The sequence below is a fragment of the Podarcis muralis genome, chromosome 4 (assembly GCF_964188315.1).
Source record: "Podarcis muralis chromosome 4, rPodMur119.hap1.1, whole genome shotgun sequence".
Classification (NCBI taxonomy): Eukaryota; Metazoa; Chordata; class Lepidosauria; order Squamata; family Lacertidae; genus Podarcis; species Podarcis muralis.
This window is the reverse complement of record NC_135658.1, coordinates 16,095,296-16,167,384: the sequence shown is the minus strand read 5'-3', so window position 1 is coordinate 16,167,384 and position 72,089 is coordinate 16,095,296.

Sequence of the window (72,089 nt, the reverse complement as noted above, 5' to 3'; positions counted from 1 at the left end):
TTACAATGCCGAGTAAAAATGCTTCTGGTGTTTTTATAAATGCATATTTAAACATCTTTTTCATCTCATTATATATCATTTACCAGAAGCTTTTCACTTTCTTACATTCCCACCACAAGTGATAAAATGACCCTTCCTTTTCTTTACATTTCCAACATTTATTACTTGTTTTATACATTTTAGCTAATTTCGCTGGTGTAATATACTATCTATACATCATTTTCATCACAGACTCTTGTCTAGACCTCTTGATGGGACATTGCTAAGCTATAAAAGCTTCTACATTCTATAAGCTAAAAGAGGGGGTGAGTTTCTTAACAACTCTCAGCACTCTTAACAAACCACATTTCCCAGAATTTTTTGGGGGGAAGCCATGTCTGTTTTAAGCAATATCATAGTGTTTTAAATGGATGGTGTGAGTGTGACCTAACTTAAGGAAATTCAGGGAAGTTTCCCTCCTGCCCCATCCCTCCCCACTTGTTTTGGAGGTGCCCCCTATCCTCTGGGTGACTGCTGATGGGGTGGAAAAGGGAATCTTTGAGTGAATATCTTAGGAATCCAAGCCAATGCTTTTCTGCCAAGTCAGTTTACACATCCTTCTGCTGATCATTAAATGTAAAGAAATCAAATGAAGCATGTATGAACAAGGCCCAGGTCATCTATCATGCCTATTTTCAATATTATTTAGAAGAAGAGGTCCCCCCCCCCCACAGAAACCAGTGAACCGATAAGGAACGAAAGCCAGTTTGTTCTTTCAATGGCTGAGCTTCATTCTTTCACTCCATTAACACAATTCTTCAAGCTCATATCAAGGCAATCTCTTTTTTTAAAAAAATATTAAGCTATGCATTATTTAAAAACATCAAGCGGGAAGAAAGCACCCGGAGATCGTGATAGGCTTGATTTTTTAAAATAAATCTGAATGCATCCTTCACAGTTTAATTTTTGTTGCTGCTGCAACTCAACATTTCATTCTTTTTAAATCAACCATGAATGCATATTTAAGTCTTTTTATATAAAAAGATCTATTTGTCATACTTTCAAAACCAATAGCCAAGCTTCTGGGGCAATATAGCCACAAAGTAAACTCTGTGGAGTATCTTTCATCACTAATCCTCAAAGATTGCGCTCATCAATGCCTATTTTTCTCTCCTTCATTCTAGTTCATCCATAGTGGAGGCGCCATCACTCACCTGACCACCCAACAGCGGAGTCATTGGCATTTACCAGAAAAGGGCTGGGGAGGCAGCAGGGCTGTTTGTGCAGTTCAGATGCACCCGCAGACCCAATCTAGTGTATCTGCTGGGGTGTTTGCTCCACACCAACCTCCCTGCCATTTCCCACCTCCTCCTCTTCTCCCTGGTAAGCAACTGTGATGGGAAGTCATGTGAGTATTGTCCTCCCCCTCATGCTTTCTGCTACTGTAATCCACAAAGGCTTCATTCATCATCCTTTACCAAGGTCCTTCCTCAGACTAGAGGAGAGATTTGCCTAACTATAAGGGGGGGATGTGGGTTCGCAAAGCAGGGATTCCGGAGAAAGCTTGCTGAAATATACTCGGAGTCCTGTAGTGATTTCATGCTATTTATTGCAACTTGTAAAACAGTGATTGAATTGCCCCCCCCAAAAAAAAAACCCTCAGGCTTTTATATACATTATTTACACAATGAGTTCCATCTGATTGGCTGATTCTGCTTCCCTCCTGGAGCCTGATTGGTCTTTTCCTGCAGGCCAATCAGTTGTTGCATTCTACGATCCTACCAGCCTAATAGGCTAATTCACTTCTTCCTGGAGCCTGATTGGTCTTCTCCTGCAAGCCAATCAGTTGTTGCATTCTAGAATCCTACTTGCCTTTTGTTCTAGGATCCAAGGTTAGTACATAACACTTGCCCAAATGTTTGCACTTGCTGTTATGCCCCTCCCTAACAGGTGTTTGAACTTTCAGGAAGGCAGTGCCAGAGGCTTCTATCCTGTGAGATCTGAGGAAGAGCTTTCCCCAGTCAATAGAAGAACGAAGACCTGGTGCAACTGCTTGCTCAGTGGCACTGCAGCCTCTGTCTAAGTTGCCTGCTCACTGCTGGAATCCAGGCCCATGACTTTACCATCAGGGCTGCTAAGCCCTGATGGGCCCTGACATAACATACCCTCCAAAATTCCTTGGGTGAAAAGAGGGACATTTCTCACTCCCCACAATTGACCCTCCTCAAACCTGCCCCCATTTTTTTTGTCCTCCCACCCGCAGAGCATATCCTGTCAAAAGAATGGTGAGTGCTGCCACCACTTCACCAAAAGGGCACAGGAAACATGCCCCTCCACCACCGTCTTGAGAAAACCCCTTAATCCTGATTTTATTTTATTCTTTGGTAGATGTACAAAAAGAAAAAGGGGGGGGGGGAAACACCTCGGTGAAGAGTGGAAGGAATGGAATGTGACCTTGTCCCATCTAGATAAACACTGCAAAGAACTGAACAAGGGAAGATAATAATTAATTTTCCCAGCACACCAGGTCTGGAACAACAGTGTATATAAAGGACTACAAACGTGAAATGGATTTTATATTTATAAGATATAACAGAGGCGCTGTTTGTAAGGAGGAAAAAGAAAAGTCAGCTGCAAGAATGGGCTAACGACTAGTGAAGGATGACAACTGGACATTAAACAAGAGATGGTGTGGCTATGGGAGGAAATGATTGGCATATATTTGCAACAGGAGCGGGAAACCTGATTTTAAGAAATTGTATTAAATTAAAGTAATTTGGTTTGATTTTTAATAATTTGGAAAAATGATAAAAAAATAATTAGAAAAATGATAAAAATAATGTGAAAAAGAAAAACACACACCAATAAATAAATTGTGGAAAGGGGCAAGATTAGATATGGATGCACAAAGCATACATACGTACATACATACATACATACATACTCCTTGTGCTCTGCTCTACTCCACTCCCCCTTTCTTTCTTTCTTTCTTTCTTTCTTTCTTTCTTTCTTTCTTTCTTCCTGCCCTGTCCTCTGCCTGCACTTCAGAGTTGGTCCATCATGTGGGGCTGGGCCTGTCAGGAGTTCAGCCCTACGCTCGAGTAGAACCCTGGCAGACACACATGCCCGACTGACATGTTCTCTCCCTCCTGGTCTTTCGTTCAGGAGCTTCATAAGCTTTTTTCAGCCCGAACATCACAGCGACCGATGCCAACCGACATCGGCACACCAAGGGATCTGCAGAGTTTGCACACTTTGCATGACAGACCTCAGCATTTTGGCTAATCTACTTTATTTACATATAAACACACACGGAGCACTGCAACATGGCTTCCTCTCTCTCTAGCATCAGACAGCAAATAGAAAAGGAACAAAGGACAATAGTCCCACTTCACGGAACACAGTAACACAAACATCCTGCCTCCGTCACTTCCCACTCTGTGGAGTCAAAACATATACCACCATGTGAAAGACAACAATCCTAGGACTGCAATCACGGAGCAGGAATTCTTACAGGTATGGCATAAGAAGAAGAAGAGTTTGGATTTGGTATCCTGCTTTATCACTACCCGAAGGAGTCTCAGAGCGGCTAACATTCTCCTTTCCCTTCCTCCCCCACAACAAACACTCTGTGAGGTGAGTGGGGCTGAGAGACTTCAAAGAAGTGTGACTAGCCCAACATCACCCAGCAAGTGCATGTGGAGGAGCGGGGACATGAACCCGGTTCACCAGATTACGAGTCCACCGCTCTTAACCACTACACCACACTAGCTCTCATAAACTAATATGGGGGCCGTTGTTGTGTGATACTGATGGCCCTTCTTGTTTGCAGCTATAGTCATTGTTGGTTTTGCAACGTCCCTCACATCCCCTTCAGCAATAAAAACATAAGAGCCTAGCTGGATCAGGCTAAAGACCCATCCATTCCAACATCTGGCAACACCAGATGCTCCTGGCAAATCTGCAAGCAGAATTTGAGCTCTGCCCACCTGTTACTCCCAGCCATGGGCATTCAGAGGCACAGTCCCTCTGGCACTGCTGGTAGAATGTGCTGCATTGTGCCTTAGGATAATACAATAGATGACCCCCTTGAACTCATTCCATTATCCTGCACCTAATGCAATAACCGGCTGTAAATGGCAATAGAATCAAGCGATGCTAAGCTAACGCAATTAGCTGTTGTTCAGCAGAGCTCGCCACTTTCCCTTTCAAGAGCCAACCACCCTTCATCACTGGCAAGGGGCACTCAGTGCCCATTTTTGTTTGTATTCCCCATGGTTGTAATCACATTACTCATCAACGAGCCACAAAATGACAATATCATTAAAGCATCTTTCCAGTTAGAAGGCAGAAGTCGGGTATAGCTGCCAGGAAGTTCACAAAAGAGCAACAGATGTAATAACCTTGGAGAATTCCCCAGGGGATGATGCAGCAGAGTCTGGAGCTCAGAGGAAGAAGACATTTCATTATATAGAGGAGGAAGAAAATCAAATACATGAGAGAAATACAAAGCTTAAACAAATTGTTTTGCGAGGAAAGTTGCTCTGGTTGCAGTCTGTCCAAATAGGTTGACTTTAAAAAAAAAAAGAAAAAGAAAAAGATGAAGAAATATGAGTGGATATTTTGGGGAGGGAAATACATTTCCTTCCTTCCTTTTGTTCTTTCTTGTGCTTTAATAGCATTTTCCTTATCCCCCCCCTCTCAGTCAGAGAATGTACCGTAATTTAAGCATGCAGCACCCTGCACCACACATAATTTAATTAGATATTATGCCATTGAAATTAGAATTGCATTCGTGAATCTCAGCTCCATACTAATGAATAGTGCTTTATCAAGTATGAGATTTTAAGAGACCCTGTTTGATTAGGCTGGCCAAAAAAAAAGGGGAGGGTTATACTCAGAACTAGCTGGGTCTGTAGGGAGCTGACTTGTATATTGCAAGAATGCCTATAGATTGATCTGGGTCTATAGGGAGAGATGGCTTGTATATTGAAATGACACCCATGGAGTGAAATGGGTCTCTGTGCACAGAGGCACAGTGAAGCCTTTCTGCAGTCACGGGAACCTTGTCAGACAAGTCCCAGACACAGGGATTTGGGGAATGCTTTGACCTTGTGGTTGGGATTCTACACATTAGTTCCCATGGACTTCCTCGAATACATTAATTCGAGGAAGTTCACAACAGCAAGCTTTCTTCTGAAGAGTAAGAGAAGAAAGAGAACATGCCCAGACAGGTGGGATAACCTGTCAGGGCACAGTGGGAGTGTCTCCCACAGGGTCCTCTCTAGCAAACTTGCAGGAAAACTCTCTGAGCTTCAGCTCCCATCCTGTGCCTATCTAGCAAGCATGAATCATTGATTTGACTGCATGGTAACTATCTCACATCTTCCTCTCCCATGCAGCCATCTGTGACCCCCTGATGGCGGCGCGCATAGACGCTGCGGCTTAGTGCTCTCCCTTAGCGTTTTGTTTTGTTTTTATTATTTTTACTTGGTCTGAGTATGTCTGACCGGGCAAGAAAGATTTACAGCAGGCAGGAACTTCTGAAGGTCGGGTTACAGTGTGAACAAGCTGTAAGAGCTGATTATTTTCGCCCAGATAACGTTCCTGTGGGAGTAGCCAGGCCACCGGGCTCTCCATGGATTACTATGCCTCCAGGGAGGAGGCGAAGGCGGCGTAGAGATAGGAGGCAAAGGCGGGGTTGTCGGGCTGGCGTCCTGGTAAGATTGCAGAGGAGTCCATCTAAACCACCACTCCCTAGCATATTTCTTGCTAATGTGAGATCTCTTGCCAACAAGATGGATGAATTGAGGCTGCAGGCAGCAAAGAACAGCCTTGTAAAAGTTTGCTGCGTTTTATTTGTCATTGAGACATGGCTTCAACCGTCCATACCAGACACAGCTATTCAGTTGGAAGGCTGTGCGGTACATCGTCATGACCGAGGCATGGACTTCGGAAAAACCAAAGGAGGGGGGCTGTGTGTATATGTGAACAAATGCTGGTCCAATAATTCTAAGACTGTGGGCAGTCACTGTTCACCGGATTTGGAATATGTGGCTGTTAAATGTAGACCAGCCTATCTCCCTAGGGAGTTCACAGCTGTTATGTTAACTGGTGTGTACGTGCCACCAGATGCCAATGCCAACTTGGCTTTGGGATGCCTGCAGAGCCTTATCAGCAGCCAGCAAGACAAGTATCCTGAAGCTGTGCACATCATTGCGGGAGACTTCAACCATGTTGAACTTAAAACAGTGCTCCCAACGCTCTATCAGCATGTGAAATGTCCCACAAGAGGGGACAAGACACTGGATAAAGTTTATTCGAATGTAAATCACAGCTATAGGGCTTTACAGCTGCCACACTTGGGCCAGTCCGACCATATGTCTCTGTTCCTGGTACCAGCATATATCCCACTCAGGAAACGGGCTCCCACAATATTAAAATCTGTTAAAATCTGGCCTGAAGGTGCTATTCACCAGCTGCAGGACTGTTTTGAGAGAACCAATTGGGATATTTTCGATCGTTCAGACCTGGAGGAGCACACGGCGGCAGTTCTGTGCTATATCAATCACTGCACAGACACTGTCACAGTAAATAAATCCATCCGGTTTTACCCCAATCAGAAACCCTGGATGAATAGAGAGGTCCAGTGCCTGTTGCGGGAAAGGAACAGGGCTTTCAGGTCAGGCGAGGTGCAGCTTTACAGTGTGGCAAGAGCAAACTTGAAGAGGGGTATTCGACGGGCAAAACTGGATTATAGGCTGAGGATTGAGGATAACTTAAGGAGCAACAACACAAGACAGATGTGGCAGGGGATTCAGCATATTACCAACTACAAACCTAACCTTGGTGCTGTCGACGGTGACCCTTTGCTGGCGGAGGAGCTTAACCTCTTCTTTGCTCGCTTCGAAAAGGAGCCACCTGAGACGCCGGTATTACAGCCATCAGCCCATAGGGGCCCCTCACTCATGGTAGAGGAGCATGAGGTGAGACAGGTATTGAGGATGGCGAATCCGAGGAAGGCGGCTGGACCTGATGGCATCACTGGAAAGGTGTTGAAGGGCTGTGCGGATCAGCTGGCGAGGGTCTTTACTAAGATCTTCAACAAGTCCTTACACCAGTCTATTGTCCCACCCTGCCTGAAGTCGTCAACTATTGTCCCTCTGCCTAAAAAATCCACAATCAGTAGTTTGAATGACTACAGACCAGTTGCACTGACTCCAATCATCATGAAGTGTTTTGAGAAACTGGTGCGCCGTCACATTATTTCCTGTCTTCCATCAACTTTTGACAACTACCAGTTTGCATACAGGGCAAATAGATCCACAGAAGACGCTATCACCATCACTCTCCATGCTGCTCTGTCCCATCTGGAGCAGCCGGGGAGTTATGTGAGGCTGCTGTTTGTGGATTTTAGCTCTGCTTTTAACACTATCCTCCCCCATAGACTGGTGTCCAAGCTAGAGGCGATTGGACTCTCCAACTCCACCTGTCTCTGGGTTTTGGATTTTTTGTCAGAACGTTCTCAGAGGGTTAGAGTAGGGTCACATATGTCCACAGCCCTTAGCCTTAACACCGGCTCACCACAGGGTTGTGTGTTGAGTCCCCTGCTCTATGCTCTCTATACGTATGACTGTACAGCCATCTATTCCAGCAACAAAATCATCAAGTTTGCTGATGACACTACGGTGGTAGGGCTCATTTCAGGAGGGGATGAGTCCGCCTATCGGGACGAGGTGGAGCGGCTCTGTGTTTGGTGTGGCGAGAACAATCTGGCTCTTAATACGGCTAAGACCAAGGAATTGGTGGTGGATTACAGGGGAAAAAAGGCGGACATTCAGCCCTTGTATATCAACGGGGAACGGGTGGAGAGGGTGGCGGAATTCAGGTTTTTGGGAGTAACTATCGATCAGGGCATGACTTGGAGCGCAAATACCACTGCTCTGGTGAAGAAGGCCCAGCAGAGAATTTATTTCCTCAGACTTTTAAAGAAGAACAATCTGAGTGAGAGACTGCTGGTGTCCTTCTACCGAGGCTCCATAGAGAGCATTCTTACATACTGTATTTGTGCTTGGTTCTCCAGTTGTACAGCTAGGGAGAGGAAGGTGCTCCAGAAGGTCATAACCACAGCCCAAAGGATTATTGGTCATCCTCTCCCATCTTTGGAAGAACTGTACGGTTCCCGTTGTCTTAGGAAAGCAAACAACATCCTGCAGGATTCACCTCACCCGGGATACAGTCTGTTTGCACTACTGCCTTCTGGCAGGAGATATAGAAACATCAAGTCAAGGACAAATAGACTGAAAAACAGTTTCTATCCAAGAGCTGTGGCCTTTTTGAATGCTGTAACTCGATAGTGTGACCTGGGAGTTTGATGGGTGTGGGTGTGGGTGTGGCTGGAATGTGGTTTGTTTGGTTGTTGTGGTTGTTTTGCTTTTGTTGTTTTTAAGGGATGGCATCCAATTTCGTTGCACTTGTGCAATGTTGCACTTGTGTAATGACAATAAAGAATCTAATCTAATCTAATCTAAAAGTCTCTCTGGGTCTTTAGGGACCTTGAATGTGGAATGGCACATGGAGGGGTCTTGCAAGAGAGAAGGGAGCTGAAAAATCATTCTTGCTTTTGCTTCCTTAAGGTAAAGGTAAAGGGACCCCTGACCATTAGGTCCAGTTGTGACCAACTATGGGGTTGCGGTGCTCATCTCGCTTTATTGGCCGAGGGAGGCGGAGTACAGCTTCCGGGTCATGTGGCCAGCATGACTAAGCCGCTTCTGGCGAACCAGAGCAGTGCACGGAAACGCCATTTACCTTCCCACCTATTTATCTACTTGCACTTTGACATGCTTTCGAACTGCTAGGTGGGCAGGAGCTGGGACCAAACAACGGGAGCTCACCCCATCGCGGGGATTCGAACCGCCAACCTTCTGATCGACAAGCCCTAGGCTCTGTGGTTTAACCCACAGTGCCACCCGAGTGATTGCTCCATCCTCTACTAGCCCCTTGTGCTCCATTGGAAGTTGTTCAGGAGGTCCATCCCCTTGAAGTGACTCAACAGATGGCACAGTACTGCTTTGCAAGCTTCCTGGTTGATAGGTCACTTACTGGGAGAGGGGGAAGGAGGTGGAAAAGGCAGTGCAGTTGAGGAGCACTGAATTTGTTTTTTGGGTGCATTTGGACCATGGCAACCTCCATTCTGCCTCTCTCTCCCTCCCAATAAGCAACAATGACAAATGTGCATAGTGACTCCATCCAGTCTGGTGAGCTCCTTCTGCTTCTGACCCCTCTGAGAGACGTTTGGTGGATTGTGAGGAGCTGTTGGGGAAAGGATGGGGAGATAGGTTGGGAAACATCTATCCTTCCATGAACTTCCTTAAGCTGCCTTCTGATCCAAGCCAAGATCTCCGAGTGCAGGACTTGCCCCCATAGTTCAATAGAAATCCCACTTCCATGGGAGAAATGTCAGAGGTGCATATGGGAGATTTCTATGTCCCTAATGGCCCAATAAGCCCAGCGAAAGATAATCAAGCATGGTCATATCTGCATAGCCTCATTCTGTGTTCTGGTTTGTGGTTTAAAACCCTGATTAACCATGCAGTTACCCAGGCACCACTACATTTTTGACAGTCCTGGATCGCTCCAAGTGGACCCTACCCTGGATGGCTCTGTTGGTTAGAGCATGGTGCTGATAACACCAAGGCTGCAGGTTCAATCCCCATATGGGATATTCCTGCATTTCAGGGGGTTGGACTAGATGGTCCTCAGGGTCCCTTCCAAATCTATGACCCAGAATGATATGGACTGCATTGACTCACTCTGGGTATCCCAGATAGACCCAAACTCACCTGATTTGGTTCAGGATCCCGGGTTTATCCAGAGTCAGTGAGCCAGTTATGCTTAATAGAGCTTGCTTGGATACAGCCCATAGCATTGTTTGAAGGGGCATTCTAGAGGGGGGAAAGATTCGCTTCCTCCATGGATGGGCATCTAAAACCAGCAGCACCATGAGAATCATATAATACAGCAGTCAGTAGCAGCAAGGAACTGATTTTTCACCCCCGCCTTGAAATTTGTCATCACCCCTGAAATATGGGAGAGTCTGCACAGTTCACTGTGACTCTCCTCCGGCTGAACTTTGGGGATTCCGAAAGCTCACCCCGACATTTGGATAAATAATAAAAGGGAATCACTGTGGGGATCTCATTCTCTCGGTCAATATGGCAGAAACAGGCACTCTTTGTAATTACTGTGTCAGTAAGTCTGTGCATCTGTGAGACAAATCACCTCCAACAGATGAATGCAATTGTCAGTGAGAAAGAGGACCACCCGGACCGGATTACACTGCAGAAAAATATATGTGATGCCAAGCCTTCCTGAATATGTATGCAATTATCCTCCATCATGCTGTATATGCAAGGAAGACACATCCCAGATACATTGCAAAGAGCCTTACCAACTCCAATGAGAAAAAATACACGGTCCTCTGCCCCAGTTTTTTGTTTGGCATCCATATTCAGTTATAATATTTAGTACCTGCATTTATCCACAAGGAAACATGACTTCATGCAGAATTCTTCACCCTGAAGAATTTCATCCACTGAAACTTTGTACATTAACTGTTCCGCCAGGGGTGACATTGATAATGAAGTGAACGGCTTGTTGAAAAGAAACGAGACAGCTGCAATTATTATTATTATTAAAATCTGCACATCCAAAGATCTCAAGGAGCTTTACAGGATAAAAATACAAGATGAAAACACAAAATACACAATAAGTACAAACACAAAACAAACCAATAAACCACCCTTCCTTTATTTTGATAAAGATGCAGCAAATCACATCCGAGGGTATTTAAACAGGTGTTAGCATTATTAGCTAGCAAGTCCTGAAATGGGTCCAAATTGTTTTTACAGAAAGCACAGTGAACAGAGGAATGCATCTCGCTGGCTACTTTGAGAACAGGATGCTGAAATAGATGGGTCACTGGCCAGATCCTGCAGGGGTCTTCTTATGTCCTTATATGCAAGCAGAAAATAGCCTCAGGAATACTTTCCCCAAGGCTTTTCTTGTGTTCTTAAATGTGAAGCTCTTGTAATGTTGTTTTTCAGAAGAATAATCCTTCATGGGTCAATGGGACCTTCCTCCATGAAATTGTTTAGGATTACAGCAAAGGTTTGATGACCTTAACACCATTGTCTCATCTGAATGTAGTTTTTGATGATGATGATGACGACTGTAGTTTATTTTCATTTAAAAACACCATCTTTGCTTGGATACCTATTCAGACATTTGGATATTGAGCTGTATGCGTACATTTTATGCGGGCTTAATTTATGCCCCCTTGGTTATGGCAGCGTCGTGTGCATAGGATTGCTCCTTTAGGGTGTTATTCACAGCTAGCCAAACTTAGAGTAGATCCATTGAAGTTAATGGACATAGAATAATAGAAATAGTAGAGTTGAAAGGGTCCCAAGGGTCATCTAGTCTAACCCCCTGCAATGCAGGAATCACAGCTAACAATTCCCTGGCAGGTAGTCATCCAACCTCTGCTTAAAAACCTGTAATGGCCTTCCTTCTGAGGCAGTCCATTCCACTTTCAAACCGGTCTTACCGTCAGAGAGTTCATCCTAATGTTTAGTCGGAATTGCCTTTGTTGTAATTCGAACTCAGGACTCACATTGGCCCATTAATTTCAGGTCGTCTGCTCTGAGCAGGACTTAACGTCGAACATAACCTTTTCTATCTGCAAATCCTGCAGACGCAAGTTTACCAACATCGCCAGCTGGTTTGGAGAGCTAGACTTGTGTCTAGAAACTTTCCGGCAGGTAGCTCTTGGCTGATGTTTTCCAGATCTCATTCCTGAAAAACGAGGAAACCCCTTCCCTCGCTGGCTTTCTCCCCAGAGCCTACACCTGCCTTTCCATTTCTCCCATCAATTCTCCCTGGCCTCTCCCAGCTTCCTTTTTTTGGCAAGCAAGGCTGCTCAAAGACATATGTGTTGTTTCAGTGGTCATTGCAGGGAGATTACATTTCCTTAGCTCACGGCCGTCTTCTAAGGAATAATTAATCCCCTCCCCATAAGGTAAGAATTGGCCTCAGTTCCACACAAATGAGCCATTGCAATCCCTGATTTCCATCAATGTAAGAGTGAAGATACAACAGGAACTGGAGAACTGATTGACATGCCAATTAGATAAAGGGGAAAAAATAGATTCCCAAAGTGCTTTGTTTTTATTCTCCTGCTCCTATGGCGTGTGTCTCTTAGGATAAAAGTCTTCAAGGTGGTGTACACTGGAGTGCTACCTCTGTTCTTATTCTTTTGGAAACTTGTTTGAAGTTGAAGAAACAACTTATTGATCTTGTTTTATGTTCTGTTCATAGACACGCAGCCAGGGCGTTTCTTCTTCTTGCCGGCGGTTCAAGAAAAGAAAGCTCTGGTGGTCTGAAGAGATGTGGCTGGGAAGGAAGACAGAAAACCCTCCAACTTTGTTTTGTTGCTGGAAAAGGGGCTTCAAAACAATCCGTCAAAGTAAGCTGCGTTGAAAGGGTGCTTGGATCCATTGTAACGAGCTCTGTTTTAAACGAGTGATTTGAGGAGCAGGGCACCAAGGTGTGCGGCACGATACAAACAGGCACAAATAAGTGGCAATGGGCATGTCATTTCCATGGCGAATCCACAAAGAACAGCTGCACTTAGTAGAACAAGGGCCAAAACAACATGCCTTCTCTGCCTATCTTGGCGCCCATTTCACAGACGGCAAAACTATTGCAGATATTAATATTGTGCAGCACAAAGCACTTGGGTACATAATAGCTGACTCGTCTGGGAATAGAAATTGTCCAGATCCATAAGCATTATTGAAAGTTTTACTAGCCAGAACTTCTTCAAAACAGGTAGGAAGATATCAACATCCAGAAAGTTGTATAAAGCATATGCTTATCCAAGCCTAGGTTCTTCTTAATCATACATAGCATAATTACGATCAGAGCAAAAATCAGCGCTCCATCTTTCCCATAGCTTGCATTCAACCTGCATACAGCCTAAGTCTATGCAGTTCCTGGAGAGATTTCACATTCTTCTCCCACTGTTCTTAGGAACAAAAGGACAAGAGCAACTCCTATTCAAAATGGAGATTTACAATTGAACACCGTCACGTGATCTAAGGTTAAACACTCGTGTGAGTGCTAGCAGAGAACATCAACCATTAACCTGTTAAAGCTCAGAGAGAGCTTCATTATAGCCCAATGGAATTTTCCAAAGTTAAACCTTTCGGTAATTTATATACAGGCATTATCCATTTCAGTGTTCAATTGATAAAGGTCCACGTTTGCCTTTGTATGTTCCAGCTTCTGGAAGTCCCTGCTGAAGCTTTGTATTTCTTCGACCAATGTACCGTGCTCCAAATGAGATGTCCTCACTCCCATCAGTACTTCCTTTATTTGACTCCGACCTGTCCCATCTATAAAATGCACCTTATCAATAACTGGGCTCCTGCCTCCTCACTTGTTTAGTTGGAATCGATCCCATTTCATGCTGACATTGTGGTTGATGCAGTAATTTACTGCCTCTACCAGGCAATTTTCTCTGGCCTTCCTTGAAGAGTCTGTGGTTTTCTAGCTCCTAAGGCTGGGATAAGCACAAAGGTATTGATGATGCCTAGTGAAATAGTTTGAAACCTCAAAAGGTATATCACCCCTCCATTTAACGCTGAACTGATGGCCCTGAAAGCCTGATTCAGTGTACTTGTGTCTAAAAAGGAACAGATTGCTTCATTGTCCCCTGATCTGTAACAGTTTCCAGGATCTTTGGTGATGTGTAATTGTTTTGACTTGGTGTTTCAGAACTGAAGAAAAGAAGAAAATAGAGATGTCTTCCATTCCCCAATTTCTGAGATTATGGTTGTTATTTTTTTAACAAAAAACCAGTCATTAAAAAGAAAAAAATCAGATCTTTGCCAGAACACTTACTCTCATTTAAAAAGTCTTATTTCCAGAAAATGGTCTCCATGGGTATGGCAACTCCAAGATGTGTGGATGTGCATGTTTATTCCAATTTAAGAAATGCATTGCTTTATGAAATTAATCAATAGCCCAAAAAGCAAATGAAACAAAACTGGGCAAATGACATGGATGCAAAATGAGTCCAAGCCTAAATTAAAGTTTGCATTTATTTATTTTCAAGTAACTTTCTCTAGAAAGTACATATATTTATACACACAACCTTTCTTCAGTCGTGCTAAAATTAACACTTTAATTGTCTCTTTTCCACCTTCTTTATTAATATGTTAACTGCTTCCAGTACCTTCCAGTATCCCCACCCCCACCCCGATAACAATGTGAGGGAAATGAGTTCACTTCAAAACGACCTTGACAGATTAGAGAACTGGGCCAAAACAAACAAGATGAACTTTAACAGGGAGAAATGTAAAGTATTGCACTTGGGCAAAAAAAATGAGAGGCACAAATACAAGATGGGGGACACCTGGCTTGAGAGCAGTACATGTGAAAAGGATCTAGGAGTCTTGGTTGACCACAAACTTGACATGAGCCAACAGTGTGACGCGGCAGCTAAAAAAGCCAATGCAATTGTGGGCTGCATCAATAGGAGTATAGCATCTAGATCAAGGGAAGTAATAGTGCCACTGTATTCTGCTCTGGTCAGACCTCACCTGGAGTACTGTGTCCAGTTCTGGGCACCACAGTTCAAGAAGGACACTGACAAACTGGAACGTGTCCAGAGGAGGGCAACCAAAATGGTCAAAGGCCTGGAAATGATGCCTTATGAGGAACGGCTAAGGGAGCTGGGCATGTTTAGCCTGGAGAAGAGGAGGTTATGATAGCCATGTTCAAATATATAAAAGGATGTCATATAGAGGAGGGAGAAAGGTTGTTTTCTGCTGCTCCAGAGAAGCGGGCACGGAGCAATGGATCCAAACTACAAGAAAGAAGATTCCACCTAAACATTAGGAAGAACTTCCTGACAGTAAGAGCTGTTCGACAGTGGAATTTGCTGCCAAGGAGTGTGGTGGAGTCTCCTTCTTTGGAGGTCTTTAAGCAGAAGCTTGACAACCATATGTCAGGAGTGCTCTGGTGGTGTTTCCTGCTTGGCAGGGGGTTGGACTCGATGGCCCTTGTGGTCTATTCCAACTCTATGATTCTATGAATTCTTTTGAGTTGTTAATGTTTTGTTCACAATTATTTAAATGATAACAGTTTCCATACATACAAAGAAGTAAGCCTTGGAGAGTTCAGTGGGCTTACTCCCAGGAAAGAGGATACGTGAGGACTGCAGGCCTCACACATTATATTCCATTTCCTCGCTTCGCTTCAATACTTCTGTTCGACAACTTTTGGCTACTGGGAAAACCTTCCAGGTATTTTGTGCCCTTGTGCCTTATCTATAGCTCATTAACATTTTGTAGCATATAAAATTAATATAGCACATTTTTTATTGCTTTTCTTATGAAATGGAAGTCAAATAAAGATCACCAGTGGAAAAATTTATGATTCAGAAATGAATGAATGAGTGGTAGCTGATTAAGTGAAATGACTCCACCAAAAATAATTGCATCTGAAGTGAGGGTGAAATGGACGTTCTGCCATCAGTGATGTTATAACTAGAGTTGTGAACCACTTATCCCAGGTAGGCAAAAGCTGATAAAATAGTGGTTTCTGCTCTCTGATGTGCTGGGCTTAGGGATGGGTGAATTTCTCAATTTCAGTTTCTTACTTTTCCAGTCTCAAATTCAGTTTGCCACATTTTCACATTGCTTAGCACGGTTGTTGTTTTTAAGAATGCCCCCCCCCCGCGCAATAAAATGTATCAATATTTTAGCATGGTTTTTGCAAACCAATTTCCCCCAAATAGAATGTGTTTCTAATGTTATGTTCATGTGCTTATGCATTTTTAGTCACACTTTACTCTGGCGTAAGCACTTTTCGTAGACATTACGTACCCTGAAAGTGTCCTGGGAAAACTGGAACATTCTGTTCACCCCGCCACAATAGCACGGTCACCATTTTGTGTGCCGTGGTCCTGCACAATTTAGTGCTGAGATCTCCCCTCCCCATCCCAAAAAAACACTTTTCTGGAGCCGCGATCTTGCGTGGTGCCCCAAAGTGCCTATTTCCTGTGAGAACACAGCCCCCTAAAAAAGCATGTCTTTGGGCTCCATGATCACATGTGGGTCACATGATGCACATGGCAGCACAGACAGGGAGACATGTGTCCCGGTTTTAGGACTCAATGTGTTAGGGTATGCGTTACCTGCATGGAGGAATGCCTTGAAGAATTAGGAGAAGTGCAAATTGGGAGAGATGGCTGTGTTTTGGTTCAGGTTTTGCTTCAGAAAGTGCAGATTAGGTAGCTTCTCCTTTGAATGCAGGTTGCATCCAATTTCTCCCCATCCCTAGTGCCGGCCCTTACATAGCCCAAAGCAGCACCATCTGTGAAGAAGAGGAGGTTCTCAGCAGGCTTAGAGGAACCCAGCAGTTTCCTAACCAATCCAATGACTGGGCAATGTGGCAAGTCATTTAGGATTCATGCCTTTGGTAAAATTCAGCAGGCCTCACTCTGGCTGCCTGGTGAGGCCTGGAAGGAGGGCAGCGTGCAGAATCAAACTAAAAGCATGATAGGACGCAGGTATGGGAACAGGAGATTGGAGGACCTCTTTTTTTGGACACTGAACAAAAGAAGAAAGAGGAGGCAAGGCATGTGAAAAATTACCGATTCCAGCGGCCTGTGAAATATAATAGAAAGTTACTTCCTGAGCGATAATTTATGGATCTGGTTCACTTCTGCAAATTGCGTTGTGTCCTGCAAATATGGCCTCATTAGTCATTGAGCTTAATTCTTTCTGCCAGCCGCAGTTCAAGGTAACACATCTCCTAAAGTTCACTTGTATGGAATTTAAATCTAATTACACTACTTCTTTCCCCCCCCTGAAATTTGCTAAATCCCATTATTTAAAAAAATGCACACTTTCCAGAAAATCCTGCCTTTTTGCATTTACTGAATAATGGAAGAGAATGGCTTTACTATTCCCATTATTTTGAAGGTCTACCTCCCCTCCCTTTTCTATTGCCCCTTTTGGAACTGCTCTGGCATTTGGTTTGTAAAAGATAAAGCAAGGTCTTGGGGAGTGATTGATCGATTGTTCAATCTCAGGCCAAGTCTATGAGGGCAAAGCCTTGTAGCTGCTGCAGCAGGTTGTCACGGTATCGCTCCTAAATCTTGCCACTGCTGACCATCAATTAAGCACAGCCTGCCCCTGATTCGTATGCCGGGGTTTCAATAGCTACAGCCTCCCAGCAGCTTGTAAAGATGGTAGATTTCATTCCAGAGTAGCACTTTTATGATAAATCCATCATTCCTGTTTATTTATTGGCTTTCTTACCCATCCATCTCCATAAGGCCCCAGGGTTGCTTGGAACAAATATTAAACAAAACCCTAAAACAATACTAAAATGAATTAAAACATTGGGAAGAAATGAGTGGATCCTTTAAAAAAAACCCAAAACCAAATCCCAAGTGTTTCTCATCTGCCCAACTTATCTGGTTCAAACACGTTTTACAGGAGTTTTGAAAAAAATCTGGAACATTTGATTAGAGATAATCTGTGGTTTTTTTCTGGGGGATACGCAAGGGTACGTGTACCCCTAAACATTTTGTGAATCTAATGGGAGAAGAAACTAAAATAAAAATAAAATTTAGTTTCTTCTCTAACAAGGAGAATGATCAGTTCCGTTGAATAGCACAGTGAATCGTCAGTTCCATTGCTACCCCTGATGGTGACTTCATTTTCTTAAGTAAAAATGAGAGTAGACCTACCCCTAAACATTTTAGTTTATTTTTAAGAAAACAGCACTGGAGATAATCAAAACCAACCCACTGCAATGCACCCCCCCCCCTAGTAACAGGGGGTGAAATGAATGACTGCATGAATCAGTGGAGTGTTCTTCAACCTTTGGTCTGTTGTTGTTGTAGGACTTCTACCATCCTTAACCACCCCACATTTCCTTCAAGCTGGCAGACAAGAAAGTTCTGATCTGTACATTAGCTTGGGAGGAGCAGATCAGGTCAATTTGTATCAGAATTGGCAAAGACTGGATCTGCAAGGATCTTCAAGGTGGGAATAGGAGAACACAGCTCTTAGTACAGGGGACAACCATTTTGTGTTGGTCCAAGGCACGCTTGACTGCGTACACACGGGCCGTTTTTGGACCCGGAAGAGGGCATAATGAGGGGGGGGGGCTTATGTTCACTCCACCAATGCACACAATGAACCTGAACAACCCCCGCACAAATCAGGCGTTGCCCGTTTGCGTGTCGAGGTCCCCAAGCCACCCCTCAAAGTAATTCACCATTCACACATAATTTTTGATTAAGGTTTTTGGCATAATTTTGGCCACAACTTTATTAAATTACATAATCTGTGAGTGGTTGCTTAAGCATTGGTTAAGACTATCTGTCCCCCCCGCCTGGGACAGAACTGACCTCCGAACTCCCTCGGAAGCCAGTGAAGGGAAAACAATATTGGGGAGCAATGGAGCTGAGTCACAGGCCCTCACCACTCACCCAACCTGCTCCCCAGGGCTTGCAAGCCCTGGTCCCATTTCAGGGATTGGACAAAATCGTGGCAAGCCCCTGGATTCCTTTAATGGAATTCCCTTCCCCACCACCATTGGAGGGGCAGGCCCAGCCTATCCTTACCCCTCCTCCAACCAATTTTTATAACAAATGCCTAACTGCAACCTTACAAGTTGTGATGAATTGCTAAGTAGTAGGCAAAAACCAAATGGCACCAGCCAATCAGCCAAATGGACAAAATTCCTACTAGGCCCCTGCCCCAACGGCAGACGACCCCATGACAGGCATAGCAAGGTCAACCGGAACTCAGGGCGGGCAGGTGGGTGATCCGTTGCACTCAGCGAAAGAGAAAGCAAAAGGCAGAGTGCCCCAATATTTAAAGCCTTTGGTCCCCACCCACCACATTGCAACATGCAATTTGCCCCAGCAACGCGACCATCCAATCGTTGCCCCAGGCCAGCTCACTTTTACCTGCCTGGCAACAGAGGGTTGGCTTGGCAGACCCCACCGCAACACGTGCTCTCACTTTAGGGAGAACACGCTATACATTTCTGAGGAGAATTTTGGGCCTACAAATGGAGCTCAAAGTCCAGCACAGTCATTTTTTGAACGGCACCGGGCCTTGAGGCGATTATCATTTCTGCACAGTTTAACAACTGAGAGCTCAGTCATTTTCTGCCTGGTATTCTCCTCATTACCTTGTTCTTCGGGCATGCCTATAACAAGCCAAAGTTATTGAGAAGTCCTTCGTCAAGAACGTTTAGAGAAAACCTGGCACCTGCTTTGCCAGGGCATTTTTCATATGATCCCACTAAAGTAAGAAATCCACAGGAACGCCTAATTTATTTAGTGACAGGCATCTTCTCCAAATGGCTTCATTCTGTCAATTCATTTTTGGGTTGCAGCCTCGCTTTCCAACCACCAAATACACACACAGCAGAGCTGCGTAGAATGAGATCAGCCTGCTTTTAGGTCCTCTTCGTAAAATGTCAGGCTTTATTTAGAACTGCCTCACTTTTTCCTCCTCTGCCCTTTTAACTGCAGAATAACAAGGAGTAATACAACAGGTATGTATGACTTTTCCCCAAAGTAAGTAGATGGGGCAAAGGGACAAGTTTTGAGCTCCTGCCCGATTGGCAACATCTTAGGTAAAGGGACCCCTGACCATTAGGTCCAGTCGTGGCCGACTCTGGGGTTGCAGCGCTCATCTCGCTTTATTGGCCAAGGGAGCCAGCATACAGCTGCTGGGTCATGTGGCCAGCATGACAAAGCCGATTCTGGCGAACCAGAGCAGCACACGGAAACGCCGTTTACCTTCCCGCCAGAGCGGTACCTATTTATCTACTTGCACTTTTGACATGCTTTTGAACTGCTAGGTTGGCAGGAGCAGGGACCGAGCAACGGGAGCTCACCCCGTCGTGGGGATTTGAACCGCCGACCTTCTGATTGGCAAGCCCTAGGCTCTGTGGTTTAACCCATAGCGCCACCCACGTCCCTTGGCAACATCTTAGCAAACAGCAAAATCTAGCATAGCATCCCAAGCAGTTTATATTAAAAGGTTGCTGGCATGACATGGTGCCAACCATCATAATCCATCATGGCTGCTCTTCTGCATGCATTAAACTTACAATAACTGCTGGATTTGGTGGGTCGGCAGGTCTGGCAGGGCCTAGATCAGGCTTCCTCAAACTCGGCCCTCCAGATGTTTTGAGACTACAATTCCCATCATCCCTGACCACTGGTTCTGCTAGGTAGGGATCAAGGGAGTTGTAGGCCAAAAACAACTGGAGGGCCGAGGTTGAGGAAGCCTGGCCTAAACTAACAATATGCAGATTGGAAACTCTGCTTCAGGCCCTTTGGGAAAATGGTGTACCATTCAAGGCTCAAATAATGAATAAAAATGTGTTTTCAAATGTGTATTTTGAGAGGAAAATACACCCAGAAACACATGGTTTTCTCTGAGAGGAAATATGGTTAGAAATACACGCTCTGAGAGAAAATCCAATTTTTTACAATAGTATTGAAATGTGCAGCTGCTGTGAAAAAAGCAAATCCCATGTTTGGGATCATTAGAAAAGGAATCGAATATAGAACAGCCAATACCATAATGCCACTAAAAACACACAAATATTTGGTGCTGTTGCTCTTGGAATACTAAAACCGCTGCTCTGCTCATGCAGCAAACATCTGCTTGTGCAATGGAACTTCACTCTGCAAACCCCCAAATCTGAGACTCAGGAGCAGATTTTGAGGGTGCAAGCAAAGCTGAGAAGAAGGGGAAGTCCTGCTCAGTGAGCAGAGCACTGCTTGCGCAACCTTGGACACAACCCAAAGTGCTATTGCATACCATACCCTCCAACATTTCTCCGATAAAAATATGGACGTCCTACTCATCATTATAATTTTACTGTTTATACCCCACTCATCTGACTGGGTTGCCCTAGCCACTCTGGGTGGCTTCCAACACATATAAAAACATAATAGAACGTTTTGAAACTTCGCTATACAGGGCTGCCTTCCGATGGCTTGGGGGTCAGATAACTCCACACCCTCCCACATTTCTCTGATGAAACTGTCCTAAGGAAAAGTGGGACATTCCAGAAACCGAGACGGCTTCTGCAAATCCAGCACTGTCCCTGGAAAAGAGGGACACTAGGAGGGTCTGCTACAATCCTCACCTGGAATGTCACAGAACTGGAGAAGTTTTAGGAAGCGGCAACCCAACTGATCAAGGGGCTGCAGCAACTCTCTTAAAAGGAAAGGCTGCAACATTTGAGCATCTTTGGATGAGTAAGAATGGATGTGATAGCATCATATAGACTTATGCATGCTGTGTAGAATGTAGAGAGAAGAACTTAAGGAGAGAATGTAAAGATAAGCTTCCTTCTCCCTCTCATAATACTACAAATGTGAGTCATTTGATGAAGTTTCATTTTAGATGATCCAGGACACGGAAAAGCAAGCAGTTCTTCACACTGCGAAAAGTCAAACTCTGGAATTCACAGACACAAGATGTCGTGATGCCTCTTGGCTGGCTTGAGAAGAACATGAGGCAAAGTCATCAAAAAGAAGGCTTTCAAGAGCTACTAAGCAGACTTGCAGTCACCTTGGGTGGGTTTAAAAATGTTGGACAAATGTGTGGAGTCTAAGACCATTAATCAAGATGGCTATGTACTGTTTTGTGGCTCTAGTTGCTGGGAACCACAACTGTGGAGAGCACTATCATGCTCATGTGTTCTAGCGGTCTTCCAATAGGCATTGTGTTGTCACTGTGACCAGTGCCAGATTTACGTACAGTGGTACCTCGGGTTAAGAACTTAATTCGTTCTGGAGCTCAGTTCTTAACCTGAAACTGTTCTTAACCTGAGGTACCACTTTAGCTAATGGAGCCTTCTGCTGCCGCCGCACGATTTCTGTTCTCATCCTGAAGCAAAGTTCTTAACCTGAGGTACTATTTCTGGGTTAGCGGAGTTTGTAACCTGAAGAGTCTGTAACCTGAAGCATCTGTAACCCAAGGTACCACTGTATAAGCTAAACAAGCTATAGCTTTGCCCCCCCAAAAAATTAAAGGAAAAAGCAAACCTCGATGTATATTTCCAAAATACAGTATAAGATAAAAAACAAATAAAACAAAACCTACATACAGCAGCAACAGTGTTTTGTGTTGTGTATGGACCTATTAGGTCGATAAATTACCATATAGCATATATTCAACACAAAAAAACAACGACAATTGGTTGTTGACAAAGGACAGCTGGACATACAAAAGGCCCCATTACCTTCAGTAGCTTAAACCTAAATCTGGCCCTGACTGTGACTATAGAATGTTGCCCTAGATAGACCTTTGGTGTGATCCAAAAGAGTTTCTTGGAGAAAAAAGTTAACGAATTAAACTAAATAAAATGTAATTAAATGTCTATGGAATGTGGGTCACTGCAAAAATTTTAAAAAGCAGATCAATGCAAAAATAGGACAGGAAAAACAAATAAATGAACAAATATGAAAGTGGCATGAAAGATAAATAGACTGATTTGTCTCCTTGGGACTTTCTTTATAAAATGATATTTTCGTAGAGAGTGGGGAATGCTTTTTGCATGCACTTATAGACGAGAGAAAGCCTTATGTCTGCACATACATGGTGTTCGGTTCTGTATATGTGACAGCAAAGATAGGGGAAAGAGAGAGAGAGAGAGAGAAAGGACTATTCTAAAAGGATTGTGCTACAAAGAGAGATTACAAAGAATACTGTTGTAAACCCTGTAAGGAGGAGGCTCTTTCCCTTTTTTTTTGTACAGAACATGATTGAAGCCTTTGAAAACTGACTGATGTGGTGAAAAATGGCTGCTAATATGAGAAAATAATTGGAAGCAAGCTTGGGAAGGGGGAAGAAGGAGGGGACGTTACCGAGTTGCCAAGAATTGTACCATCTCAGTCACTTAAGAAGTTGGCGACTGAAGTCCTGGGGCACTGAAGAATCATCTGTGCAGAGAAATAGGGTTTTCTTTCTTTCTTTTTAATCCACTCCATTTACAGCATCATCCCCAAGTATATCGTCCACACCACCCCCTGAGAATGGATGGCAGGCATTCACTTACAAGGGAGAAGGAGATGGATGCCATTAGCTTGGTGGCAAATCATGTCCCTTCTGCAAGGTGTACACGTGATTTACTTAGGTCTGCATAACTAAATGGTCACGACAGAGCTATGAGCCTGATGTAGGCATCCAGCTGTGCTGCTGCAGATGCAACATGATGTTTCCACTCCCTCCTCCCAGTGGTCATTCCTCCTCTGGTCATTCCTATGGATGCACAACCTGTCTGTCTGTCTGTCTGTCTGTCTCCAGGAACTGAGGTCATCAGCTAGGAATGCTCCTCTGTTTAAAGGGGCCCAGCCTTTTCTAGCAACTGCCTGCAGTGACGGAGCAGGGGACGCTCAGGTCTTGCAGGTCCTCTACAGTGGAGCCATCAGAGTCAGAGTGCCACACTTCCGTTTTGAGTGTTACGCTGAGGTCTGTCTGTTTTTGCTATTTATTTTGCTTTTTTGTTTTTGTGGCTCTTTTTTGTTTTGCTTTTTGTGACTGTGTGGGACCCATTTCAGCTATTGATTGATTGATTGATTGATTGTGTGACTGGGGAAATGGATAAAAGCCCCTCATCCAAACAATGACTATCATCAGTGCAGGTAAGAAAAAATAAATATTTTTTTTTATCATGTACAATACTGTTTTATTTATTTTATAGTATAGTACAGTGGTACCTCTGGATGCGAATGGGATCCATTCCGGAGCCTGGTTTGCATCCTGAAGTGAACGTAAGACGCGACTGTGCGTCTGCGCGTGTGCGGGTCATGTTTTGCTGCTTCTGCACATGCGCATGACATCATTTTGAGCGTCTGCGTATGTGCGAGCAGCGAAACCCGGAAGTAACGTGCTCCGTTACTTCTGGGTCGCTGCAGAGCGCAACCCGAAAATATTTAAGCTGAAGCGTATTCATCCCGAGGTATGACCGTACATAGGGGACGCAGGTGGCACTGTGGGTAAAAGCCTCAGCGCCTAGGGCTTGCCGATCGAAAGGTCGGCGGTTCGAATCCCTGCGGCGGGGTGCGCTCCCGTCGTTCGGTCCCAGTGCCTGCCATCCTAGCAGTTCGAAAGCACCCCCGGGTGCAAGTAGATAAATAGGGACCGCTTACAAGCGGGAAGGTAAACGGCGTTTCCGTGTGTGGCTCTGGCTCGTGTGCGGAAGTGTCTCCGGACAGCGCTGGCTCCCGGCCTCTTGAGTGAGATGGGCGCACAACCCTAGAGTCTGGCAAGACTGGCCCGTACGGGCAGGGGTACCTTTACCTTTACCTTTTTATGACCGTACATTAGTTATTGTTTTCATTTTATGGATGGTCTCTTTAGATGGTAAAATTCATGTTAACTTGCTGTTTTAGGGGTTGTTTTTAAAAGTCTGGAACAGATTAATCCGTTTTGCATTACTTTCTACGGAAAGCGCGCCTTGGATTTGGAATGCTTTGGTTTTGGAACAGACTTCCAGAATGGATTAAGTTTGAGAACCAAGGTACCAATGTATCTCATGCTCACTGTCCACACAAGTTCATCTGGATGCAGCATCTCTTCATCTGATGTTGCTTCGTGTTTGCCTCCATCACCTGATGAAGAAGAATCCAACTCTTGGTCCTTGATACCTCCACGCTGTCTGCTACTGTCTTTGACTGAAGTTTGAGTCAACAGTGCAAGATGGCAGAGTTTTGCACCGTAACACCAATTCCACACTTTGCTTCATTTCATTGGCAGACCTCTTAGCTTCCTAAATTGGAGGGGAAGCAAGAGGCCTGAGCAAAGATTTGCTTACTGAAAATAAAATTAGCAGGCAGCCGCTCAGAAAAAAACGAAGGCAAGGTTAACTGGAAAAGAAAATATAATTAAAAGTTCTCATTCGGTTTAATAAAATACAATATTGACTTGCCTCTTAAAAAGCAGATTAGGCTGTTGACATAATGGTGGCACAACAAACAAGCCCACTAAGCTCTTTAGTAGCAGAACAGGGAGGGTGGGAATTAAAACTGGGGATGAAAAGTCAAATAGAATGAATTTATTCAGGGCCGTCTAAAAATCATCCGTAAGAATTCCTAATCACTTGTCTGCTGGAGAATCTGGATTATTTAACCAGTGCCCAAATTACAGCTGAGTCAACAAGATGGGTGTCAGCCAAACAGAATGCTGACATCTGTACAACATTTCCGGGAGAATGTGCTTTGCATATAGACTGAGCAACCCATTTGTGGGTTGCTTCTCAAAAAAGCTGTAGAGAGAGGAAAAGTATAGGGCTGGTTTAAATCAGAATCACTATTAGATTTCACCTGTTGCGACATTCTAGGGGAATCTGGATGGTTCCATTTGGAGGGTTTCTATTTGAGGCAAAGAGCTGAAGAAATTTCGGGGGAAATGATTGCAAGTTTGATTTTTTTAAAAAAAAATAGTAGAAAGCCTTTGGAATGGATGAGAAAGTACATCATCATCTATGTCATTGATGAATCAATTCCTATGGAGCATCTCAGAGTGATTTCAAAATACAATAAAAGGATATATAAAACAGACAGTATATGCATAAGCCTCCCATCTCGTCCTCTCTATATTAAAGGTAAAGGGACCCCTGACCATTAGGTCCAGTCGCGGACGACTCCAGGGTTGCGGTGCTCATCTCGCTTTATTGGCCGAGGGAGCCAGTGTCCAGCTTCCGGGTCATGTGGCCAGCATGATTAAGCTGCTTCTGGTGAACCAGAGCAGCACACGGAAACGCCGTTTACCTTCCCGCCAGAGTGGTACCTATTTATCTACTTGCACTTTGACGTGCTTTTGAACTGCTAGGTTGGCAGAAGCTGGGACTGAATAACGGGAGCTCTCCCTGTTGCGGGGATTCGAACTACTGACCTTCTGATCGGCAAGCCCTAGGCTCTGTGGTTTAGACCACAGCGCCACCCGCGTCCCTCTCTACATTGAATATGTCTAAATTCCACATCTCTAAGTTCTACAGAGCACTCCCAGGATTTAGTACCATAATCTGGACAGAGATAACCTAAATTCCACTGTCTATGCTCTATTAACCTCTAGATTAGACTACTGCAATGTCTTATATGTGGGGCTACGTTTGAAGGCAGTTCAGAAGCTACAGCTGTTGCAGAACTCAGCAGCCAGATTGCTGACCGAAGCAAGATGGTTTGAACATAGGACACCAATCCTGGCTCAACTGCACTGGCTACCAGCTAGTTTCTAGGCCGAATTCAAAGCGCTGATTTTGATCTATAAAGAGAATACGACTGTAAGGCAGGATTGGGGAATCTTTAGCCCTCCAGATGTTATGGGGAGCTTGCTTGGGCTTCTGGGAGTTGTAACAACATCTGCAAGGCCAAAGGTTGCCCACTCTTGCTATAAGGGCACATCATCCAGTCTGAAATGTATGGTGGTCTAATTTCATTACCCTTCCACTTTTTTTCTGAATGGGGAAAACTGAGACACCTGATCTTCCCAGCGTCACATTTTTCTTTTGATGTACAGTGGTACCTCGGGTTAAGTACTTAATTCGTTCCAGATGTCCGTTCTTAACCTGAAACTGTTCTTAACCTGAAGCACCATTTTAGCTAATGGGGCCTCCTGCTGCCGCTGCGTTGCCAGAGCACGTTTTCTGTTCTCATCCTGAAGCAAATTTCTTAACCTGAAGCACTATTTCTGGGTTAGGGGAGTCTGTAACCTGAAGTGTATGTAACGTGAAGCGTATGTAACCTGAAGCGTATGTAACCCAAGGTACCACTGTATATGGGTGGGGAATGCCTCTTTTGATTTGCTGTTCTCATTATATGCACAATGTACTTTTTAAAAAGACTGACATGCCTTTTGTATACGATGGTAAGTTAAACAGCGCTTATCAAATGTAATTTTTTTTTACATCAGATTCTCCCTTTGTACAAATCCATATACAGTTGTTGAAAAGACCTGCTTTAATTTAAGACTTCCCAAGCACAACATCACAGCCTTCATGCGTGGAATTTTAAATACAAAAAAAGAGGTCTCATTGAGGCACTGGCGATCAATAGAGATGTTCACTGGGGCGTGGAGTAAATCTGAGAGCCGTTCATATTTTAGAGACTGACACCTTAAATCACAACGCAGTCCTGCATTTCCCAGGTTGCCTCTTAATATCTTATGTATGTATGCTCAGCAGTGCAGGCAAATAAAGGAGTTTGGGGACTGCAGCATTCCTCCACTGGAAATTTCTGATAGATCCCTCAGTTTTTCCAGAAATTCATCCCCAAGGCTTCAGTGTAAATTATTCTGGAGACACAAAGGGCTATGGCTGCTCATCTCTCGCTTCCACCCCCCGTCAGTGGCTAAAGTGATGCATGCTTTTATGTCATTTATTTTGGGTACCGCTTGGTCCCCTCGTGGCTTGTTTGAAAAGCTCTGTGCAGAACGCAGATGTGAAGTATTCAGGTAGCTTTTCTGATGGAGATGAGACACTGCTCAGCCCTGGGAGCAATTGGAATCTTCTGAGCTTCCCAATTTCTGATTCTTTTCTTCAGGATGACAAGGGGACAAGAGGATATTTTTTGTGCTTATACATGTGTATGTATTTTAATTGGGAGGTCTATCCATAAGGTTCTGCTTGTGCACACAAAGGGCTATGCTGTGATTTAAAGTGTCAGGCTCTAAAATATGAACAGCTCGCAAAATTTAAAAGATTGCTTACAAAGCTTGGGCATTCCATGCAGAATTTTGTATATAAAATTGCCTGTTTAAAATTCTGCATGTCAGGTGCTTGGGAACCATAGAACAAGAGCGTTAGACAGGTGAGTGTGGCAATTACCTGATGTCATAATAATATCAGATGATTGACAGGTAAGGTGTCCCAGCTACCAGAATCAGAGATCTACTGCACCCTAAGCCACTCATCCCAATGGACCTTGCCATAGGATCACTCCCTTGATTGCTTCACATCCATCCTTCACAAAATGGTTACAAAAAGAGTTGTGAAAGTTTGTTACAGCCCTTGTTAGGGTACCCAGCTCTGCAGTATGTATGTATCAGGAAACCACTCACAGCTCTTTAGGAATGGTGGTATACAAATTCAATTAACAACACACAAATCCCTCTTGACTTTTCGGTGGAAAACCATGTTGTTGTTCAACCAAGGAGAAGCAGCATTCCGTGTTTGTTCAAATACTGGAGATCTTAATATTTTCTTTTCAAAACCGTTCGATAAGGGAGTTAACATAATTTCCCCCATGGTCTTTATTATTTTAATTAAGGCTTCTATTTATTATTAACACTACAAGGGAGGAAAACAGTCGCCCAGGCCTCTTTGCTGCTGTTCTCGAAAACCAGAGGCCTTGAAACTCCTTTTAATTATAGAGACTTGTTTTCATTTCGCTAAGGAAATTGCCATGTTTGATCCGCTAGCTTTATAGAAAACGGGAACTGTTTCCTTCCCCATTGTTTGAAGTTTAAATTAAGCCTCGTGTTCATTATATCCTTACACAAGAAGGAGCTCAGCTCCTCAGAGAGAGATAGGAGCACCAATATCTTCTGTTCAAGGGCGCATTCCCCACAGACAATAGAGATCATCGCTGCACTCAGAGAGTGCATTGTTAAAATGGTGGCATCCATCTGTCTCAGGAGACAATGGAGAAGGGCACGTTTTTGAGTGAGGGTTAAGCTGTTGGAAGGTAGCAGCACCTGCTGTGGCTGTGGAGACCAATGTAGGAGAGACATGTTTTGTTGCAGCTGGGGCAGATGAAGGCATCCAATTGTGTTGCTGCAGATGCACCATGGCTTTTCTTCTCTCTGCGCTTCTCCCAGCCGTCATTCCTCCTCTGGTCACAGCTATGGAAACACTGTTTGACTGCCTGTCTCCAGACAGGGCTTTCAGAACACCTGACATGCTGAACTGCCTCTGTGGGTATCTATTGTTTTCCCCTTTGTCACACCCTGGGTGGGGTCCTGTGTACGTGCTCTCACGCTTGGGGAATTATGGTGGGATACCCTGTTCATGCTGCCTGCATGACTTCCTGTTTCTTGGTTCATAGAGGGAGGTGGAGCCCAAATTCACTTTTCTTCAAGGGTTAAAATGGCGTTGGAATGAGGAGAATCGGTTAAAGTATGGATTTTCTACGAATTTATAAAGCTAGGTATCTTCCCTGAGCTGTCAAGTCGAAAGGATACATCCAGGCATAATATTTGTGACACTGTAACAACTTTGGGCAATCGAGAAATGTGTGTGTTGTGCTTGTGTGACCAATGGGGAGAAGGGTTTGGGCTCGTCATCCCGGGGCTTAAGAGTAAGTGGGGGGAGGGGCGCAGAAACCCGATTTTAAAGATGTGCTCCCCCCCCGCTGTCATTTCCATAGCATAACAATAGTAAATAATATCTGAGCAAGTTAAACAACTCTGTTCCACTTTTTAAATTTAAAGAATTAAAGGTTCTAGTTCTCATTGTTACAGATACAGTGGTACCTCGGGTTAAGTACTTAATTCGTTCCAGAGGTCCGTTCTTAACCTGAAACTGTTCTCAACCTGAAGCACCACTTTAGCTAATGGGGCCTCCTGCTGCCGCTGCGCCGCCAGAGCACGATTTCTGTTCTTATCCTGAAGCTAAGTTCTTCACCTGAAGCACTATTTCTGGGTTAGCGGAGTGTGTAACCTGAAGCGTATGTAACCCGAGGTACCACTGTATAAGTTTGAAGCTAAGTGGTGTCTGTAAAAAACAACAACAACAAACTATGGTGCTTCACTCCGTGCCTTTGTGGACATATGTTTGAATACAGGTGTGCTATTTCTCCCTATTAATTCATCTTGCCGATGACACCTGCATTGTGGATCTCCACGAATCTCAAGAGGCTGCCTCCCTCTTCATTTTTCACAGATCAGTGAAGCCTTTGTTTGTTCCACTGGAGCCTTCAGGGAGTTGGAGATCTGGCTCTGTCTTTCTGCAGTTGTTGTTGTTGAGGTTTCCGTTACCTGGGTTTGTTTTGCGATTACTGTTACTTCTTTTGACATTTTATGATGGGATGCCGTTTTACGGCCTTCTAAATGGCTGGCCTTCCTGCCTTCTTCCCAGAGCTGCCTTGAAAAAGCAGTGTTTCTGTTTAACCAAACCTATTTGCTATTAACAAAGCAGCAAGGGTTTTTTTATATAATATGAGATGGTGAGGGGATGAATGGAATAGCAAGTATGGAGGCTGAAGAGCTAAAAGCACAAGTTGGGAGCTGATAATGTGCAGTGGGCTGCCAGATTATGAGAATGGAAAACTGGGCCAACTAGGGCCAGCTCAAGTATGCCGCCTGAGGCAAGGGGAAAATGGCTTCCTGCTCACTTTCAACATGCAGAAAAGGAATGGACTGGTATTTAAATCAGAAATCAACAATGGCAAAAGGATAGTGTCCTCCAACACAAGTGAGGGCTGTAGGGTAGTTATGGCTGCATAGGGCAAGTTTTGTAGAAAAAGAGGTGCCAGGATTCACCATGAACACCTTCCTTGCTCTCTTATAACGGAACTGGCACCCACCTGAGAGATGCTGGAACTGAGTTCCGATAAGTTCCGGCTGGGGGGGGAAGCCCTGCAGACCATATCCTCCAACAGAAGGATATAGTCAGGGGTTCAAGAGGGGCACAGCTAGAGGTCTGCCCCTGCTGACCTCCACTAATCTGCCACCTGAGGTGGTCAGCTCATTCTGTCTAATGGTAGAGCCGGTCCTCGGGCCAATCCTTCTTAACTCTTTTCAAAATGCCCTCCCTTTCCCAAACCAGGGGAGCAGCGATCTCTGAATTGAGGCGCTTCCCTAAACCCGGGTCAAATTTACACCATACATTTAAGGCACCATGATACCACTTTAAACAGCCATGGCTCCCCCAAGGAATTATGGGAGCTGTAGTTTGTGCACCACTTTGAGCACCTTGGAGGAAAGGTGGGATATAACTGGGAGTCGTATTCCGATCCTCAAGCAAATTTGGCAGCATCAGATAAGGTTAAAGGTAAAGGGACTCCTGACCATTAGGTCCAGTCATGACCGACTCTGGGGTTGCGACGCTCATCTCGCTTTATTGGCCGAGGGAACCGGCATACAGCTTCCGGGTCATGTGGCCAGCATGACTAAGCCGCTTCTGGTGAACCAGAGCAGCGCACGGAAACGCTGTTTACTTTCCCGCCAGAGCGGTACCTATTTATCTACTTGCACTTTGACGTGCTTTCAAACTGCTAGGTTGGCAGGAGCAGGGACCGAGCAACGGGAGCTCGCCCTGTCACGGGGATTTAAACCACCGACCTTCTGATCGGCAAGTCCTAGGCTCTGTGGTTTAACCCACAGCGCCACCCGCGTCCCTTCCAGATAAGGTTGATCCACTGTTAAAAGGAAACCAAAACAAATTCTTCCCCATCGCTAGCCAAACTTCCAACTACAGCATACTGCCACCCCCCAAGCCTGCACCCCAAACAAGAATTAGACCTAGGAAAACGTTCCCATTCGCACACAGAAAGGGGAAGGAAGAGAAGTTGGAGCAAGAGATAAGGGGAAGGGAGTTTTGACTGTGTAAATGGGTTCATGTTGGTGTAAATGAGATGTGTTTGTCCACTGCGGTTGCTAGCCTCACTCACTGCTACCGTATGGCCCCTGACCACTCTCCCATGAAGGAATGTGGCCCTCAACTCAAAGAAGTCCCCCGACCCTTGTTTGATGCTATCACATACAAGACAGACTTCCTCAGCACCGCAGTGACATTGACAGCAGATTGATTATGTATTTTTCTGAGTCTTCCCTGTGCCAAAGTCAGAAGCTCTTGGCTGCAGGAAGTACCTGTTCCGAGATCTGCATCCCCAGCTCAGGTTTAGCCATCTCCCTCTAATTGAGCAATTATTTTCCCTGAAGAGCAATGATCTCCTACAGAATGATAATTTAAAGTGGCTAAATGGACGTTCCGTGCTAAGAAGTGAATAGCTTGATGATCAATTCCTCACTTCACCAAACTAATAGCCAGGATTTTTCAATTGTAAATTTTCATTACTTCTCTCTCTCTCTCTCTCTCTCTCTCTCTCTCTCTCTCTGCAAGCTCCTTCTTCAGCTCAGCATTGTAAAAGAGAGTCCTGGACAGAAATGAATTAATGGGTTCGTGCTAAGCTGTTTTTCATGTCCAAATCGGAAAGAGTTAAATGAGCTATGGGCGAGATCTAGTACAGGCTAGCAAAACTGCCACCATTTTGATGCCAAGGAGGAGGACCTGAGTATTGGAGAGCTCTTGTGGTAGAGAACAGAGAACCCAAACATGGATCTGCAGATGCAAGGGTATATTGGGAACACACAGAAGTTGAGTGGGGCGCAGTAGGAATTGGGGGGCAGGTTATGTAAAATGTGCATACAGTAGTACCTCTAGTTAAGAACTTAATTCGTTCTGGAGGTCCATTCTTAACCTGAAACTGTTCTTAACCTGAAGCACCACTTTAGCTAATGGGGCCTCCTGCTGCCGCCGCGCCGCCGGAGCACAATTTTTGTTCTCATCCTGAAGCAAAGTTCTTAACCCGAGGTACTATTTCTGGGTTAGTGGAGTCTGTAAGCTGAAGCTTCTGTAACCTGAAGCGTCTGTAACCCGAGGTACCACAGTACTGTGTTGGGGGAAAGCATATACAGAAATGTGTAGATTAGGAGAAAGCCACACTACAATGCTAATAATTTTTCATTAGTTCTTTTGAGGTTTTTTTTTAAAGGAATTTGCAAACTGATGTGAGAATGTGGAGAACTGACTTTACAGATGGGGAAAATGTGCAGGTTTTGTTATCTGTATCTCGACAGATTTGTTTTTACGTCGTTTTGATTCTTTTAGAGTTCAATCACTTTTAAACAATTGTTTTTAATATGTTTTTTGTATCTTTGTTGTTTTAATTTATGTACGCCACCTTGAGTCCTGGTCTGAAAAAAAAGTGGGATAGAAATAAAAATAATAAATATAGTAATAATAATAATAATAATAAACAAAGGAAACAACAAAGGATGGATTCTTCCACCCCTAGTAGGGATAGCTGTCATTCATGCAGCAGTTGCAACATAGCAAAGGGCCTTAAAGTGTGCTCAGGTCATGTTGTGCAGCAAATGTCTCTGTGCACATGAGTGTGCTCTGGTTTCTTCCCCACCTGCCCCCTCACCTGTTAGATTTGTATTCCACATGCCCCACAGCTGTGTCAGGAAAGCTGTTCTCAGTGCAAGACACTTGTGGCTGCTCACCACTCATTCCCTTGTTAGGTAGATCCCTGTTTAACAGCAATAACGGCCGGTGGATGTTCCCTGTGTTCATTGAACTCATTGTGATGTATGGGGATCTACCTAACAAAGTTGGCTATCAGCCATCCCTATCACTATGTGTGATAACAAGAGAGTCTGCAAGGTTTCATTTCTGCAGGTCTGGGTTGAAGTGTCTCCCTATGCCTTGAAATTGAGACAGCTGGGGCATGCAGCTCCTCAGACGTTGGTGTCTTCTCATGCATGGTAAAGACAAGGATCTGCCTGTGAGGTTATTTGTGCATTGCCTGAGAGCAGTGCCCACAGATGAGCACACACCCACACTTAGTATTGATCTGATGTGTAGAGTATTGATCCGATGTGTAGAGATCTTTCCTATTCTACTTAGTTCAAGAGGGTTCTGGAAGCTTCTCTGTGTGAAAGAAGCAAGCAGAAGGATGTTTGGGTTATTCCTTCTGAGAAGCTGAGTACAGCTGCTTTAAACTGGTTTGGTTATCTCTTTCTGTCAAGGTCATGCTGACTATAATCGTGAGGGCAGAAGGAGCCTGGCTCTCACTCTCTTTCTATCTCTTTCCTTCTGGTGTGGTGTTCTGTTAAGGTTCAGTCTTATTTAAGTTATTGTAGGTTAAACTTAAGTCTACTGGAACTGGATTTCTTATGGACAGTGCCAATCTTGATTGTATTGGATTTGTGACCATTATGCTTGTTTGCCTTCAGGGACAGTAAAGTTCTGCTGGATGAAATGCCTCTGGTCTATTCTTTTATTTTTTTTTTGGAATCCTGCAACATGTTTTCTTTTTTACTCTGCTAACTATACATTGGAATCTGCTCAATATCAATACTGAGTAGATTTTCAATGGCAAAAGTTCCCAGGTACAATCTTTTACATCGTGATCTTGACTGGGACCCTGGAGAGCCTAGATCAGGCATGGCCAAACTTGGCCCTTCCAGATGTTTTGGGACTACAACTCCCATCATCCCAAGCTAACAGGACCAGTGGTCAGGGATGATGGAAACTGTAGTCCTAAAACATCTGGAGGACGGAGTTTGGGGGTGTCTAGCCTAGATGGATCATTAGCCTGGCCTATAATTCGGTGTGTCCCTGTGGTCTTCCTCTTAGCCCCACAGATTGCTTAGGTAAAGGTAAAGGGACCCCTGACCATTAGGTCCAGTCGTGACCGACTCTGGGGTTGCGGCGCTCATCTCGCTTTATTGGCCATCTCGCTTTATTGGAGCCGGCGTACAGCTTCTGGGTCATGTGGCCAGCATGACTAAGCCACTTCTGGCGAACCAGAGCAGTGCACGGAAACACCGTTTACCTTTCCGCCAGAGTGGTATCTATTTATCTACTTGCACTTTGACGTGCTTTTGAACTGCTAGGTTAGCAGAAGCAGGGACTGAGCAACAGGAGCTCATCCCGTCACGGGGATTCGAACCGCCGACCTTCTGATCGGCAAGCCCTAGGCTCTGGGGTTTAACCCACAGCGCCACCTGCACCCCCATGGAATCAGAGCTAAGTGAGCTCAAATAACCCACAGTGCCACCCGCGTCCCGCTAGGTTGGCTTAGGTGTGAATAAAAGAAATAATTCTGTGTACTGGTCCTCTGTGTGGCTAAAAAAGGAGCCACCTAATACTAGATTAGACTAATGGTCCAACCAAGTCCAGTTTTATGCAAATCAGGGGTGCTGCCCAATGTTGCTTGGGTACCATTGTGCCCTTTCCAGGTTGTCAAGGACCTGGACTCACTTGGGGCAGACAAACGCCCACTTTGTGCATTGATCCGCACTCACAGCCAGCTTAAGTAGCTCAGTCCACAACTCAGTAACTGCACTGCTGCAGTCCCTTGAGAATAAAGACTGCGAGGAGAAAGGGAGATGGATGTGTTTGCTTTCCACTGTGCTTCTTTATGGCTGCTTAAAATAAAGTCTGTCCTTCCCGTTAAAAGCAAATGTTTCCCCATCTCTTACCATATGCATGCATTTGTTGCCTTTTTTCGGGACACTAAAAAGTAATACATTTTGCTCTGAGTTTCTGGGTGCCAAATGTTTCTATATATGCCTCATTACTTCTTCAAAGTCGCTGCTATCATTAGCAAACACCATTTGGGGCTTCAGCAATGCTGGGGGGGGGGGTTCCCTCCCTCCCATTATCTGCTAAAATGCTCCACTTTAGATGTTTAACCCACAACCACCAAGAAAGCATCTCTAAAAATATCTCCTGCGGAGGCACAGCTGGGGGGGGCGGCACTGGGAGCCACACTGCGTCTCTCCCGGGGGTGACGTGGTGGCTCGGGTGCCTGTAGGCACTGCCTGAAAAAGCAATGTGGGCCTGCAAGGCACCAGAGTGGAACGGGGCTCAGGCACTGGGATTTTGGTGCATCCTGCAGGCACCTCGTCCCACCCCCGCAGGGCGCAAGTGCCACCCCAGGCACCCAAGCAGCTAGCTATGCAGCTGAACTCCTGGCTTTACTGCACCATCATATATATTTGGGTGGGTGTTATTGGGTGGCATTGTGGACTAAACCACTGAGCCTATTGGGCCTGCTGATCAGAAGGTTGGTGGTTCGAATCCCCACGACAGGATGAGCTCCCGTTGCTCTGCTCCAGTGTTTCCACATGCTCTCGTGTGTCTGTGGACAAACGCCAGCTCCCTCGGCCTGAAAGCGAGATGAGAGCCACAACCCTACAACCGACAGACAGCTTTCCCAGTCATGACTAGACCACTTCTGGCACAACAGAACACCATGACGGAAGCCAGAGCGCAAGGAAACACTGTTCACCTTCCTGCCGGAACAGTACCTATTTATCTACTTGAACTGGCGTGCTTTCAAACTGCTAGGTTGGCAGGAGCCGGAACAGAGCAACAGGAGCTCACCCCGTCGTGGGGATTTGAACCGCCGACCTTCTGATCGGCAAACTGAAGAGGCTCAGTGGTTTAGACCACAGCGCCACCCGATCCAGAACATCTGTAGAAGTGGGGTTTGGAGTTGAGCAACATCTGGAGGGCCACAGGTTTTCCACCTTTGTTCCCACCCTGATCGCAGACAAACCTAATACAGGAAATAATCCTCTTGAGAGCCATTCGTTCCTCCCCACTGTCCTAAACAGCATTGTTGTTGTTGTTTAGTCGTTTAGTCGTGTCCAACTCTTCGTGACCCCCTGGACCAGAGCACACCAGGCACTCCTGTCTTCCACTGCCTCCCGCAGTTTGGTCAAACTCATGCTGGTAGCTTCAAGAACACTGTCCAACCATCTCGTCCTCTGTCATCCCCATCTCCTTGTGCCCTCCATCTTTCCCAACATCAGGGTCTTTTCCAGGGAGTCTTCTCTTCTCATGAGGTGGCCAAAGTATTGGAGCCTCAGCTTCACGATCTGTCCTTCCAGTGAGCACTCAGGGCTGATTTCCTTCAGAATGGATAGGTTTGTTCTTCTTGCAGTCCATGGGACTCTCAAGAGTCTCCTCCAGCACCAAAATTCAAAAGTATCAATTCTTCGGCGATCAGCCTTCTTTATGGTCCAGCTCTCACTTCCATACATCACTACTGGGCAAACCATAGCTTTAACTATACGGACCTTTGTCAGCAAGGTGATGTCTCTGCTTTTTAAGATGCTGTCTAGGTTTGTCATTGCTTTTCTCCCAAGAAGCAGGCGTCTTTTAATTTCGTGACTGCTTTCACCATCTGCATTGATCATGGAGCCCAAGAAAGTAAAATCTCTCACTGCCTCCATTTCTTCCCCTTCTATTTGCCAGGAGGTGATGGGACCAGTGGCCATGATCTTAGTTTTTAAACTGCACAGGAAACTGCTATTAAAAGATGCTCAAGAGAAACAATGACAGCCCTGCTTCCAGCAGAGGATTCCTCCCCAAGGAGGATAATTTGTTGTGCCAGGGCAGGTGTTTTGCATCCTCCAGGGTGTCCCAGTCCACTTCAGGTGTGCACTGTTTGCATTTTAACAGTGGTTAAACTGTGCCATGTCAGAAGAGTTGCATGCTCCTTGCATATATATTTTTCCATGGAAGCCAAATTTGCTTTCATCCCCTTCCTCGCACCCCCTGCCTCTTGTCACCTGCTGACAGCGGATGATCTCCTTCCTTGCAAAGTTATATCCTCCTCTCCCCACCCCCCACCCCCGTCCCCCAAGTGTGAAATTGATTCCAAATGACAAGCAAGAGTGTGTCAATCACGCCTGACTTTTGTCATCATCAAAGACTTCTCTCCCCCTCCCCGCTCCAGTCCTTAAATAGTATTTTGATAATTGAAAATTGCTTTCAGATGACTTTAATGAATCCTTGCACTTTAGGAAGAATCTTCAAGCTGATGAAATGTTGCAGGCACGACAGGAAGATGTTCTTCGAGGGGGCGAGGAACCATTAAAATGGGGGGCTCTCCTCCTTTCCCTCCCCCCCCAAAGCTGTGATAAGCACTCTGTATCCATTTACAAATACCGTATTTTTCGCTCCATAAGACGCAGCTGGCCATAAGACGCACCTAGTTTTTAGAGGAGGAAAACAAGGGAAAAAATATTCTGAACGAAACAGTGGATGTATGATTTTTTTGTGGTTCATGCTGTGGCCACAGACATGGGATTTGATGGTGAGTTTGGGGTAGCCCAATGCAAAAATCCTGAGGATCCATGTGGAGCCGTGCTTTGTAACCACGTTTTTGCACCATTGTGGCCCCACGAAACAGTGGATGCATGATTTTTTTGGTGCAGGCTATAGCCATGGACATGCTATGTGATCTGGTGGTGAATTTGGGGTGACCCAATGCAAAAACCCTGAGGATCCATGGGCTTTTACTCGATCAGCTGCTCATCGGCTTTGTTTCAGCACCCCCTTCCCTCTTTCTAAAAAAAAAAAAAAAAAAAAAAAAGCACGATCTGCTTTTCACCTCTGGGCAATTTGGCTCCAGGGACCATGCATTCGCTCCATAAGATGCACAGACATTTCCCCTTACTTTTTAGGAGGAAAAAAGTGCGTCTTATGGAGCGAAAAATACGGTATATGCTTGACGAAAGTCAAATAAATAGCCTTCTTTTCCCCAGACCAGTTTTGGCCACCAGTATTGAATTATACCAGAGTATTTTTTGAAGCTTTGAACTTCATCACTTTCCAGATAGGTCATGTGATCTGTTGATCAGAAGCGATTTGGATGCCTTGCGGTTGATAGCATCCTGCATTTTTCTCTGCACGATCATTTCGGAAGGAATAAGGCTGGGCCTGTAAAAAGCCATAAAGGCTGATTGGCAAAATATAAAGCATGATATCTGCTGGGCATCCCCAGTTAATCCTATGAGAGCAAGCAGAGCGAGGAATAAACTGCTTTCAGATGATCATGGAGCTTAAAATGCAGACTTTTAAACAGAACAGAATATTAGATAAATTCAGTGGGACTCAAATAAGTGATCTTGGGCTCTGTATGCTTATAGCTAGAGCCATATGGGTCTGCCAAATTCTACATGAAGTGTGCATATAGGAATGCTTTTTTAAAAGAGAGAAAGAAGTAGTTGCTGCATTGCAACTAATTCTCACTATGAAAAGTTTCCAAAGCTGAGTGGACATCTTTGGAGCTACTTAACATGCCACAATGGCAGGCAGATTAAATGGCACATAGAGACTAAAGGGAAGGTCATGGCAAATATTTGTTATGCTAACCTGATCTAACCGCCAGCACCCATGCACAATTTATTATGGATGGGGGAGATGATCCTCTCCTGGTTTCCACGAAAGCTAATCCAGAACAATGTCACTGAAATTTTTATAGCAGCTGGATCAAATGTAATTTCCCAAGATGCAATACAGTGTGCAGCATGTATCTGCACTCTAAACACCGGTGTGCTACTGGTGGCAAACATGCCAGTTTTGAACATGGTAAATGTTCTCCCTCCACCATTATTATTAATTAAATTTGTATACCGCCCTTCATTCAAAGATCTCAGGGTGGTTCACAGCATTAAAAATGCAAGATAAAAACACACAAAAAAAATATCATAAAAAAAACAAGAATGAAGCAAAGCAACAACTCCCCCCTCTGTCAGGGACTGTGCTGAGGAGGGCTACACTGAGCTACACTGAGGAGGAATGGTGGGAGTCTCCCCCTGCTCCTGAGTCTTCCCAGGAGCAGAAGAACAGTATAGATTTGGAACAATGGTTTGCAGAGGGGCATAGTTCAGAAGGCAGAATCTGGGAAATACTGGATGGGGAACAGCTAGGAGAAGAAGCACTGGGAGAGAGAGAGTTAACAGATTCACTGTCTCTGGAAAGCATTCATCCGCTCAGCCCAAGGTCAAGAAACACAGATAAGGTGGCAGCACAGAAAGCACAGTGGTTGTGAGATCAGGTTACAAGACGCGGAAGTGATGGCGGGGACTAGGGAGGAAGTGGGTGGGGGAACCCTTAATTGGGAGCACCGCCATTCCTAGGAAATAGATTCTTTGTTCTCTCGCTGTGATCATTAAAGTTTCTAACTGGTAAGAAGACTCCTTTTCCTTGTTCTGCTTATCTGCGGCCAAAGGCGGGGGGAGCCAATTCCTTGAAGCCTGACACCATCCCACAAGCGTAATTAAAAGGATCTGGGATGTTAATCAGCCAAAGGTGATTAACTGGCTAAAGATGTATATTGAAGGCACCAAACAAACCTCCCTGGGGTGAACAGGGCAATTTTTTCCAGATGGAACTCACTGGAACTCCTCTCAGGTGGGCACTGAGAACTGAGTCAGATCACTCTCGCCAGAGGTCTGAACCAATTGCTTGCAGAGGCTTTTTGAACTTAGACCAAGCACCACCATCTTGGAGAACATCTGCACACCAGGGGAGAGTGAACGGGGGGGGGGGGTGTCCTATAAGCTGCCACAATCCTATTTAGCTCAAACCTGATCATACTTAATGGTCTTCTTTTAATTTAGTAGATTTCATAGGAGAGCTAAACGCCTTAAATTGGAGCTCCTCTGACATTTCCATTCTTTTGCTTGAGACGAAGGAGCTGCCAACATTCAAAGCAATCTTTCTCATTATAAAATGGCTGTGATGATGAGGCTATCAAAAGGGTGGGTGGATGAGCAAATTTTAGGAGCAAATGAGCAAAAAGGATGAACATAATTGCAAAACTGCTGGGATTTCTTTGGGAACACTTTCAGCTGATTTGTGTCACTCAGGCACTGTCAGTCACTGTTCACTTGGAGCCTTTTTCTTCTTTTTAAATACTTTAATAATTTGCAAACTGTCTTCCAGGGCATATTAGTGTGCCATGAGAAATGAGTTAGACTTAAGGGCACCCACCCACAGAGGAGACTGACCACCGCATCTCTGTTTTGCTCTCCATGTGTGGACTCCTTCTCACAAGTAGCTGAATATGGGAATGTTAAGGATGGTAGAAAAGGATATATTGAATAAGTATCATCCTTCCTTCACTCACGCTAGTAAGTGATGTAGCAGAGCAGAGTCCCCTCAATTTAGCTGGAAGCGAGTTTGCAGATTTGTTTGAATATCTTAGTTGAGTTTATTTCCTAGTGTACCCTTTAATCCCTCTTAAAAGAATAAAGACACAAGAGTCTTTCCGAGTAAAGTAACAAAAAGTTTACTCACATTTCAGTTTATGATTTGATCCCTGAAAGGCAGGCTTTGCTTAATAGTTACACAATAAACAGTGAGTTCATCTCATTGGGAGACTGAACTCATGCGCTGCTGGCTGAGAGCCAGCAGACAGAAAAATTACATTAATAGAACAAGGAACAGCAAGACAATAGAAAGACAAAACAGACTGAGAAAATGGCTGCATCACTCTGCTCTTTTATGGAGTCAGCCAGAGCCATGCCCATCTCCCAGATCACATGCAGGGGGAGGAAGGAATGTTGTATTTGACTGTATCAATGGATTACATCCCACACTGAATGTAGGCACAGATGACTCGGAATCATAGAACTGTCAAGTTGGAAGGAAGTCCAGGGGTCATCTAGGCAGCCCTACAATGCAGGAATCACAGCTAAAGAATCTCTAAAGCATCCATGACAGATGGCCATCCAGCCCCTGCTTTAAAGCCTTCGAAGAAGGAGAGTCCAGAACCTCCTGTGGGAGACCATCTCACTGTTGAACAGCTCCTACCATTAGGAAGTTCTTTCTAATGTTTGGTCAGAATCTCCTTTGGGTCCTGTCCTCTGGTGCAACAGAAAACAAGCTTGATCCATCGTCCATGGGATAGTTCTTCAGTATTTGAAGATGGTTCTCGTGTCACCTCTCAGTCTTCTCTTCTTCAGGCTAAACATACCCAACTCCCTCAACCATTTAACATGCACATTCTAAGAGGTGTAAAGAAGGCAGTACATTCAATAAATTTATCAAAAGATGGAGCTTATTTATAAACCATTGGAATAAACATCCTGGGATAAGGTACAGCCTTATGCTCTCCTCCTGATGTTCACCTTCTAGGCAATCAAACCACAGATTAATACATAAATATATACGGTAGATCTAAAAATACTCTTAACCAGCTCTTTCTGTCATTCTTCATTTGTTCTGAACAGGTATCATCTGCTTAAATTCTTTTTTATTGTGTAAGATTGGTATGGGGTGTGTGTGTGTGTGTTTGTATAGTATGCTTCTCTAAGGAAAAAAATGTTCACAGAATCAATCAATTTATTTAGGGAAATTATACACCACATTTTCTGCGTGACCTTTTTGCAATCTTTTTTGCAATGTGTGTGTATCACACAAACACCACAAAAATGGATTGCAAGTGATTTGTGGAAGTGGGATGGAGCAGACTTGTGAAACTCACACAGGCCAGGAATAGGCTGAGAAATCTATCCCCAAGCAAGCCTGAAAAAGCAAAGTACAGTTCACTTTCCCAATAAGTTGGTAACCCTGTCTAAGTGTGATTGCTGAGCTATACCAGCCTGTGCAGTGGCCTTGACTCATCCGGCAAAGGTGTGCCATCATTCCTACAGGGTACAAAGCCATGGTTTACTGCCAAAAAGAGAGTGCCTCCTTGTATGGTCAATAAATACCCTTGGCACACCAATTCTCCTTTTTAACTGCCACGGTCAGGCCATAAACACAGTGTGCTTCTGTCATTGCCTGGGGCTCCCTCAGTCTCTCAGTGGCCGAGCGATGCTAAAACTGTGGGAAATCGTTAGCTATGATTAAATAAAGCCTCATTGATTTCTCATCCCTGGCCTTCCTCCCCATAAAAATGTATGCAAGCCATTTGCTGCCCGCCTTTAGAAGAACACCCTCCTCCCCATTCGGCCAAATAAAAAATGCCATGTTTTTTTTATCTTAACTGCTTTCTAATTTTCAAACTGCGCTTAGATGAATGTTGTATTTCTGCATCAACAGCAGGATTTCCGGGAAAGGACTTCAGGCAAACAGGCTCACAAACACTCTGTATTTGCTGTCAAAGAGGCCATTGACTAGAAATTAATGCAATCACCATATGCAACCGTATGCTGTTCACCTTTGAACAAAAGTGCAAGCTGTCTCTAAACGTGTGCAAGTGTTTGCATGAAAAAGTACACGTAAACTCTATTGCTGATATTAATACTGCACAGTTTGAAGCGACTGGCTACATGAAAACTGTTCCTTGTGGAATGAAACATTGCCTAGACCATAATAATTTTATTCAGACTTTTTACTTGCAGAACTTTCTTTAAAACAGAATTAAAACATCAAATGTACATCAAAAATGATCCATACAATATCTTGTGCTGTCCGCCACAGGTTCAACATCTTAGAAAATATGAAATAATCCAAACTAACCTAGAAGCAAAGGTCTCTCTCTCTCTCTCTCCATTTTGCTTGGAGCTGTTTTCCTTGAGAGTTTCATTTCCATCTCCACAGAGTCTGGAGACAAAAGACTCAATGGCAACTCCCTTCAAAATGAAGATTTGGAACCAAATACCTTTGTCATCTGGCCTAAGGTTATAACACTCACATGTTAGCTATCCGGCATAAGTTTCTGGGATAGCTCAAGCCATAGGCAAACTCGACCCTCCAGATGTTTTGAGACTACAATTCCCATCATCCCTGACCACTGGTCCTGTTAGCTAGAGATGATGGGAGTTGTAGTCCCAAAACATCTGGAGGGCCGAGTTTGCCTATGCCTGCCATAGAGCATGAGACTCTTAATCTCCGGGTTGTGGGTTCAAGCCCCAGGTAGGGCAAATGATTCCTGCATTACAAAGGGTTGGACTGGATGACCCTTGTGGTCCCTTCCAAGTCTACAATCCTATTATAACCGCTGGCCTTGGGTGGAGGCACTTCAGAGCGTTCCTTTGCTTTCACCTGCGTTCCCATTCATCTTCAACGAAGCAACAGAGGGAACATAAACATGCCACCAGACGAATGAGATGCTGGATTTATAGGAATGAAATGTGCATTAGTGGGAAAGAGCAGCAAAGATCAAGAGGTGCTTTTAGGGGCAGACACCCATTTTTATCTTTCGCAGACTAATTGGCCATACATTTGCTCCATTTAATAAACACCGGACAGGTCCGACGCTGCACGCTTGACAGAGTGTACACGGCAAAGTAATTACGTTGAAGAGATTAATTGGGAGACGGAGACGGGGAAGTAATGAATACAAAGTACTTAATTAGGTCATAAGTAAACACATGAAAGCCTTCCTTCCACAGGGTGCTACTGGAGGGTGAAGGTGCTGCAGATGGAAAACAAAAAAGGGACACGGCGCTCAGTCCTAAACGGGGACAGGTTACAAAATGATCTGAGGCCAGTAGGTGAGAAAACATTGGTACATGCAGGCCTGCTGTACTGAATGAACATCTGTTCTGCACTTGGCTGGGCCACATCTGGAGAACTAGAGTCCGTTCCAAGGATTGATTGATTGATTGATTGATTGATTGATTGATTGATTGATTGCTATTATCTGGCCTCGGGGGGGGGGCGGGCAAAAGCAGTTTAGATCTCATTCTTATTTCCATCTCGTATAACCTCTGTTTGAAAACAGCTGCACCGGTTGCTAGTTCATGTCACAGACTTGGGACTCAGCTACATTGGCAAAGAAAAAGCACTTTCTATGCACTCTTATATGCATTCTAACACCGTGACACCAGATGGCGCCGTGGGGTTCCATTTCTGCTAACCCAGTTTCTCAAACAAAGTTTGCAACGCGTTTTGCTGAAAATGCTTCTTTGGGGTGTCTAGATCCAGCCTGGTTGGATGCAGAGGAATGGTGGGAGTAAGCAAGAGAAGAAGACTCAGAGCCTGGGGATTGGTGGTGGGACAACAAAGAGGGAGAAGACTGGGAAGAGGAGGCACTGGAAGCTGAAGAGGTAACAGAGATTAGTGAGCTGGGAAAGTCCGTGGCAGAGAGAAGTCCAGAAGCAGAGGCAGAAGCAGAAGCAGAAGTGTTTGGATTTGATATCCCACTTTATCACTACCCGAAGGAGTCTCAAAGCGGCTAACATTCTCCTTTCCCTGCCTCCCCCACAACAAACACTCTGTGAGGTGAGTGAGGCTGAGAGACTTCAGAGAAGTGTGACTGGCCCAAGGTCACCCAGCAGCTGCATGTGGAGGAGCGGGGAAGCGAACCCTGTTCACCAGATTACGAGTCCACCACTCTTAACCACTACACCACACTGGCTGTGGGAGTGGGAGGAGTGGGAGGGAGTGGGAGAGTAGGAGGAGGGAGACCAAGAGGCAGAGATGAATCAGGCTGCTGAAGAGTCACAGGTGTCTCCCACTCCTGCTGTGATAAGTTCCTTTCTCGCCTTGTCTTCCAGAACCAGAAGAGGCATGAAAAGGGTGGAGGAGAGGTTGGCTGCACGCCGGTGCAGTCTCTGGTCGCTGGGGGAAAGCCCTGGGGAAGAGGGGAATTTCAGTCTCAACAACTGATTTTCGTGGAGGAAGACCACCAGAAATGAGCTACTCTGCTCATTGGCCAGATACCCAACCATGTCCATGGAGCTTGTAGTTTTGCTAATACAGAGTTAACTCCATCTTTGAACTGTGTGATTACTGACTGGCTCAATTCTGTGACAGTTTGTTTCTTGGCCCAACTCAAGGTGCTCATCTCGGAGTTTAAAGCCCAAACAAATGAAACCCCAACTATCTAAAAGACCGCCTCCTTCCGTAAAGACCTTCTCAGCTGCTGATATCAGCAGAGGGGCCCTGTTAGTTATTCCACTACCCTCAGAGGCTCAGGGGTTGGGGGCCTGGGAGAAGGCATTCTCTGTGGTGGCCCCTAAGCTGTGGAACTCACAAAGGTGCTTCTGGAGAATCTGGCTTTTGGCAGGGATAGCTCAGTTGGTAAAGCATGAGACTCCGAATCTCAGTGTTATGAGTTCGGGCCCCACGTTGGGCAGAAGATTCCTGCATTGCAGGGGGTTGGACTAGAAGACCTTTGTGGTCCCCTCCAACTCTATAATTCTATGACTGGAGATGTATGGTTTTAGGACCAACTTTATTTTTATGGTTTTGTTTTGAACTGTATTTAATATTGTTTTAATGTTGCAACCCACCCTGGGGCCTTACCGTGAATGGCAGGTAATAGATAAGAAGAAGAAGAAGAAGAAGAAGAAGAAGAAGAAGAAGAAGAAGAAGAAGAAGAAGAAGAAGAAGAGGAGGAGGAGGAGGAGGAGGAGGAGGAGGAGGAGGAGGAGGAGGAGGAGGAGGAGAAGGAGGAGGAGGAGGAGTTTGGATTTGATATCCCGCCTTTCACTCCCTTTAAGGAGTCTCAAAGCGGCTAACATTCTCCTTTCCCTTCCTCCCCCACAACAAACACTCTGTGAGGTGAGTGGGGCTGAGAGACTTCAAAGAAATGTGACTGGCCCAAGGTCACCCAGCAGCTGCATGTGGAGGAGCGGAGACACGAACCCGGTTCCCCAGATTACGAGACTACCGCTCTTAACCACTACACCACACTGGCTCTCAGGGTAAAACGATAATTATTTTTTTTTATCTCTCAAGATAAAAAGAGCAGCCACAGGATCCTGACTTAGATGGTGCTTGGGCCTGATCCACAGAGCTCCTATGTCCTTGCCTGCATAAGCTTCTACATCCAGTCCCTGGAACCTCTGTTTTAAACAGACCTCACTTAGCAGGCCTGGGGAAGACGTGGATCTGATAAACCCATGGAGAGTTCCTTCCAGCCAGAGAACTAGACAGACCAACCATCTGATTCAGAACAAGACATCTTTCTGTGTAGGTTTCATTTCTCTCATCCGACGCCAAAACTTCCCGATATTTTTGCACATGTTCGGCTGTCACGCAGAAGCGTTGGGAGAATGTTTTATAACTTTGCGTAGCCTGCTACATCTGCCTCGACAGTAAGGCTGACATTTCATTTTACTGCGCAGATGATGTCTAGGCAAAAGGACAGGCCTCACCTCCAGACTCTCGTCACATTACCTGCCTTCCAGCAGCACCATAACTCACTAAGCACCAACAGAGGGGTTCTGCTTCCAGAAATAGGTACGGCTGGGAATTCGAATGTAGAAAACTGAACCTAGAGAGATAAAAAGCATGTTGTTCAAGCCCTTGAACATAGGATTTGGAGCAGGGATTTTCTACTGAAGTCTGGCAAGATCAGGTATGGTTTAAGATCCACATTGTAGCTTTGGTGCAGTTGGGTCCTTTAAAGAAGGAGTGGGGAACCTTTGGCCCTCCAGATGTTGCTGAACTACAAGTCCCATCACTCCTAGCAAGCATAAGCAAGGGTCAAGAATGGTGGGAGCAACATCTGGAGGGCAACATGTTCTCCATTCTTGCTTTGGAAAATAGGAAGAGTTGTGTTAGGCACTGTTAGGGTACCAAGGGGTTGCTAGAGAGCTAGTAGGCAAATGCTTCCCTGCTCGGCTGTGAAGCCTTGCTTTTGAGGCCAAAATAAACTTTCTCTGTGCAGAGCGCCACTCTCCCATGGCTGGCTCATTCTTAAACCTTAAACCTTCCCCAGCAGAGTAGTTTCTTGACGCCCAGTCTGTGCCTCCCCTCTCGGCATGGAAGCTTACTGCGCAGGGAGGGCGTGGGTAACGGAGGACCTCTCTCCTCCCCGCTTTGCCCAGGTAAGTTGTCCTGGCACTGGCTCGCCTCCTCCGAGCCCTGAAGCTTCTCTCCACTGGAGGCGTGGTTACTCTCCTCTGCGGAGGAGCTGCTGCTTCCCACAATCTTTGGGGGCTCTCTGTAATCCATCCGGCTTTTCCCCTCTCGCCCCTGAGCCGATGGCAGTTCCCTGACAGTCACTGACCTAGATGGTTGTAAAAGATTAGACAAATTCATGGAGAAGACCAGGACTTTTTTTTTTCCAGCCAGAACTCACCAGAACTCAGTTCTGGCATCTCTCAGGTGGGCACCATTGCCATTCTAAGAGAACGAGAGAAGTGTTTGTGGTACCCCTTTTTCTAGAAAAACAGCACTGGAAAGGACTATCAATGGCTACTAACCATGATTGCCTCCACAGTTGGAGGCAACAATGCTTCGGAATACCCAGAAGCCATTGGGGGCATGTCTTCAGCAGCTTCTCCTGCCTCATCCCCTGTTCCCACCAGTGTTCATGTAGGTTAAGAAAGCACTTCCTAGGCAGGATTTGACCGCCGTTTGCTTTTGTTAACTCAGAAGGCCATGCAGGTTTGCTGAGTTACAGCACAGCTGTGTAGCCAATTTCCTTCATCCTGGTTTTGCCGTTGACTTTTATTTGGCCTTCAAAATGACATATACCCTGGAAGCTATAAAGTTTGCTGCGCGGAGCCGCTGCATAAGAGGAACTCGGAAAGCATGTGAACTTTCCTCTTCAGAATCCCACGTGGAAAAGCACTTTGGTGTTCTGCTTGACGAAGTGCCTGAGAGAAGCTAGTTGCTATCTAAAAATAGGATGATGGACAGACATAAAAATAGCAGTGTCCTGGAAGAACAATTTTTTAAAAATAAAAAGGTTGGAAATGGGTTTCCTCTTGCGGCATCTCACAGTGATGGAGGTCCCCATGCCAGTCTATCAAGGAGGACTGATGGACTTCCAGCCATGATTAGTCTATCAAAGCCATGACTGTGTTCTACCTCAGCTATCAGAAACAGTGTTCCTCTGAATACCAGTTTCTGGAAATCACAGGTGGGGACAGCACCACTGCACTTAGATTCTGCTTGCAGGTTTCCCATAGGTATCTGATTGGTCAACGTACCTGAAGGAGCGTCTCCACCCCCATCGTTCTGCCTGGACACTGAGGTCCAGCGCCGAGGGCCTTCTGGCGGTTCCCTCATTGTGAGAAGCAAAACTACAAGGAACCAGGCAGAGGGTCTTCTCAGTAGTGGCGCCCGCCCTGTGGAACGCCCTCCCATCAGATGTCAAAGAGATAAACAACTACCTGACATTCAGAAGACATCTTAAGGCAGCCCTGTTCAGGGAAGTTTTTAATGTGTGACATCTTAGTGTATTTTTGGTCTTTGTGGAAGCTGCCCAGAGTGGCTAGGGAAACCCAGCCAGATGGGCGGAGTACATATAATAAATTGTTGTTGTTGTTGTTGTTGTTAAGGGGTGCTGGTCTTGATGGAACTTTTGGCCTGCCCAGGAGCCACCTTCTTATGTTCTCCAAGAGAATGTGGAGACTGCCTCTGTTACACAGAGGTGCCATTGGTCAGAACTGTGCGCATGGCAGTATGACCTTTACAGCTGTGGTTTGCGTATATTGAGGTTGGGCGCTCCCAATTTGATCAGAGCAGTGGGAGGCGGGCGTTAGAGAGGAATGCTGGAAGGGCCAGGGCTCAGAACCGCAACTCAGAAAAAGATATTTTCCCCTCTCAAGGACTCCACGTTCTTTGTTTGTTTCCAAGCACTCCATTCAAACACCCTCTATGCATTGCAGCACATCTCAGGAGTCAATAGAGTGACTGGTACAGAGCCAAGAAGAGTGAGAGATTGCAATGCAAGTATCTCCCATTCAATGAGGATACTATTCAGTTGAACAAGACAAATTGATTTTGAATGACTCTCTGGCTGTTTCCATATGCTGAGCTGAAACTAGATCAAAACTGAATTGCTTCCACCGAGACCACTTTTCGAAAGTTAAGTTTATCATAAGTAGAGTTGAAAACCTCCAGAGTCCTAGTCCGGTGTTAATGATGGACTTATGTAACAGTTCTCTCTCTCTCTCGCTCTGTCTGTCTCTGAATCAGACAGTTGGAAGAACCAAAGGCACTTGGGTATTAAAAAAAACCTACCCCTACTCCTGCTCATGCATTCTTCATCACAAGCAGACAACAGGTGTACTGTCAAATGAGGCCTACCAAGCAAACATCTCCAGATGGTGTTTTCTAGCATTGCCTGCTTGTTTCCACTTGTTATCATGGTATGATGATAACTCCCTGGCCTTTTTTCTGCCTTTCTTTCAAGCAGAAAAAAATGCTACTAATGCTTCACCTCTCCTCACTTCAAAGAGGATATCGTAAAGTGCAACCCCTCACCCCCCAAAGCTGGGCACAACTCGTGCCTCTGGGGAGGGGCACCGTTATGTACTGAGTTGAATAGGATCCAAAATGCAGCAGTCTGATTGGTCCTAGAACAATAGGATCCAGAATGCAGCAGCCTGATTGGTCCTAGAACAATAGGATCCAAAATGCAGCAGTCTGATTGGTCCTAGAAAAATAGGATTCAGAAAGCAGCAGTCTGATTGGTCCTAGAACAATAGGATCCAGAATGCAGCAGTCTGATTGGTCCTCAGGAGCCACCCAATCCAGCTCCAGGTGGAAGTGATTGGCCTGCAGGAGAATCCCAGAATTAGCCAATCACGTGGGGCCCATTGTGTAATAATGTATATAAAGCAGACATTCTGAGGGAACTTCCATTCCTCCTCACCACTATGAGCTGAATAAAGAGCATGAAATCCACTCTCGACTCCCGAGTATATTTCAGGCATATTAAGCCTCCTGAATGAGAAACTAATCTTCTCAGTCATAAAAGGACTTTTCATTCCCACTTTCTTCTGGCACTTGCAAAACTGGGGAGGTGTGTTTCCATTTCGGCAGACACTCTAGTCCTCTTGAAAACTAGGGAGCAGACCCCATGAGGGGAGCAGAAAGGACACATGGTCTCTCAACCACCACTCCAGGCCCTGTCCCTCTTTCATGTGTTTCCAACTTGTGGAAGTTGCCTGTGGAGATTATTTTCAAACTATAGAGGCTCCCCACATATTTTTCAATCCAGGAAAATCAAAGAGCTACTAATAAACCCCCTGAGATTTTTTACAGTTGAACATCAGTTCCAGTGTAAGGGGCCATTGCTTAGTTATAGACTGCAGACTCCAGATGCTCAGAAGCAGAAGGTTTGGTCCTTGGCATCTCCAGGTGAAAAAGGTTCAGAGGGTGGAAACAGCACCAGGGAAAACAGGCTCCTCCATCAACTGTCGGTTGCCAGCAGCCATTCTATCAAAGTGCATTGGAGGGAGAGATGGAGAAAGAGGCCAGTCCATTGGCTTTGTGGAGAGGCTAGCTTCAGTCCCCAGAAGAGCTTCCATCCTGACTGGTCATTCTAAGTACCTGTAACGAAGATCTGGAGCCAGGATTGGCTTGATTTCCTCTTTCCTCTTCCCTCTTCCCTCCTCATTCCTTTTTCCTTTCATGTTGTGTCTTTTAGATTTCAAGCCTGCAGGCAGGGACGGTCATTTCCCATTGATCTTATACACACTCCACTGGGAGCAATTCCCCCCCCCCAAAAAAAAAACCTCGAGTAGGTAAAGAAACAGAGAGAAACATCAGGCAGAGTAGAAAATATTTGGTACAGGTCAAGGGTAGGAAACTGGAGCCAGCTGGCAGGCAAAACCTTTATCTCTTCTACCTCAAGCCAGGTTTGAGCATGGTTGTGTTTCTGACATTATCCTGTGTGCGCCATTTCCTGAGCAACACTTACCCTTGTATGTGGCATATTTCCAAGCGTGCGACATGATCCAGTCGAAAGGCTTGAAGACAGAAGCGCAGTCCTTCTGATTTGTAATTCGATGCCTCCAACATTTCAATGAAGGAGCTTAGCATCACCGCAGAGCGGCTTCTCCCTGTACTATTAAGACATCCTCCTCTATCACAAATGGAAGAAGAGCAAACTGTGTAGAGGAAATTGACAGATTAAACAGTAATAAATCTCCAGGACCAGATGGCATGTATGCTAGCATTCTCGAGGAGCTCAAATCTGAAATGGATGGGCTATTGATTTGGGTATTTATCTGTTCTAAACCTCCAGACCTATGCCCAAAATACTGGAGATAACAAATATAATGGCCCGTTTAAGGAAAGAGTAGAGGAATGGTGTGAAAAATCACAAGAGCCTGAAAAACACTTTGGCATCAGTAGTCTATACTTGCATGTTACCAGTACAAGTCAACAAAAATTGTTGTTGTTGTTTAGTCATTTAGTTGTGTCCCACTCTTCATGACCCCATGGACCAGAGCACGCCAGGCACCCCTGTCTTCCACTGCCTCCCTCAATTTGGTCAAACTCATGCTGGTAGCTTCGAGAACACTGTCCAACCATCTCGCCCTCTGCCGTCCCTTTCTCCTTGTGTCCTCAATCTTTTCCAACATCAGGGTCTTTTCCAGGGAGTCTTCTCTTCTCACGAGGTGGCCAAAGTATTGGAGTCTCAGCTTCAGGATCTGTTCTTCCAGTGAGTACTCAGGGCTGATTTCCTTCAGAATTGAGAGGTTTGATCTTCTTGCAGTCCATGGGACTCTCAAGAGTCTCCTCCAGCACCATAATTCAAAAGCATCAATTCTTCGGCGATCAGCCTTCTTTATGGTCCAGCTCTCACTTCCATACATCACTACTGCAAAAAGCATAGCTTTCAGTATATGGACCTTTGTTGGCAAAGTGATGTCTCTGCTTTTTAAGATGCTGTCAACAAAAATAGACATCAATTAAATCACAGTGCAAAAAGGGAATTCTGATACAACTTTGATACGATTGCATGAGTGCATAAAGGTTGCTTTCCCCCTGCTGCGGTTTCATCAATGTGCATAAGCACTGGTGTGTAACAAGAAAGGAAAACAAAGCAGACTGAAAGCTGGGGCAAGTATGAGACAATGATATTTTGGAAATCTCCAGTCTGAGATGCCCACAGTTCATGGAGGGATCATAGAATGGTAGAGTTGGAAGGGACCACCAGTATCATCTGCTCCAATCCCCTAGTCCACTCTTAATCCCAGGGCTGTGGGTTTGAGCCCCACTGTCAGGGAACTGCCATCAGCTCAGAGGCGAGAGGTGGAAGGGCAGTCGTGTTATAGGGAACCTCCGAAGATCTTGCGAAGCAGTTCCTCCTCTGGGGAGGAGGAAAGCCCCACCTCCAATGGAGAGGAGGTGGTGGGACCAGGGGATGCTAGGGAGAGCCTCAACACCGAGCCTGAGCAAACCGGAGAGGCGGGAAGTACGCCCCTGCCAGTGCCCATTCTGCGCAGTAGGTTTCGGCGCAGGGAGGGGAGGAGAAGGTTGGGGGTCACGCTACTGTTATGCTGGGGGAGGTACAAGGACTGACCACTCCCAGATTCTGCTAGCGTCTGAGCCATTAGGTCCAGTCGTGACCGACTCTGGGGTTGCGGCGCTCATCTCGCTTTATTGGCCGAGGGAGCCGGTGTACAGTTTCTGGGTCATGTGGCCAGCATGACTAAGCCGCTTCTGGCGAACCAGAGCAGCACATGGAAACACTGTTTACCTTCCCACCAGAGCGGTACCTATTTATCTACTTGCACTTTGACGTGCTTTTGAACTGCTAGGTTGGCAGGAGCAGGGACCGAGCAACGGGAGCTCACCCCATCGCAGGGATTTGAACTGCCGACCTTCTGATCGGCAAGCCCTAGGCTCTGTGGTTTAACCCACAGCACCACCCGCATCCCTCAATGTAAATAGTCTGCACTAATAAAGCTTGGAAAAGACAGGTCGGAGTCTTGCCTGTTTGTCTTCGAGCAACCACACCACCCATGTTGGGCAAAAGATTCCTGCATTGCAGGGGGTTGGACTAGATGACCCCGTGATCCCTTTCCATTTCTCTGAAAGCTTGTGCATTTTGAAAAATGCAGGGCAAGGGATGAAATGGAGTAGCCTAGAAACAGGCAATACTGCTTGGCTGGCCAAAACACTAAAGCAAAGCACTACATTTTGCTATAGTTTCCACTTGTACCTTTTAATGGTACATTGTTGTTTAGTTACACTTTTATGGTTTCCCCCACCCTATTAACTTTGAAGTCGCCTCCTTCCTCCGATTCCTGTCCATATAATCTTGCAAATTTAAAGGGAACGATGCTCCCATAATGGCTGGAAACTGCTATGAGCTTATGATTTTTTGAATGCCTTCCCTTTGTTGTTACTTGTCGCCGCCCCCCCCCCCCCCCTTCTTTATCCTCCTGTGACTTGCCGCCTGTCTAGATTCTGAACCATCTAGGCAAGGTAGCTTGCACTTTTTGCAAAATGCCCTGTAAATTTTAATCACAATAATAAATAATAATTGCTGTAATGGGATTTAGACATGCCTAATTTGCCCCAGCAGAATTCATCTTCATCTGCAGGTAGGAAAATACTAGCCGGCAACCTGGGAATGTTAACAAATCGGGCAGGCCCCCTCATTTCCTCTTGTTTATTTTATTTTTTTCAAGAGAAGGAAAATTATACATCTCCATAATTATCCTATCTGGGCAATGGAGCATATAGGTATTTGCTGCCAGTTATTTCAGTTAAAGGCACGGCTAACTTTATTGACCTTGCGGCAGTTCACAGGGTTGTTAAATTAACGCCCGCAGAGGGAGAGGAAGCCACGCAAAAAAAATGGAGCTACAACTTTAATTAAGGCAATTTTGCTGTTGTTAGACTTGGGTATTACTTTTATAGCTTGAAAATGGCCTCTTATTTCACTTCAAACCGAGACTCTAAAAGGAGTAACTTGGATCCTTAAGTATCCATCTCGCAGCATGAATAGGGAGCTTAGGAGATTTGAAGAGCAATTTCCCAGGGAGATATAAATCTCCAAGATCAGAATAGCTGTTCCTTTGCAGGATTTAGCTTACACATTTGAAATATGAACACGCAAGAATCACTGATGAAGATAGAAATCTATGTCTGATTTATTCATATATATATATATATATATATATATATATAAACATTGTCATTACTTTGCAAATGGGTTATTTCCACCATAATGTCTTTAAAAGACAGTGGACAAAATCCATTAGGACTTTGTGCAAAATCCATTGAAATTAATGCAGTTAGCCATTCTTACAGGGTTCTATAAACTGCTTGGTCTGTGGTGCATACCGCTATCAAATTCTTCTTCAGTTTCCTGTAGAAGATGTAAGGCATATTTCTCCAGACTTCTGACAGCTCTGAGAGACACCACGAGGAAAGTTCGCAGCATTTGTGACTCTTCAGTTTAGTGAAAAGGCAAGGAAAAGGCAAAATGGCAGAAGTTTATTATTATGCATGGTATGGAGAAAATGGATACAAAAAACGCTTTTCTCCCTCTGTTATAAGGCTAAAGCTTGGGAACTTCCAACAAAGCTGAACACATACCCTCCAACATTTCTCTGATGAAAATAGGGAAGTCCTATTTCATAATGATTATTACTATTGTTGCTGCTGTTGTTGTTTTAGTTATACCTCCACTCTGGATCATAGGCGCCGACTCCATGGGGCCTGAGGGGGCTCGAGCCCCCTCAAAAAATTTTTTTGGGGGGCTCAGCCCCCCCAATAATCTCGGGCGCCCTTCCAGCAGAGCGCCGCCGCCGTCCCCCGCCTCCTCCCCACCTGCTCCCTCGCCAGCCAGCCAGCCAGCCAGCCGCGCGCCCTAGTCGGAGAGCCCCGGCCGTCCCCCGCGAGATTAGGGAATCCCCGGGGGCGGGGGCTCCTGCCTCGCTGCTTCGCAGCACCACCGCCACTGCCAAGGCACTGCCGGGGGGAATTTCCTTCCTCCTGGCCCCCGCGAGAACAGGGGAATCCCGACTGGCCACACCTCCCAGCCAGCCGATTGGCTGGCTGGGGGGCGTGGCTTGCCCTATTTAGGGCCGGAGCCACTTTATTTGCATATTCATGAGCTTATTTATTATTCATGAGCTTTCCCGGGCCCCCCCAATATTTTTTATAAGTCCGCGTCCCTGCTCTGGATGGCTTCCCACATATTTTAAAACATGATAAAATATTTAAAAACTTCCCTATACAGGGTTTCCTTCAGATGTCTTCTAAATGTTGTATCGTTACCTATCTCCTTGGCTCAGGGGTCACATAACTCCATACCCTCCAACATTTCTCCAGTGAAAAAAGGGACATTCTAAGGAAGGGCAGGACATTCCAGGATCAGATCAGAAACCAGGGCGGGTTCTGTAAATCTGCAACCGTACCTGGAAAATAGGGGCACTTGGAGGGTCTGTGATATCACACCTTCCAATGTTTCGCCAATGGAAATAGGAATGTTCTAAGGAAAAGTGGGACATTCCGGGATCAAATCAGAAACTGGGACAGCTTCTGTAAATCCAGGACAGTCCCTGGAAAATAGGAACACTTGGAGGGTCTGTGATATTGGCAGTTTTATTTGCAATTCCTTTCCTACTGATGTCTAGCAAGGTGTTTGCCTTTTTCGCAGCTGCTGCACGCTGCATCAACATGTTCAATGAGTTGACTCCAAGGTCTTTTTCTTGGTCAGTCACTGCCAGTACAGACTGTAGGCTATGAGCGGTTGTTACGTACATGAGCCACTCAGCTCCCATTATTTTGCCCCTTAGCTGCATCAACTCGCGCAAAACGTATTCACAAACTGAGCACAGAGACGGCTGTCAGCTGCGAATCTGTTTCCCTTCCTAGGCAATCTGCATTGCCATTTCGTTCCAGGTCTCTCTGCTCAACCTCAAAGTTTATAGTCTGGCATGAATATCAAAATATAACTTCTCTTATGCGGATCGTGGGGAGGGGGAAGGGCGTTGGCACTGAGAGAAAGGACCGTCTCGACTGAAAATCTCCGAAGGCAGCTGAAATTTCGCAACGCTCCGGATCTTGGGGTGGAGGGGAAGGAACCCTGATAAAGAGAGTCATTTTGGTTCAGTCAACGCAACCAGGAATTGGCTTTTCTCGAAAATGCACTGATGTTGCCATTTCAAGGCAAGCGCCAGTAATAGGTCATTATCGCAAAGCTCAGAGTGGACTGCAATTTGCAAGCAACCATTATCTGGGAAATGGGAAAGGAAGCCATGCTAGCAATCGAGGCAGAGTAAAAAAAAATCTGCTTTCTGTGCAGAGGCCAAAACGCTGTCCTTATTTAGCAGGGTTAAAGTGGGCCCCAGCTGACAAATAAGCCGGAAAGTCCAGAAATTTGTTCTGGCTTTGCTGTGGAAAAGATTCAGGATGGAAAAGCGAGGTAGCCCATAATGAGCAAAAGCATCTGTTGTAGGGAGTGGGAGTAGAATAATTAGTCATTTGTTTCAGGCATTTATATACTGCCTAATCATTTGCACTTCTAAGTGATATACATTAAAATAAACCCGACAAATGACATTCAGCGTAAGCCCGAACACTACCTTAAAAGACCTGCTGGAACCAGAAAGCCTTTGCCACGCACCTGAAATTCAGGAAGGAGGGCAGCTTGGACCCACAACCCACAAGTAGGAGCAGCGTTCACCATCAGGTCCCAGTGTTGATGCTGCTGACTCAGATAAATGGATTCCTGTACCAATTTTGGAGTGCGGTGCTAAGAGAGTTCCTGTCCTCCAGAGTAATCATGGGCTGCTCTGTCTCCCATGAACCACACAAAGCGCTTTTTGGCAGAAGCTGACAGAGTTGGTCCAGAAAAGAAGTGCTCTTTAGGGGATAATGATAGCAGTCGGATGAATGGCTGATAGACGTGATTTGGTACGGTGAGTTACCTTGCCAGCCACTTAGGAAGAGATTATTTTTGTTCCCCTCTCGCCTATCTGTGTGCGCAGATAGTTTGCTTAAAACTACTCAGCAGCCTCATTATCGTCTCCATGTGGTGGTCTAAATCACACATCCATTTGATGCAGATGGCAAAAAATATCTGACTGCAGATGGCACACAGAAGCTTGATGGCTCTTTTTGTCTGTGAAACTCGCTGTTTCCTTTCCTCCTCCAGCTCCTCCTCACTCATGTGTTGCACTGGGGGAGCCAAGATCAACTTCCATGTCATCCTTTCCCCCTCGGCCACCTGGGCAGGATGACTGTTGCTGCACCCTGTAGAATCTCTGCCAGCGGAGTGGGAGACACATGTTTGCTCACTCAGCTATAGTGGAGCCGAAAGATTTCAAGCCTGTGCAGGTGGAATATTTCCCTCCCCCAAAATAATATTTGTTAGTTTTCCGGTTGCATACTCCACATACACATAATGTGTTGCATTTTACATTTACAGTGGTACCTCAGGTTACATACACTTCAGGTTAAATACGCTTCAGGTTACAGACTCCACTCACCCAGAAATAGTACCTCGGGTTAAGAACTTTGCTTCAGGATGAGAACAGAAATCGGGCTCCGACGGCGCAGCAGCAGTGGGAGGCCCCATTAGCTAAAGTGGTGCTTCAGGTTAAGAACAGTTTCAGGTTAAGAACGGACCTCCGGAACGAATTAAGTACTTAACCTGAGGTACCACTGTATACTTGCTCCTAAGCGCTGACTTTCCTCCTTCCTTCTTCTGGTTTTTTATATCACATAAAATTTTATCGCATTATTTTCATCCATTTTGTATATTATTCATTTTCCATATTTTTTCATAATATATCCATAAACTGAGTGCTCACTGGAAGGACAGATCCTGAAGCTGAGGCTCCAATACTTTGGCCACCTCACGAGAAGAGAATACTCCCTGGAAAAGACCAGATGCAGGGACAGATGCAGTGAAAATACCCCCGTTGGGGGCAGCGACAGTGCAAAAATGTTGCAGCCACCCTGTTACAGCTCTTGGCATATCTGGCTATGTAGGTATTACTGGAAGGACAGAGCCTGAAGCTGAGGCTCCAATACTTTGACCACTTCATGAGAAGAGAAGACTCCCTGGAAAAGACCCTGATGCTGGGAAAGACGGAGGGCACAAGGAGAAGGGGACAACAGAGGATGAAATGGGGGGGGGCGGGACAAAAAACAGACTGCTGCATTCTGGATCCTATTGTTCTAGGACCAATCAGACTGTTGCATTTTGGATCCTATTCAACTCAGTACATAACAGTGGCCCTCCTGAAAAGAAAGTTATGAAGCAAAATGTGCAGGTACCCTTGGATTTCTGTAAAATGAGCCAGCCGACTGATCCTGCAAGTCAGCATTTTTAACCAGTGAATGAAGTCAGAGCTGTGAGTTGAAAAGTAAATTGCTTGCAACAAGGAATCTTTGGGGTCCTAAAGAGCATCTATTTCCTGCTTCTGTCTTATTTTCTATTCCTTGGATTCTCGGTAGTTTGCCTTCCTTACTCCCGAGCAACCAGGATGCATCTTTCTTGTGGTAGGTTTCTCTGAGATTAGGTCGCCCCTAGAAGAGAAGTGGGAAATCTGTGGCCTCCAGATATTACTGGACTCCAGTTCCCATCATGCCCACACAGTATGGCCAATGGTCAGGGATGATGGGAGTAGTAGTCCTGTAACTTCTTGCGAGCTAAAGTACCCCTGCCCTAGAAGTTGTTTTTGTTTTTGTTTTGCAAATATTATTACACAATAGTTGTGGTTGGGTGTTAAAAAACAACAACACCCCCACGCACCAAAAAAAGGCAAATGTGAAAACTTAGATGTATCATCTGCTGTGCAGGAGCTGATGTTACAGTTCAGTGGTATACAGGTTTACTTATACGTAAGTTTCTCTGTGCTTAACAGGGCTTACTCCCAGGAAAGTGGGTACAGGATAGCAGTATAGGCTTTGGTTTGTGGTTGTTATTAGGAGGAAACAGAAAGCAGAAATCCAACAAGTTTTTACTAGTACAGAAATATAATTATCTATAAAGCTTCACCATGACTGTACCCCAATAGCAGGCATTTTCCAAATTGCATCTCCCACACTCTTAAAATTCAAATTGTACCCACTGGTCCAAAAAAGGACCCCTTATTCTAAGCTTTCTTCATTTTGGCAATCTAGTTTTGCTGTACTGTTGTTAAACAACTGGCAGTCAGAAATCCTTACTGATCACCTAAAGATCTACTGTTCTGATCTACCTTGTGGTCACCTCTGCCCTCAAGGTGTCTATAAATGCAGCGATGGATTTTCATTTATTTTACTTTCTTATTAGTCTTCATCCACCCACCCCTGCACCATTGCAAAGAGGAGTTTCAGGCTGAAAGAAAGCAGATTGCCAGAAGCAATGGAGTGAGCTCATAGCTCAGGTGAAATTGACCACCTCTGTCTGTCAGCCTCTTAATAGGTTTAACAGTGACTTTTTGTGGCCGTCATCCTGCAAAGTCAATATACAATTTTCTTCCCTCTTGCCCGCCAAAGGAGGAAAAGTCTTAACAAAGCTGTGTGAATAAACTTGATTGCATTTGAAAATTATTTTTAGCTGTAAAGCAGCATGTTGACTCTCCAGTGGCTGAGCAATCCCATAATTTCCAATTATATATTTTTAAGCGATTTTACTTACCAATTACATTTTTTAGTTTCTTCTTAATGAAATTTATAGGGCCATCTTTCAACAAATATCCCCGGGGAAACTAACACACAATGCAATATTAAAAAATATAGCATGCCATAAAGGAACTAAGCATTTTTATTTATTAAATTTATATAGCCATTCTTCAACAAATATTCCTGGGGCAGCTTCGAAACAAGACAATATTTTAAAACATGGCATGCAATAAAGGGAATGATCGTTAAAGTTTCACATTGCAGGCACAATTAGAAAATGTGATGTCAATGTTTTTTTTACATTTTTCCGTCTAAGTTTGAAAAAAATTAAGGAAATTAGAACCAGTGAGTTACAGTGCTATGATGGCTCCAATTAAGCTTACGCTTGCATACCCCAAGTGTCCTGTTTTAAGTGAGAAATCATGAGTCACAGAAGCCAATCCCAGCTTCTGTTTGGATCCTTAAATGTCCTCTTTTTGGTCCAGTGCCCTGGGCCAACCCTGCTGATGAGAGCCAGAACAGAAAGCCCCCTTCCTGGCATCGCAATTTTGGGGATGAAAATGTTGGAGGGCATGTCCTTGTACTTTAGGATTGTGGTTCACTTTAGGTTTGTGGTGCATGCAGAAGCCAGGCCCTGTGACCAGTAGGGCTTTGCAGGAGTGGGGCCTTCCTAAGTTTGTTCTGGAGAGGCAAGACGTGGCCACACATCTGAGGCCGATTGGTAACCTGGTGGCAAGAGCCGGGAAGGGATATAAGGTCAGCATTTCCCTTCAGCTCTTTGCCACAGCAACACATTTCCTGCCTTGCTACGTTTGGCTTCTTGCTTCCTGACTGTGGAGGTGGAACATAACCACACCATTTTGCGGCTCTGTCCATGGTTCTGTGTTTTGTTTTGTTTTTTAGATGTGGCTGCCATTTTGTATTATGCCAGACACCCTCTGGCAGCCATTTTGTGACTTGTGTTCAGGGGACATTCTCAAAATTCGAAATGTGCCCACTCGCCCCCAAACATTGACAACCCATAGTCTTAAGCTGTGCACATAGGACTGGAGGGATCATGATTAACTGCTCTTTCATATGCTAACATCATCAGAACTATAGTCAAAGCAAAACGATTCTATCTCAGCCCTCTCCCTGACATCTGGTTTTATAAGAGATAGTTTTCATCTGCTTTTATATTTTAACTTTTGTATATATTAAACTACAGGCTGTGACACACACACCCTTTGGTTTCTTTGTTTTGTCTTCTTGTAAACCACACTGAGGTTTGGTTTTGACTTTTTCAAGTGGTGATTAATTTTATAAAATAAATATAAATAAATATGTGCTATTTTTATTTTTTAATGGAAAAGCACACAAGTCCCCTCCTGCAGTCTAAAAGCATGCAAGTCCAGATACAGGTCAGTCACCTCAGTGAAACTTAAACATCAATTTCTGCTGATTTTCAGTGGGTGTAATAGCCTTCAAGATATGCAGGCAACTCGAGAGGAAAACACAATTTGGAGTCCTGCATATTTCTGAAGTGCCTTCCGCTAATCTGACAGTGATTATCTCTCAGAGTAAAACAGGTTGACCGTCCCCTGGAAAATAATAGGACATTATCTCTCTTTTCCAGGAAACTAATTAAACAGGCTTGCTCTGTACCAATCAGGGTATTGTCATTTCTTCATTAGTGTCACTACAGGAAAAAGAAAAGAAAAAAACCTGTGTCAGGTACCAAACCCCAGAAGCAATAAAGGAGGCATTGTTGAGACATAATAAGGTAATTACTGCCTAAATATCTAGGAAAAGTTATTGCTTTGGCATTGTAAGGTTTTCAATTGCGGATTATCCGTTTCTGCTTCAGATTATCATCATGGCTCTCGCTCTCTCATTCATTCACGCATCCTTTTTCCTTTCCCCTGCCATCGCACAGCGATTTCTGTCCTGTGGTTACTCATCAGGCCAGGAAGAGGAGGTTAGCAGGTGCCTTTGCTTAGATCCATCTGAGTTCCCATCCTTTTCCTGTATTCCAGTGCCAGCTCAAACAGGGCATACCAAATTATATTTAAAGGGGAAATTTGCACAACTGGCACCTGGAGTTTATTGTCAGAAAGCTGGGTTATGCACCCTTGGCACAAGTGGGATGGCATGAAAAGCTGAAACGGGGGGTGGGCATGACTCTAAAGGCAAGGGAAAGGGATTTGGCAGCGTTTTTGCCATGCTGAGTTTCGGAGTGCACAAATACATGAAAACACACACACACACACACACACTCCCCTCTGGGCAGGATTCACCTAACACATGTCTTCAGCTGAATCCCTATGCAAGAACTTCTGCTTGCACCCATTTCTCCCCCAAAAATCCCCCCCAAAAAATGGACTGGGGGTGTCAAGTGAACCCCCAAAACAGCACACAGGGCAAAGAGAGGTGGGACTATTCATTCTGGCTGCAGTGTGTGCACTGCAGAAAGTTTGTGTTGTGCTGAATTCCCTCCCGTATGTTGCTGAACCATATCACCTGTTTTATTTATTGCTTTAACAGTTCTTTTTTACAAAATGCCCTCCATCATATGTTTGAGACAGTAAATAAGCAGTTCTGTAAATAACTCGGTACAACAACAAGTGATTCATAAGAACATTAAAATAACAGATAAACAGCACCAGATTTTATCCAGCTAAGTTGTAAATAGAGCAGGCCAGTTGAAATCAATGGACGCATTAATTAGAAGCCAAGCATGACTGACGTTGAAATCCTGACCCCACTTACATGGGAGAAATTATTGCATGGATGCAACAATCACCCTACCCCTCCAACATGTTCCTGGAAAACCGGGACGCATGTCCTTCAGAGCACCGAGTCATGTGACCCGTATGAAGCATATGTCTTTCAGGGTAATGATCTTGTGGGAGCCAGATGATACACGAGTGAGCATGGCACCCTAAAACATGCACCTTTCAGGGCCGTGACCTCATGGGAGCCAAGTGACTCGCACGAGAGCACGGCCCCTCAAAACGGGATGTCCCGCTTAAATCAGGACAGTTGAGGAGTATGCCATCTCCTTAACTTTACATTGCACACAACTCTAAAAAGTAAAGGTAAAGGACCCCTGGACAGATAGGTCCAGTCAAAGGCAACTATGGGGTGTGGTGCTCATCTCTCTTTCAGGCCAAGGGAGCCAGCGTTTGTCCACAGACAGCTTTCCGGTTCATGTGGCCAGCTTCTGGTGCAACAGGACACAGCGACAGAAACCAGAGCGCACGAAAACACTGTTTACCTTCCCGCCGCAGCGGCACCTATTTATCTACTTGCACTGGTGTGCTTTCGAACTGCTAGGTTGGCAGGAGCTGGGACAGAGCAACGGGAGCTCACCCCATTGCAGGGATTTGAACCGTCGACCTTCCAGTTGGGAAGCCCAAGAGGCTCAGTTTAGACCACAGCACCACCCGCGTCCCTAACAATGCATACAACTCTACATTATCTGCGTCCAGACACTTTTTTGCAAATGTATCAATATTGGGAGGGTCCCGCCCCAAAGTATCACCCTTCCCCCATGTCAACCAGAGAAGGTCTGCCAGGAAGGAGGGTCCTTGCATGCCCTGGAACACAAGTAAAACCCTCTGTACAAATCATAGCACTCAATCACACAGAGAGTTCTTGTCACGTTCCAAGTCAACAAAGTAAAAAACCCATTGCAAACTCTCCCCTCTCAGCATCAGAAGGCCAGGGTCAATGCGCACACAGAGACATGAGGGACAGAGGTTGCATGCAAATCATATCTCCACTTGGCCATTAAGCTCACTGGGTGACGTTGGGCCAGTCACTGCCTCTTAGGCTAGCCTACCTCACAGGATTGTTGTGGGGATGGAATGAGGAAGGGGAGAACCACATACACTACCTGGAACTCCTTGGAGGAAAAGGAGGGATAGAAATGCATCATAGGTAAAGGTAAAGGGACCCCTGACCATTAGGTCCAGTCGTGACCGACTCTGGGGTTGGGCGCTCATCTCGCTTTATTATACGAGGGAGCCAGTGTACAGCTTCTGTGTCATGTGGCCAACATGACTAAGCCGCTTCTGGCGAACCAGAGCAGCGCACAGAAACGCCATTTACCTTCCCGCCGGAGCGGTACCTATTTATTTACTTGCACTTTGACGTGCTTTCAAACTGCTAGGTTGGCAGGAGCAGGGACCGAGCAACAGGAGCTCCCCCGTCGCGGGGATTCGAACTGCCGACGTTCTGATCAGCAAGTCCTAGGCTCTGTGGTTTAACCCACAGCGCCACCCGCGTCCCTTTAGAAATGCATCATATTTTCCCCCTAAATCTCAGTGCTGAGTGCTTCTTTCTTTAATAGAAGGAGATCCCAATAGGGTTTTGGAAACGACAAATGTTTCAAAATGGCTTCCGCATGTCCATCAGAATTTGTGAGTGGCAGAGTGATCTAATAATATACTGAGCAGTCCTTGAGGTTTCCAGATAGAACACAGTTTCCCGTCTGGCATGTTCCTTCTTCCCCAAACTCAATTTAAATTGGCTCGGGTGGGAACAAATTGAGGGGTGAATGGGGTAGAACTTATCATGAAAGATGCAGAATTCTGTACACAACATTTTGTGCTGTTCTTTTGTTCTGGATAATAATGGAGTGGAAAGACACATTACAGACGCACATTACCGAATCATTGTTACGCACCTATATTCCTTCCACAAAATTTCATTAAGACTAAGATTGTATCTGAAAGCATTTCAACTTCAGAAAGTTATAGCCAATCATGGGATTGAATGGAAACTAACATGAAAACCATGGCTTTGGTACAGAGATAAAGATTAAATTTAAAGATGCTCTCTTAAATGGGGCTGTATTTAGAAGCTAGGAACTGGCCTCTGGAACCTTACAGGTTTACAGATCAATGAAACAGCAGTGACCAAATTGTCCTCAGCTTGATTTCAAACTGGGATAGCAATTTACCAACATGGCTAGAAAATGTTCCCAGGAAGGAGCTCTACACATCTGCAGAATTCTCAAATTGCAGTTTGAGAGGCAGAAAAAGAAAAGAAAGGAAAGGAAAGAAAGTGATATTCGGTTTCTAGTATGATTTGGGTCAATCTGAATCCAGGCTAATTAATTATATACTATATATATTTATATACTATTTATTGATATCAAATTTATATACTGCTTGATTGTAGGAAGAAACTCAATGCGGTACACAAAAGAGATAAAATTATCACTAAGAAAATTGCAACCATAATTTAAAACGTGCGGAAGGTGAAAACCGCAACAAAATAGACTAATGCAAACTAAAACTCCTACAAACTTTCTAAATATCTGGGTAATGGTAATGGGACACCTGACCATTAGGCCCAGTCACATACAATTCTGGGGTTGTGGCACTCATCTCGCTTTATTGGCCGAGGGAGCCAGCGTACATGTGGCCAGGGTCATGTGGCCAGCATGACTAAGCCGCTTCTGGCAAACCAGAGCAGCGCACGGAAATGCTTCCCACCGGAGCGGTACCTATTTATCTACTTGCACTTTGAGGTGCTTCTGAACTGCTAGGTTGGCAGGAGCAGGGATCGAGGAACGGTAACTCACCCCGTCGTGGGGATTCGAACCGCCGACCTTCTGATCGGCAAGCCCTAGGCTCTGTGGTTTAACCCACAGCGCCACCCGCATCCCTTCAAAAATATCTGGGTAGGTTTGTTTAAATAAGAATGTTATCAGTAGGCAGGCACTGCCTGATATCAATAGGCAGGGAGTTCCAAAGTGTAGTTGCTGTACCAAAGGATTAAGTTCTTGCTGATGTGGTTTCGGTATTATGTAGCACTTGCAGAAGTGCCAATTCCACTGATCAAAGCTGGCAGATAAGGCAAACTGATAGATAAAACTGGTCCCAAAATTATTACTAAGTTCTGTGACATTGCTAAGTGTTTCATTCATTCATTCATTCACTCACACACACACACACACACACACACACACACACACACACACACACACTGAAAGCTACTTCAGGGCAGCCAACCATTTTTAAACCAAAGACAAGAATTGAAAACAAGCCCCAAATAATCGCGTCAGCCAGGGTGGGGAAGCTCAGACCAGGAGGCCAAATACAGCCTTAGAAGCATCTCTATCTTGCCCTCAGGACTCTCTCCAAGCCATGCTCCATCCCAGCCACATCTTCCCTCCCAGGCTACTACAGCCCTCGGCAGCCTTGTTTCACACCCTCTTGGAGTGTTTCTGCCTGGCTGGAATTTGTCTTCAAACTCTGAAAATGATTCTTGCTTGACTGGCTGGGCAATAGAGAAGGGTGCTTAGAAACAAGTTTCTCTACAAATGCTTCGGTGCTCTAGCAAAGTGTGTTTATTTAGCTTCACATGACCCCCATTTTCAGTTCAGTTTCCAGGAATGCCCTATGTAGGTATAAAAAAAGAAGACATACAATATTCATTATTTATAATATAAATTTTATATAAACGGACAAGCCTCTGACCCAGTTGGTGTTGACTTTTGGTTTGGTTAAAAGATTAAATACTAGATACTAGATACGGTAAAATAAAAGGAGAATTCCCTGGATACTTGGATCCAGGTTTGGGGCAAGTACTCTTTGGTGAGAGAGGACCAGCAGAGATGTAAAATCACAAAACATGCTGCAAAGTAAAGCATGGGAATATAAATTGTTGGGCTTTTAAAATATCCCTTTCTAAGTTGCTTCCACTTTCCTTAGCATAGAGACCACGCATCTAGTAAGTTAAAAATGGTTTACTTACAAACTCTTCTTTCCCCCCTCTTTTTTTATATATAAAAGTTTTATTAGTTTTTTAAACATATCATTTTCAACAGTAATTAAACGTATTTTTACATCTTATTCAAATTTTTGACTTCCATCAATCCTGTCTGAAAATTTTCCAATCTAATCTCTCAGTATGCATTTCTTATCTTCCATATTACATTTCAAACTCATAACCAATATCTCTATCTTTTTCTACTTTGTAACACTTTGTATATTTCTCCTTACAAAACTTCTTACAGTCCTACTAGCGTAATTTGTTGATTAGAAGTTCTTCAAATAATTCATATACTTCTCCCAATCTTCTGTAAATCTCTGGTCCCGCAGGTTTCGAATCCTTCCTGTCATTTTCTCATTTTGTCCAATTCTGCATAGTCCATTAATTTCGTCTGCCATTCTTCCTTCGTCGGAATTTCTTACTTACAAACTCTTCAAACGTCAGATTCATGTGCTTTCCCACACAGCAGCAAGAAAAGACAGGCAGTGTAACTTAGGTTCCTAAATGGTAAGAGTTTCTAAATTGTCTGTATAGAGACACAAAGATGGCTTCTTTAAGCCTCACAGTCCCAGACTGCAGCATCCAGCTTAGACCTTCTTACTGGTAGGCTTCACATGATGGAAGAGTGGAAAGTGAGAGAACAAAGTGTTTGGTAGCCCTTCCTCCCAAGGTGAGGGGGAGTGACCTAACTAAGCCTGGCAGGACACCTTACTCTATGGTCTTAACCCCTTCATGCATTAAATAGAGTTAAGCATGTTGGTTATATGAGGCTGATGTATCCCACAGTAGGAAGGGCTAAAGCTTGGTGGTAGAACATCTGCAAGGCATGCACAAGGTTCAACCCCTAATCTCTCTAGGTAGGGATGGGGGCTGAAATCCTGGAGATGCTCTGGTACTCTCTATAGGTTATGGGTAGCCAACATGGTGCCTTCCAGATGTTACCAACTACATCCCCCATCATTCCTGCAACTGGCCATGCTGGCTGGAGCTGATGGGAGTTGCATTCCAAAACATCTGGCTTGTATCTTGTTGGTATAAAGCAGCTTCCCGTGACTCCTACCACTTGGTGATATTTGGCAATAGCTTGTGAATGCCAAAATATTAAGACATTGCGGCATATTTTCTTCCATCATTTCCTTCCCTTAAACCAATTTTGTCCTTACATGTTTTCCTTGCACTCCTGCCTTTATTGAGTTTGTTTCCCCATTGTCCCAAGGAGGAAGGAATTCTTTTCCTCTCCTGTTCGTTTGTTCTTCAATGAGATGATCACAAGCCGGATCACTGGTTTTATCTCTTTGTCCTTCATCCGCACATTGAGAGGAGCAGCTGTAGAATGAATTCATACAAAAGCCATTGAAGTTACAATAGAATAGCGTGTTTGGGTAATGTTGCCTCCCGACCTCATTTCTTAAGAATTCTATTTTTACATCTCTTAGAATCATAGAATTGTAGAGTTGGAATGGACCAAAAGGGTCCTCTGGCCCAACCCCCTGCAATGCAGGAATCGCAGCTAAAGTATCCATGAAAGGTGGCTATCCAACCCCTGTTAAAAACATCCAATGAAGGAGATCCCACCACCTTCCAAGGTAGCGATTCAAACCAACAATTCAAAGTGTTGGTGTTGACCTTCAAAGCCCTAAATGGCCTTGGAGCGTCTCCACCCTCATTGTTCAGCCCTGATACTGAGATCCAGCTCTGAGGGCCTTCTGGTGGCCCCCTCACTGCGAAATGCAAAGCTACAGGGAACCAGGCAGAGGGCCTTCTCGGTGGTGGCACCCGCCCTGTGGAACACCCTCCCATCAGATGTCAAGGAAATAAACAACTATTAGACTTTCAGAAGACATCTGAAGGCAGCCCTGTTCAAGGAAGTTTTTAACCCAGTCAGATGAGTGGCATATAAATAGTTAGTTAGTTAGTTAGTTAGTTAGTTAGTTAGTTAGTTAGTTAGTTATTATTAGTCTGTTTCACTGTCAAACACCTCTTACTGCCAGAAATTCCTTCCTAATTGTCAGGAACTGGACAGAGTTCCCTGTAACTTGATTTCTTGCAGTGAGGGAACCGCCAGAAGGCCCTTGGCACTGGACCTCAGTGTCCGGGCAGAACGATGGGGGTGGAGACACTCCTTCAGATATACTGGGCTGAGGCCATTTAGGGCTTTAAAGGTCAGCACCAGCACTTTGAATTGTGCTCAGAAACGTACTGGGATCCAATGTAGGTCTTTCAGGACCGGTGTTATGTGGTCTTGGCGGCACCTCCCAGTCACCAGTCTAGCTGCCGCATTCTGGATTAGTTGTGGCATAGTGGTTAAGACTGGTATACTCGTAATCTGGTGAACCGGGTTTGCGTCTCCGCTCCTCCACATGCAGCTGCTGGGTGACCTTGGGCTAGTCACACTTCTCTGAAGTCTCTCAGCCCCACTCACTTCACAGAGTGTTTGTTGTGGGGGAGGAAGGGAAAGGAGAATGTTAGCCGCTTTGAGACTCCTTCGGGTAGTGATAAAGCGGGATACCAAATCCAAACTCTTCTTCTTCTAAGATTCCAAGTTTGCTGGACAACAAAGTACACAGAGATTTTCAAGGGAGGTCTTCCTGCTCGCTGTCAGCCGCAAGCTGTAAAGCTGATTAAGGGTGGCACTTTGCAAGGTAATAGAATGTATCATGTATTTCCAGACCATCAGCATTTCTTCCGTGGCTCTTTTTTTGCCCTTTCTGATATTAGACGAAGCAGCAACCGGGGATAATGTAAAGGGCAGTAAATCAAAGGCAACTGATGACCAGCAGATGAGCAGCTGGTGCCAATTTGGATCCTTAATCTGGATGGTATACATTCCAGGCTTCCAAAAGACGAGCCCAAAAATAAATGTTGCTGGTGGATGTGGGTAAATTGCAGAGCTCAAAGACATCTGATAAGGCCATGGCTTGGACGTGGCTGCTGCCACTGTTCTCCAAAGTTTTTGAGAAATAAGGGCACTATACCAATGTGATGGCTAGGTTTCCCCTCCACTATCAGAAGCAGTATGTCTCTGGATACCGGTAAATAGGAATCACAAGGAGGGGGTGTGCAGTTGTGCTCTTGTCCTGCTTGCAAGTTTCCCATAAGCATCCACTGTGAGAGCAGGATACAGTGGTACCTTGTGATTTACACCAATCTCATCTGCAGCATCGGGGGTGTGAAATACTAACAGGCAGAATCCTCCCCACTGTCCTAAACAGCATTGTTGTTGTTGTTGTTTAGTCGTTTAGTCGTGTCCGACTCTTTGTGACCCCATGGACCAGAGCATGCCAGGCACTTCTGTCTTCCACTGTCTCCCGCAGTTTGGTCAAACTCATGCTGATAGCTTCGAGAACACTATCCAGCCATCTCGTCCTCTGTCGTCCCCTTCTGCTTGTGCCCTCAATCTTTCCCAACATCAGGGTCTTTTCCAGGGAGTCTTCTCTTCTCATGAGGTGGCCAAAGTATTGGAGTCTCAGCTTCACGATCTGTCCTTCCAGTGAGCACTCAGGGTTGATTTCCTTAAGAATGGATGTGTTTGATCTTCTTGCAGTCCATGGGGCTCTCAAGAGTCTCCTCCAGCACCATAATTCAAAAGCATCAATTCTTCAGCGATCAGCCTTCTTTATGGTCCAGCTCTCACTTCCATACATCACTACTGGGAAAACCATAGCTTTTACTATACGGACCTTAGTTGGCAAGGTGATGTCTCTACTTTTTAAGATGCTGAATCTTAGCAAAGCCCTGAACTGGTTGCCAAGCAAGGAGATAGGCAAATGGTGGCTGGCTGAGGGCAACTTTAGGAGGGTGGGGCACTGCCCCCATTTCCCCAAATCGACAACCTTCTCCTGACAAGACCTTCCAGTCGGCTTTAATTGTGCATCCTGAATTTGTCCGTTTTTGATTGCATCCCACCTGAAAATTGAGACTTGGTCCGGAAAGTCCACCTGGTCTCAGATGTCCATCTAGAAAAGGAAAGTCTTTGGGTTTTTTTCCAGGCTGTGTTTGCTCGTCAGTCGTGGCAGCAACACAAGACACCGAAACCCAAACAGAAGGTAAATGTAGCTAAGAGAATCAAAACTCAGGACTGCATCCAAGTCAGTAAGCATCTAATTATGGGAGAAAACTATCTGGGAGTCAGCATACCCAAGGCTGATGAAATTTGCTGTGAGGTAGCTGATAGAGGAGTCAGCATATTTGGCACAGATGAAAAAGTCATTAAAAACCAGAAACACAATTAGAATCTGAAGTGGGGGGGGGGGAGATATGAATGCCAATATTCAAAGAATGCAATGATGTGGGTAACAGACCAGAAATCCTGTCTGTTTTAGTTGGAAACAAAGCATTGATGCTTTTATCATGGGGTGTGGGGGAAATAGTAGCCTAAAAAGTTTTTAACTAAGATATAGCACGGAAGGAGAATGCAGCACCTGCAGGAGAATTATCCCAAGCTTCTTTTAAGGACAGACCTGTGTGAACAGGAGGTTTTGCAAGCATTCTGCCTTTAGGGATGCCTTTGGTGGAATGGTCTCACGTAGAAGGTGGTGGAATCTCCTTCACTGGAGGTTTTTAAGCAGAGGTTGGATGGCCATCTGTCATGAATGCTTTAGCTGAGATTTCTGCATTGTAGGGAGTTGGATTAGATGACCCTCAGGGTCCTTTCCAACTATGCAATTCTATGATTCTACGATTACCAAATAGACACATCAATGGAGGAACCTCTGAGCATCCAGCGTGGGCCATCTCCATGCTGCAGAGGATTATGGGACGTATTCTCATTTACACCCTCAGGGAAAGGGCAGAGGAAAATGTCATTAGTTTCCAGGCCCAACTCATTTTTTAAAAAAAATAAATCTGTTTTACCTGCACCACTCTCTCTTCTCCTTGGCGATCACTCATAGCCGAGTAAGATTGTCTTCCATAACATGCTTTTAACAATGAGTCCGTAAGTTACTATGGAGGCCAATTCTGGATCCACACGTCCTTCCACAGTGGGGACATAGGTTTCTGGGTGGGAGTTGATCACGGTGTGGATTTGCCCAGTGTGCCTTCCTCTTAGCTCGTTTCTCCTTTTTGCCCTGAATTTGAGTGTCTTCGAAGCCCATGATACCTTTGGTAAAGGCTATTCTCCAACTGCATCACTTGCAGGCAAGTGTTTTCCAATTGTTAGTGTTTATACTACATTTTTTAAGATATGCCTTGAGAGAGTCTTTAAACGCCTTTTGTTGACCACCAGCGTTACGCTTTCCATTTTTAAGTTCGGAATGGAGTAGTTGCTTTCAAAGACGATAACCAGGCATCCGCACAACATGACCAGTCCAATGAAGTTGATGGTGTGTTTCTGAGTTATAGGTTTATTTACACGTATGTACTGGAAGGGCTCCCAGCATTTGCACCCCAACAGATCTTGCTAACATATTTGTTTTCCAGAAAGGCCTCTTAAAGCCATAACTTTGGTTCCAGCAGAGAGAGCGGGTCTT